The sequence below is a fragment of the Panthera tigris genome, chromosome B1 (genome assembly GCF_018350195.1).
Source record: "Panthera tigris isolate Pti1 chromosome B1, P.tigris_Pti1_mat1.1, whole genome shotgun sequence".
In the NCBI taxonomy this organism is placed as follows: Eukaryota; Metazoa; Chordata; class Mammalia; order Carnivora; family Felidae; genus Panthera; species Panthera tigris.
The window spans coordinates 6,559,240-6,631,328 of NC_056663.1; the positions used below are offsets into that span (position 1 = coordinate 6,559,240).

A 72,089-nucleotide genomic window follows, 5' to 3' on the forward strand; every position below is an offset into this window, starting at 1 on the left:
ATCATATCAAGCATGTTTTCTCATCAAATAGGTATGAAATTAGAAATTAATTACAGGGAAAAAAACAGGAAAAAACACAAACACATGGAGACTAAGCAACATTCTACTAAACATCCAATGGCTCAACAAAAAAATGAAAGAATTAAAGAATATGCTGAAACAAGTGAACATTTTCAAAATTTCACACATTTCAAAGCCTACAGGACACAGCATAAATAATTCTAAGAGGAAAGTTTATAGTAATATAGACCTACCTCAAGAAAAAACAAAAATCCCAAAGAAATAATTTAACCTTACACCTAAAGTCACTAGAGAAGAAAGAACAAAATCCAAATTTAGTAGAAGGAAGGAAATAATAATGATTAGAGCATAAATAAAGGAAATAGAGGCTGTAAAAAAAACCAGCTAAGAGCTGGTTCTTTGTAAAGGTAAAATTAATAAACCTTTATCCAGATCATCAAGAAAGAATACTCACCTATATAAAATCAGAAATAAAGTTAAAACTAACACCACAGTAATACCAAGGATTATAAGATACTATTACACACAGTTATATGCCAACAAATTCGAAAACCTAAAGTATGAATAAATTCCTAGAATCATTCAACCTTCTAAGACTGAACCAGAAGGAAATAGAAAATCTGAACAGATGTATTACTAGTAATTAAATTAAATTAGTGATAAAAATATTTCTAACAAACAAAAGTCCAAATCTAGACAGCTTTGGAAGTGAATTCTAACATTTTAAAAAAGAGTTAATACCTACCCTTTTCAAACAATTCCAAAACTTGAACAGAAATTTAATCTCATGCCTGTTAGAAGATCCATCATCAAAAAGACAAGAGATAAATGCTGGAGAGGATGTGGAGAAAAGGGAACACTTGTGCACTGTTGGTTGGATTGTAAACTGGTACAGCCACCATGGAAAACAGTATGGAGGATCCTCAAAATAATAAAAATAGAACTACGTATAATCCAGGAATTTCACTTCTGGGAATATATCCATAGGAAACAAAGCAGTAACTTGAAAAGACAACTGCACCCCCGATTTACAGCAGCATCATTTAGAATAGCCAAGACATGGAAAAAACTTAAGTGTTCATCAATGACTGAATATATATATATATTTTTATATTATAAAACTTATATTTTATATTATAAAAAATATATATTTATATATATATTTAGTATAATGCACTGAAGCGTCATCAATGTTGTCACAAATGGCAAAATTTCCTCATTTTTTATGACTGAATATTTCCTTGTATGTATGTGTGTATATATGTGTGTATATATATATATAGCTTCTTCATATATATATACATACATTTATATTTTTATTTATATAAAGCTCCTATATATATATATATATATATATATATATATACACATACACACACACACACACACACACACACAAAAGGAAATATTCATTCATGAAAAATGAGGAAATTTTGCCATTTGTGACAACATTGATGACGCTTCAGTGCATTATAGTAAGTGAAATGAGTCAGAGAAAAATACCGTATGATTTCACTTACATGTGGAATCTAAAAAAAAAAAATCATAGAGAAAGAGAGATTTGTGGTTACAGCCAGGGGTTGGAGGAAGGGGGAGTTGGAAGTTGGTGAAAAGTTACAAACTTCCAGTTAGAAGAAATAAGGACAACATGAGACTATAATTAACACTGCTGTATGATATATATGAAAATTGTTAAAGGAGCATATTCTAAGAATTCTCATTACATGTGGAAATTTTTTTTTATTGTCTGTTTAGGAGATGATGGATGTTAACCAAACCGATACTGGTAACCGTTTACAACGTATGCAAGTTAAACCATTTTTCTGTACACCTTAAACTTACACAGTGTTACATGGAAAATATATATTAAAGTTAGACAGTAAAAATATATAAAAACAAAAAATTAGGTACGAAAGTGAATATTCAAAACCCATGGAAGTGAGGACTATGAAGTTTAAGTTTCATAAACTTTATGGATCATATGCCTCTGCCCTCGCATAAGTGCAAATAATTAATTAACGTCATTTCCGTCTGTTTGTAAGAATAAAAGATTATAAATTACTTAAATGTCCACCAATAAAGACTGGTTACCTAAACTAGGGTTCATTTACACAAGGGACGATCATGCAGTGATTTTAGAATTTTGGAAGCCCTGGATGTAATAAAACCAAAGAGGCCTAAAAAGAGATGGTCAAAACAAACACAAACTCAAGGCACACAAGAACATATAGAACATATGATTTGTGTCAAAGAAAGGGTGAGGAGTCAGCTCCAACCAGCCTCACTGGTGTTCTGTTTCTAGCGGATGGTGGGGTTATGACGTAGAAGTCTGCCTGGGCAGAGGGGTGGACTACAATACAGAGGCAGCAAGGCTCTCTCAGGTCTCAAATCAGGAAGACCTGCACCCCATGGCGTTCTCGTGAAACTGTGCCACTGTCTTGACTGCACGTGAGAAAGACTGCTGGTTAGAACGACTATCTATGTGCTTCAAATAGGAATTTGATTTGCCAAGGTCTGAGTACTGGTAGCTGCAAAGTCCTCCCTTCTCTGTCACAGTCTGATTCCCAGTGGTCAAGCCCCACATATTCCCCCACAATCCCTGAGGGGCAAGCCTGGAGTGACCCACCCCCAAGAAGTGACCCATGATGCTGGGAAGTTCTCTTTTCCCACTGGAGGAACCATAGGCTCAGGCGAGTACTCCTGGTATACTGCTGCACTGACCTGAGGGGGGGCACTTCGGTCAGCATGTAGCTACTCCTTTTACCCTTATAATGTGGTCTCATTCTCTGTGATGAAGGGGGGATATGAAGAACTAATTCATAACTCCATTCCCTGCTGAGGGTAGCTCCTGGCCTTGCCTGGCAAGAAAGCTTAGCCTGAGCACCTAGAGAACTACTTTTCCCAGCAGCACTTGAATAAAGCACCTGCCTAGTGGCTCTGCCATCTACAGAGCCAACCCGGTGACACAGTCCAGCCTAAGAGTTTGGCGTATAGGTATGCCCGATTAGTTTGTCAGTGTTGGGGTCTGTTGTATGCCTTCCCCCAACCCAGGCAAAGAAGCTAATCCGTAGTTTTGCCCACTGCACCAACCCTGCTAACTGTGACCCATAATCAGAGTTTCCAGGAATCTGAATGTCTCCCACCTACAGCTCTGACTAAAGTAGAACTTGAGTGGAGAACCCAGACAACAGCTCTGTGCATTCAGAGCCAAGATGGTAGCCCCGTCTATCGAGGGAGCATAGCACACAGGTCTCTCTGATGTGATAATGAAACAATGAACCTTGTCAGTCCTGGAGCCTTTTCTGCAGTCTCAAGTTGGCATAAAATCTAGTTTACAGCTCTGGCCAGAGCTGAACACAGTTTCCAGCCCGACCAGACCAGAAAAGCTAACCAGAGCTCCTTGAAATCTGGGTAACTTATTTTGGAACTTTGATTATAGCAGCACATGAGCAGAGAGCCTGGCAAGTGTCACTACCCCCATGCAGTCCAAGGAACTTGGTGCCCATCAGTCCAAGGCACTCGGTGACCATCAGTCCAGGGATCTTGGTGCATAGTCCTCCATAATGTTATCCCACAATAAAAGCCTTGCCAGCCTTAAGGCCTGAACAAGGGCCCTACTAGAAAGGAAAATTAATTGTAGCCCCACTGATTTCTACATTTCACCCCAGCCAACCATGGAACCTAAGCAGAGCACACAGGAGCTGAATAGTGCATCACATAGCTGTGCTTACAGTGGCACTTAAGGAGAGAGCACAGCCTGTCACTTTATCTGCGTGCAAAACAAAACCAGTGACCCCATCTGGCCAGGAAATTCAGTGCAAAATCTTGCCTGATTTGGGTACCCAAACACTGAGATGTGCAGGCATTCAGGCCCATTCTGCTTCCCTGCCAGGGTAGGAGAGTTAATTCGTAGCCCCACCTGCTATTAATTATTGACCCAATGCCAACGGTCTAGGAAGCCTGACCAGAGAATACAGGCAACTGCATAATTCTTCAACGGTCATGCTTGGGCAGGGAATAAAGCCATCAGGACTGTACAATTGTTATCTTTCAGTGGCATCAGCCCCAAATCAAAAGCTCAGGCAGTGGCTTCACCCCAAAATGGACCCAATACAAGTCGCAAATGTCTACACATGTTACCAGCAGAAAAATCCAGAAACCCAAGCTTAGCAGACTAGTGAAGAATGCCAAAGTGAAACTGTAAATTCTCAAAGAAGAGACTGCTTACTGAAGTATGCAGACACAAAAGTAAGTAATCAATCATGGAAAATTGGGTTAACATTACATCCCCAAAGGAAACTAGTAAAGCACCAATGGCTGACCCTAAAGAAATACAGATCTATGAACTGACAAAGAATTCAGAATAAATCTCTTCTAGAAGTCTAGTAACCTACAAGAACACACAGACAACTAAATGAAATTAGGAAAACAACGCATGAACAAAATGAGAAATTCAACAAAGAAATAAAAGTCTCTCTCTCTCTCTCTCTCTCTCACACACACACACACACACACGCATACACCAGAAATCCTAGAGCTTAAGAATATGAGTCAACTAAAGAATGCAAGAAAGTATCAATAGCAAAGTTGACCATGAAGAAGAATTAGTAATCTAGAAGATAGAACATTGAAAAATTATCCAGAGGAACAAAAAGAAAAAAAAATTTAAGTAAATAAAGTCTACAAAACTTACGAGACAAAATACAAAGATATAATATATGCACTATGAGTATCACACAAGGAGAAGATAAAGACAAATAGCCAAACTATATTTAAAGCAATAATTGCTGATAAATCTCTAATCCTGAAGGGAGAAATGAGCATGCAGATACATGAAGCCCGAAAGTTCCTAATAAGTTGAACCTGAATAAGGCAACAGGGGGAAAACAATGTAATTAAATTGCAAAAAAAAGTCAAACACAAAGAGAAAATTAAGAAAGCAGCAAAAGAAAAATGTCACTTACATACAAGGGATACCCTGTAAGAACATGCATGGATTTCTCAACAGAAACTTTTCAGGCCAAGAGAATATGGGATGATATATTCAAAATAATTAAAGAATAAAAAAACCTGTCAACCAAGAATACCAAACCTGGCAAAGTTGCCTTTCAGAAATAAAGAGAAATAAGGACTTTTCCAAACAAACAGAAACTTATGGAGTTAATTACTAAGACACCTGCCTTCAAAGTATGTTAAAGGGAGTTATTCGAATGAAACTAAAAGGATACTAATTGTTCTCATTAAAATATATAAAGGTGGTATAAATCTCACTGTTCATGGTCGATATATTGTCAAAGACAAATTCTCAAATAGGTAATGGTGGTGTGTAATTCATTTAAAACTTTAAAATTAAAAAACATTAAAAATAACCATCACTACAATAATTTGTTATGGGATACATATTTTTTAATATGTAAACTACAGTATTATAACCTAAAATGTGAGAAGAGGGAGAAGCAAAAGTATAAAATTTCTATTAAAGTTAAGTTGTTATCAATTTAAAACAAAATGCTATAATTTTTAAATATCTGGGGCACCTGGGTGGCTCAGTCAGTTGAGCGTCTGACTTCAGCTCAGGTCATGATCTTACAGCTCATGAGTTTGAGCCCCGTGTTGAGCTCTGTGCTGACAGCTCTAACCCTGGAGCCTGCTTCAGATTCTGTATCTCCCTCTCTCTCTCTGCTCCCAACCCACTTGCATTCTGTCTCCCTCAAAAATAAATAAACATTAAAAAATATATATCTTATGTAAACCTCATGATAACCACAAGAGAATTATACAAAAGAACATGGTAAAGAAGTCAAATCACACTGATACCAAAAGCCATCAAATTACAAAAGACAGCAAATTGAGAAGGAACAATTAATATACAAAACAGGCAGAAAACATTAAAAAGTGGCAATACTAAGTCCTTACATATTAATAATTTTTAAATATAAATGGATTAAATTCTCCAATCAAAAGTCATTGAATAGCTGACAGAATTTTAAAAAGATAGATATGCTGTCTACAAGAGACCAAACTTAAAGAAACACAGTCCAAGAGTGAATAGATAGGAAAAAAAAACATTTCAACGAAATGGTAACAACAGCAAAAAAGATAGACATAGTCATACTTTTTTCAGACAAAATAGAATTTAAATTAAAAATGGTAAAAAGGTGGGGCGCCTGGGTCGCTCATTCGGTTAAGTGTCCAACTTTGGCCTAGGTCATGATCTCGCTGTTCCCAAGTTCGAGCCCCGTGTTGGGGCTCTGTGCTGACAGCTCAGAGCCTGGAGCCTGCTTCAGATTCTGTGTGTGTGTGTGTGTGTGTGTGTGTGTGTGTGTGTGTGTGTGTCTCTGCCCCTCCCCCACTCATGCTCGCTCTCATGCTCGCTCGCTCTCATGCTCTCTCTCTCTCTCAAAACTAAATAAACATTTTAAAAAATGGTAAAAAGATACAAGAGAAGTTCTAAGAATACCAACATAGTTCATTTATACTGTTTTATGTACGAAAAATAGAGATTTATGATAAAGGTATTTTTCTGAATAAATATTAAAGGGTTTTTCTGTTAAAAATAAATGGTAAAAAGAGACAAAGAAGGTCATTATGAAGTTATAAAGGGGTCAATCTACTCAGAAGATGTAACAATTGTAAATGTTGATGTTCCCAACATCAGAGCACCTAAATTGATAAAGCAATACTAACAGATCTAAAAGGAGAAATAGACAGCAATACAATAACAGCTAAGGAATAAAATGCCCCATTTACAAAACATGCATAATCATCCAGATAGATAATCAGCTGTGAAAAGAGGATTTGAATAACACTATAAACCAAATAGGCCTAACGCACACATACAGAACATTCTATCCAACAACAGAATATACATTCTTCTCAAACACATATGGAACATTTTTTTAGGATGGACCATATGTTAGGCCACATAACAATTAGTAGCAAACTCAAGAAGTTAAAATTATACCAAATATGGACCATACTAGACCATACCAACCATAGTGATTATAAACCAGAAATCAATAACAAGAGAAAATCAAAACAAGAGAAAATTCATGAATACATGTAAATTAGCAGTTTCCTGAAAAACCACTGGATCAAGGAAGAAGCTAAAAGGGAAATAAAAAACATTTGAAACAAATAAAAATGGAAACATCCCAAAACTTATGGGATGCAGCAAACATAGTTCTAAGAAGGAGGTTTATAGCTATAAACACATACATCAAGAAAATGGAAAGATCTTAAACAATAAACCTAATTTTACACCAAAAGGAACTAGAAGAATAACAACAAAATAGGCCCAAATTAGGAGAAGGAAGGAAATGATCATGATTAGATCAGAAATAAATAAAATTCAGAACAGAAAAATTAAAAAAAAAATTAACAATTGGTTCCTTTAACAATTGTAAAGATAAACAAAATTTGCAAACCTTTATCTAGATTAACCAAGGAAAAAAGAGAGAGGATCCAAATCAACAAAGTTATAAATGGACAAGAAGACATTACAACTGATACCACCAAAGAGTCTAAAGAAGCTACTATGGACAACTATATGCCAACAACTGAATAACCTAAAAGTGGAAAAATTTTAGAACCATATAACCTATCAAGACTTATTCAGGAAGAAATATAAAACCTGAATACAACAATTACTAGTAAAAAGATTGAATGTGTAATAAAAAATTTTCCAGTGAAGAAAGCCCAGAACCAGATAGGTTCACTGATGAATTTTACCAACTATTTAAAGAAGATTTAACACCAATCTTTCTCAACTTTTTCCAAAAAAATTGGAGAGAATTGGAGTTTGAAACTCATTTTTTGAGGCCAGCATTACCCAGATACCAATGCCAGAAAAGGACACTATCCAAAAACTTCAGGCCTAATTAATATGAATGCAAATATTTTCAAAAAATACTGGCAAACCTAATTTAGTAGCTTGAAAAGGATCATTCACCATGACCAACTGCTATTTATCTATTGGATACAAGCATGGCTTAATATGTAAATCAATGGAGTATATTACATTAAGGGAATGAAAGAAAAGAACTCCTATGGTCACCTCAATAGACACAGAAAAGGCATATGACAACATTCAACACCCACTCATGTTAAAAAATCTCAACAGACTAGAGCTGGAATGTATATTACTATGATAAAGGCTGTGCAAGACAAGCCCACAGCTGAAATTATACCTAATGGTGAAAGGCTGAAAGCTTCTGCTATAAGATCAGGAGCAAGACAAGGGTGCTCACTCTTCCCACTTCTTTTTTTTTTAATTAAAAAAATTTTTTTTAATGTTTATTTATTCTTGAGACAGAGACAGAGCATGAATAGGGGAGGGGCAGAGAGAGAGGGAGACACAGAATCTGAAACAGGCTTCAGGCTCCGAGCTATCAGCACAGAGCCCAATGCAGGGCTGAAACTCACGAACTGTGAGATCATGACCTGAGCTGAAGTCAGTTGCCACCTCTGTTCAACACTTCACTGAAAACTCTGGCTAGAGAAATCTGACAAGGAAATTAAAGTCATCAAATTAAAGTCATCAAAATTAATAAAGAATAAGTAAAATTGTTTCTATTTTACTGTATTCTATTGACATGATTTTATATACAGAATGGCCTATATTCCAATTAAAAACTTAGATATAATTGGGGCACCTGGGTGGCTCAGTCAGTTAAACATCTGACTTCAGCTCGGATCACGATCTTGCAGTTTATGGGTTCAAGTTCCGTGTTGGGCTCTGTGCTGACAGCTCAGAGCCTAGAGCCTGCTTCAGATTCTGTGTCTCCCTCTCTCTCTGCCCCTTCCCTGCTCACACTCTGTCTCTGTCTCTCTCTCAAAAATAAACATTAAAAAGAAAACACTTAGATATAATCAATAAATTAAGTAAAGTTGCAGGATACAAAATTAACATACAATAATCAAGACTATAGGGGTGCCTGGGTGGCTCAGTCCATTAAGCATCCGACTTTGGCTCAGGTCATGATCTCATGGTTCATGTGTTCGAGCCCCACATCAGGCTCTGTACTGACGGCTCAGAGCCTGGAGTCTACTTTGGATTCTGTGCCTCCCTCTCTCTATCCCCTTCCCCTGCTTACCCTCTCTCTCCTCTCTCTCTCTCTCTTTCAAAAATAAATCAGCATTAAAAATTTCCTTTTAAATGTCAGGAGTGTACACAGGTGTCTTCATGAGTCAGTTGGTTAAGCATCCAACTCTTGATTTCATCTCACGACATGATCTCACGATCATGAGATCAAGCCCCCACATCAGGCTCTGAACTGACAGGGCAGAGCCTGGTTGGGATTCTCTGTCTGTCTCTCTCTCTCAATACATACATACACACACACACACACACATACATACATACATACATACATACAAACTTTGAAAAATTCTAGGAGTGTTTCCATACACTGATGAAGAATAATCTTGTAAAAAAGATAAGAAAAGATCCAATTTACAATAGCAATAAAAATAATAAAATGTTTAGAATAAATTTAACCAAGGACGTCAAAGTTTTCCTTTGAATATTACAAAACATTAATGAAAAAAATCAAAGACACAAATAAGCAGAAAGGTATCCAGTGTTTTTGGTTGGAACAATTAATATTGTCAATATGTCCACACTACCCAAAGCCATGTATAGACAAAATGCAGTCTTTATTAAGAATCCAATGCCATTTTTTTACAGAAATAGAAAAAAAATCCTAAAATTTGTGCAAAACCACAAAAGACCCTGGATAGCCAAAACAATATTCAGAAAGAAAAACAAATCAGGAAGCATAACACTTACTGATTTCAAACTGTTTTATAAAGCTTTGGTAATCAAAACAGTATGCCATTGGCATAAAAACAGACACACCAATGGAACAGAATTGAGGGCCCAGAAATAAACCTATGCATGTATGTCAAGTAATATTTGACAAGGGTATCAAGATTTCTTAACAGAGAAAAGAGAGTCATTTCAATAAATGGTGCTGAGAAAATTAGATATTCACATATGAAAGAATGAAATTATACCCCTTTTTTGCACCACTAACATAAACTCAAGATCTGGCACAAGAACAGACACTCAGATCAATGGAATAGAATAGAGAACCCAGAAATGGACCCACAAATGTATGGGCAACTCATTTTTGACAAAGCAGGAAAAAATAACCAATGGAATAAAGACAATCTCTTCAGCAAGTGGTGCTGGGAAAACTGGACAGCAACATGCAGAATGAACCTGGAACACTTTCTTCCACCATACACAAAAATAAACTCAAAGTGGATGAAAGACCTCAATGTCAGACAGGAAGCCATCAAAATCCTCGAGGAGAAAGCAGGAAAAAACCTCTTTGATCTTGCCCACAGCAACTTCTTACTCAACACATCTCTGGAGACAAGGGAAACAAAAGCAAAAATGAACTACTGGGACCTCATCAAAATAAAAAGCTTCTGCACAGCAAAGGAAACCATCAGCAAAACTAAAAGGCAACTGACAGAATGGGAGAAGATATTTGCAAATGACATATCAGATAAAGGGTTAGTATCCAAAATCTACAAAGAACTTATCAAACCCCACACCCAAAAAACAAACAATCCAGTGAAGAAATGGGCAAAAGACATGAATAGACACTTCTCCACGGAAGACATCCAGATGGCCAACCGACAGATGAAAAAATGCTCCACATCACTCATCATCAGGGAAATACAAATCAAAACCACAATGAGATACCACCTGACACCTGTCAGAATGGCTAACATCAACAACTCAGGCAACAACAGATGTTGGCGAGGATGCGGAGAAAGAGGATCTCTTTTGCATTGTTGGTGGCAATGTAAGTTGGTGCAGCCACTCTGGAAAACAGTATGGAGGTTCCTCGAAAAACTTAAACTAGAACTACGCTACGACCCAGCGATTGCACTACGAGGCATTAATCCAAGGGATACAGGTGTGGTGTTTCGAAGGGACACATGCACCCCCATGTTTATAGCAGCACTATCAACAATAGCCAAAGTATGAAAGAGCCCAAACGTCCATCGATGGATGAATGGATAAAGAAGATGTGGTGTATATATACAATGGAGTATCACTCGGCAATCAAAAAGAATGAAATCTTGCCATTTACAACTATGTGGATGGAACTGGAGGGTATTATGCTAAGTGAAATGAGTTAGTCAGAGAAAGACAAAAATCATATGACTTCACTCATATGAGGACTTTAAGAGACAAAACAGATGAACATAAGGGAAGGGAAACAAAAATAATATAAATACAGGGAGGGAGACAAAACAAAACAGACTCATAAATATGGAGAACAAACTGAGGGTTGCTGGAGGGGTTGTGGAAGGGGGGATGGGCTAAATGGGTAAGGGGCATTAAGGAATTTACTCCTGAAGTCATTGCTTCACTACACACTAACCAATTTGGATGTAAATCTTAAAAAATAAAAAAACAAAGTTAAATTATATAAATAAATAAACTCAGATGAATTAAAGACTCAAACTATAAAACACCTAGAAGACAATATAGGAAAAAAGTTCCTTGACATGGGCCTTGGCAATGTTTTTTTTCTTTTTGATATAACACAAACAACAAAATAAAAAATAACATAGTGTACTATATCAAACTAAAAAGCTTCTGAGAAGCAGAAGAAATAATCAACAAAATGAAAACACAATCTACAACATGGGGAAAAAATTGCAAGCCATGTATGTGATAAGTTGTTAAAATTTAAAATACATAAAGAATGCATACATTTCAACCTCAGAAAAATAAATAAAAGAATTAAAATATGGGCAAAGAACCTGAATAGACAATTTTCAAAAGAAGATATTCAAATGGTCAATAAGTACATAAATAGGTTCAAGGTCACTAATCATTGGGGAAATGCAAATCAAAACCACAATGAGGAATCATCTCATGCCTGTCAGCATGACTGTTATTAAAAAGAGAACAGGGGCATCTGTGTTGCTCAGTTGGTTAAGTGTCCAACTTTGGCTCAGGTCATGATCTCAACATTCATGAGTTTGAGCCCCACATAGGGCTCACTGCTGTCAGCACAGAGCCCACTTCAGATCCTCTGTACCCATCTCTAGCTGCTCCTGCCCCGCTCACACATGCTCTCTCTCAAAAATAAACATTAAAAGGAAAAAGACAATTTGAGCCCTGTGATGGGCTCTGTGCTGACAGCTCAGAGCCTGGAGCCTGCTTCAGATTCTGTCTCCCCCGCTCTCTCTCTGCCCTCCCCCCACTCGTGCTCTGTCTCTGTCTCTCTCAAAAACTAAATAAACATAAAAAAAAAATTTTTAAAGGCAAGACATAACAAATGCTGGTGAGAATATGGACAGAAGGGAATCCTTAGGCATTGGTGCTGGGATTATAAATGGAGGCTACTAAAAACATTTAAAATAAAATTATTGTATGATCCAGGATATAAACTGGGGATATATCTGAAGGAAAAACATCACTACGGTGAAGAGATATTTGTACCCCCTACTCTGACTGCAGCATTATTTACAGTAGCCAAAACATGGAAACAACCTAAGTGTTCATCAACAGATGAAAGGATAAAGAAATTGTAGTGTACACAGACAGAACGGAATACTATTCGGCCATGAAAGGTGCAGAAACCCTCCCAATTGTGACAACATGGCTGGAACCTTGACAGTATTATGCTAAGTCAAATAGGTGGAACAGAGAAAGAAAAACACCATATGATCTCGCTTTCATGTGAAATCTAAAAGCCACCATAAAACAACAAACAAAACTCAAACTGATATCTGACTTCCAAAAAAAATGGCCAAGTAAAAGGATCCTAAGCTCACTTCCTCCCACAGATACACCTACCCAACACCCACATCAGTGTGAATAAGCCAGAGAACGACCCAAGGCCTGGCAGAGAAGACTCTTCACAGCTAAAGAGAGAGAAGAAGCCGCATCAAAAAAATGTTAGAAAGAGCGAGAAGGGGTCAGGAACCAAACCAGAGCGAGAAGGGGTCAGGAACCCTGAGGCTGTCTACAGGAGGGAGAGATACTGCAAGGACAGAGAAGGGAGAGGATCAGACCCTGAGCCAGACACTCCAGGCAAGGGGGGCCTACACTGGAAGACAAATTCCCATAATATTTGGTTTTGAAAACCGGAGGGATTTGACTTCATGAGTTCTTACAATTAGTGGGGCTTTAATGCCAGGAACTTTAAAAATCAGCAGACTGGGCTACGGGAGAGCAGGAAGTGATAGGAAACTGAGTCCCCACCCTTAAACAGACAGCGTAACAAACAACCCCGCTGAGATAACATAGAAGCAGCAGTAAGAAAAGTGCCTGGGCTATAAGGGAAAGAGATTTATTTACTAACCCAGAATATGTGCTGGAGAAGCAGGGATCTTTAGGAGACTTCTCTAAGGACGAAAGAACTGGCAGGCACTATTTTCCTCCCTGCCCCCCAGACTAGATACATGGGCACCAGTGAGAACCAGCGTCAACAAATTCCATCTCGCTTGCCAAAAGCATGCTCTGCCGGTGTGCTCCCGTGGGCCCACCTCCTCTAACCTGCACTCAGCAGTTCAATGTGGGGAAGGAAACAGAAATCCATACCCAGGAGGCACAGAGAACCTCCAAGAAAATCAACCCAAGGAGGTCTATGCCAAGACACAATGTGATTAAAATGGCAAAAAGTAGTGATAAAAGAGAATTTTTTAAATGGCGAGAGAAAACAAAACAGTTACGTGCAAGAGAAACTCCATAAGGCTATCAGTTGAGTTTTCAGCAGAAACTTTGCAGGCCAAAAGAGAACAGCATGATATATTCAAAGCACTGAAATGAAAAAACCTGCAACAAAGAATATCCTATCCAGCAAAGCTATCATTCAGAATAGAGAGATACAGAGTTTCCCAAACAAAAGTTAGAGGCCTTATGAATAATAAAGTAGCCTTATAAGAAATGTTAAATGGGATTCTGAGTGGAAAGGAATGACAATAAGACCAAGAAAAACAGGAAGCACAAAGCACTAAAATTAAGTACATCTACAACAATCACTCAAGGGAGTCACAAAATAAAAGAATGCAAAGTATGACCACAGATGCCTAAACTATGTATGGCAGAGGAGTAAAAATGTAATGCTTTAATTTTTTAAGTTTTTATTTAAATTAGTTAACATATAGTGTACTCTTAGTTTCAGGTGTACAATATAGTGATTCAACACTTCCATACAATACCCGGTGATCACAACAAGTGTACTCCTTAATCCCCATCACCTATTTAATCCACCCGTCACCCTTCTCATAACCATCAGTTTATTCTCTATAGTTAGGAGTCTGTTTAGTGGTTTGCCTCTCTTTTTCCCTTTACTCATTTGTTTTGTTTCTTCAACTCCACATGAGTGAAATCATATGGTATTTTTCTTTGACTGACTTATTTTGCTTAGCATTACACTCTCTAGCTCCATTTATGTTGTTGCAAATGGCAAGATTTCATTCCTTTTTCTGGCTGCATAATATTCCATTGTGTGTATATACCACTTCTTTATTCATTCATTAGTTGATTGACATTTGGGCTCTTTCCATTATTTGGCTATTGCTATAAATATCAGCGTGAATGTGTCCCTTTGAATCATTATTTTTGTATCCTTTTGGCAAATATCTAGTACTCCAATTGTTGAATCATAGGATAGTTCTATTTTTAACTTTGTGAGAAACCTCCATACTGTTTTCCAGAGTGGCTACACCAGTTTGCATTCTCACCAACTCATAAGGGTTCATCTTTCTCCACATCCTTGTCAATACCTTATGTTGTTAATTTTACCCATTCTGACAGATGTGAGACGGTATCTCAATGTAGTTTTGATTTGTATTTCCCTGGTGATCAGTGACATTGAGCATCTTTTCATATGGCAGTTGGCCATCTGCATGTCTTCTTTAGAAAAATGTCTATTCATGTCTTCTGCCCATTTTTTAGTTGAATTATTTGGTTTTCGGTTGTTGAGTTTTATAAGTTCATTATATATTTTGGATACTAATCCTTTATCAGACATATCATTTGCAAATATCTTCTTGTATTCTGTAGGTTGTCTTTTAGTTTTGTAGAAACCATGCAGAAGCTTTTCATCTTGATAAAGTGCCAATAGTTTAATTTTGCTTTTGTTTCCCTTGCCTCAGGAGACATATCTAGAAAGAAGTTGCTAAGCCGATGTCAAAGAAGTTACTGCCTGTGTTCTCTTCCAGGATTTTTATGGACCCAGGTTTCACATTTAGGTCTTTAATCTATTTTGAATTTATTTTTTGCATGGTGTAATAAAGTAGTCCAGTTTCATTCATTTGTATGTTGCTGTCCAATTTTCCCAACACTATTTGTTGAAGACACTGTCTTCTTCCCATTGGATACTCTTTCCTGCCTTGTCAAAGATTAATTGACCATATAGTTTTTGGGTTTATTTCTGGGTTTTCTATTCTATTCCATTGATCTATGTGTCTTTTTTTGTGCGTGTATCATACTGATCACTATAGCTTTATAATATAACTTGAAGTCCAGAATTGTGATGCCTCCAGCTTTACTTTCATTTTTCAAGGTTGCACTGGCAATTTGGTGTCACTTGCGGTTCCATACAAATTTTAGGATTGTTTGCTCTATTTCTGTGAAAAATGCTTTTGGTGTGTTGATAGGGATTGCATTAAATGTGTAGATCGATTTGGGTAGTATAGATATTTTAACAATATTTGTCCTTCCAATCTATGATCATGGAGTATCTTGCCATTTCTTTTTGCCATCTTCAATTTCTTTTATTAGTGTTTTATAGTTTTTGGAATACAGGTCTTTCACCTCTTTGGTTAGGTTTATTCCAAGGTATCTTATTATTTTGGGTGCAATTATAAATTGGATTGATTCCAAAAGTTCTCTTTAGGCTACTTCATTATTGGCATATACAAACGCAACAGATTTCTGCACGTTGATTTTGTATCCTGAATTTGTTGTCTGATCGCTGAGGCTAGAACTTCCAGGACTATGTTAAATAACAGTGGTGAGAGTGGACATCTCTGCCTTGTTCGTGACTATACAGGAAAAGCTCTCTATTTTTCACTACTGAGGATAATGTTAGCTGTGGGTTTTTCATATATGGCCTTTATTATGTTGAGGTATGTTCCCTCTAACCTACTTTGTTGAGGTTTTATCATGAATCAGTGTTGTACTTTGTCCAATACTTTTTCTGCATCTATTGAAAGCATCATATGATTCTTATACCTTCTTTTATTAATGTGGTGTATCATGTCGATTGATTTGTGAATATTGAACCACACTTACAATCCTGGAATAAATCCCACTTGATTGTGGTGAATAATTTTTTTAATGTATTGTTGGATTCCATTTGCTAGTGTTTTATTGAGAATTTTTATATCCACATGCATCAGGGATATCGGCCTGCTGTTCTCTTTTTTAGTGGAGTCTTTATCTGGTTTTGGTATCAGGGTAATGCTAGCCACATAGAATGAATTTGGAAGTTTTCCTTTCTTTTCTATTTTTTTTTTTTTTGAATAGTTCTAGAAGAATAGGTATTAACTCTTTAAATCTTTAGCAGAAATTGCCTGTGAAGCTGTCTAACCCTGTTCTAACCCTGACTTCTGTTTGTGGTGAGTTTTTTGATTACTGATTCAATCTTTTTTTTTTTTTTTTTTTTTTTTTTTTTTTTTTTTTTGCTACTATTGGTCTGTTCACATTTTCTATTTCTTCCTGTTTCATTTTTGGTAGTTGACATGTTTCTAGGAATTTATCCATTTCTTCCAGGTTGTCTGAATTGTTGGTATATATTTTCTCTTAAGATTCCCTTTTAATTGTATTTCCATGGTGTTTTCTATTGCTCTGTTCTCATTTGTGAATTTTATTTGGATCCTTTCTCTTTTTGATGTGTCTTGCTAGAGGTTTATCAATTTTACTAATTTTTTCAAAGAATACCTTCTGGTTTCATTGATCTGTTGCATTGTTTTGTTAGTTTCTATATCATTTATTTTTGCTCTATTGTTTACCATTTCCTTCCTTCTGCTGGCTTTAGTCTTCATTTGTTGTTCTTTTTTAACTCCTTCAGGTGTAAAGTTAGGTTGTTTGAGATTTTTCTTGTGTCTTGAGGTAGATCTGTATTGCTACATACTTCCCTCTTGGGACTGCTTTTGCTGCATCCCAAAGGTTTTGTACCATTGTGTTTTCATTTTCATTTGTTTCCATGTATCTTTTAATTTTCCTTGATATCCTGGTTGTTTCATAGCATTGTGATCAGAAAATATGCATAGTATGACTGCAATCTTTTTGTATTTGTTGAGGCCTGATTTGAGACCAAATATGTGATCTATTCTGGAGAATGTTCCATGTACACTTGAAAAGAATGTGTATTCTGTTTTAGAATGAAATTTTCTGAATATATTTGTTAAGTCTATCTGGTCCAGGGTGGCATTCAAAGGCACTGTTTCCTTGTTGATTATCTGCTTAGATGATCTGTCATTGATGTAAGTGGGGAGTTTAAGTCCCTTAATATTTTTGGATTGTTTCCAATTAGTTCCTTTATGATTATTATTGTTTCATATATTTGGAACCTCCTGTATTTGGTGCAGAGATATCTACAATTCTTAGATTTGTCTTGTTCAATTGTCCCCTTTATTATTAGATAGTGCCCTTCTGTGTCTCTTTTACTGTTTTTTTAAATATGAAATTTATTGTCAAATTGGTTTCCATACAACACCCAGTGCTCATCCCAACAGGTGCCCTCTTCAATGCCCATCACCCACCATCCCCTCCCTCCCACCCCCCATCAACCCTCAGTTTGTTCTCAGTTTTTAAGAGTCTCTTATGGTTTGCCTCCCTCCCTCTCTAACTTTTTTTTTCTCTTCCCCTCTCCCATGGTCTTCTGCTAAATTTCTCAGGATCCACATAAGAGTGAAAACATATGGTATCTGTCTTTCTCTGTATGACTTATTTCACTTAGCATAACATTCTCCAGTTCCATCCATGTTACTACATAAGGCCATATTTCATTCTTTCTCATTGCCAAGTAGTATTCCATTGTGTATATAAACCACAGTTTCTTTATCCATTCATCAGTTGATGGACATTTAGACTCTTTCCATAATTTGGCTATTGTTGAAAGTGTTGCTATAAACATCGGGTACTTTGTTTTAAAGTTTGGTTTGTCCACTGTAAGTATTGCTACTGTGGCTTTCTTTTGACATCAATTTGTGTGATAAATGTTTCTCTATCCCCTTTCAATCCGCATATGTCTATGGGTCTAAAGTCTCTTCTAGGCAGAATATAGATGAATTTTTTAAATCCATTCTGACATCCTATGTGTTTTGATTGGAGTATTTAGTCCAATTACATTCAAAGTAATTATTGATAAATATATGTTTAGTGCCATTTCATTACATGTCTTGTAGTGTTTGTTTATAAAGTTTTTCTCAGACCTTTTCTTGTCTTTGTCCATTTTGGTCTCTCCTTTTCACTCAAAAACTCCCCTTTATGGTTTCTTGCAGGGCAGGTTTGGTGATCACAACTCCTTTAGTTTTTCTTGGTCTGGAAAACTCTCTCTCTCCTTGCATTCTGAATGATAACTTTGCTGCATAGAGCATTCTTGGCTGCAGATTTTTTCCATTCACCACTTTGAATATATCACACCACTCCCTTCTGGCTTGCCAAGTTTCTGTTGAGAAATCTCCAGCTACCTTTACGGATTTCCCTTTTAAATTAAGGACTTCTTTTGCCTTCTTGCTTTTAATATTTTTTCTTCATCATTATATTTTGCAAATGTAATTATAAAAGCATTTCTTGGCCTGCTTTTGTTGATTTTGATGGAAATTTCCTGTGCCTTCTGGATCTGGATGTCTGTTTCCTTCCCCAGACTAGGGAAGTTTTCAACTATTATTTACTCAAATAAATTGTCTTCCCCCTTTTCTCTCTCTTCTTCTGGGTCTTATAATAAGAATGTTATTACATTTGATGGAGTCACTGAGTTCCTGCAGCTATTCTCGTGTTGCCTGATCCTTTCTTTCTTGTTCAGCTTCATTACTTTCCATTATTTTATCTTCTAGGTCACTAATTCATTTCTCCGCCTCTTCCAGCCTGCTGTTCATTGCATCAAGCCTCTTTCCAATTCTCATTTATTGCACTCTTCATTTCTGTTTTAACTTATCTGTCTTTGTGATAAGGATCTCACCAATATCTTCTGTTCCTTTCTTGAGCCTAGTGAGTATCCTTATGATTGTTGTTGCTTTAGATTCTCCATTAGTCATGCTATTTACATCTGTTTTGCTCAGATCTCTAGACACTGTCTTAATCTATTCTTTCATTTGTGATAGATCCCTCCATCTTGGCATTTTGTCTAAGTCTCTGCTTTCTTCTCTATGTTAAAAAAAAAAAAGCCAGTTTTGTGTTCTGCTCCTGAGGATAATGGCCTTATGAAGAAGAGGCCATGTGGTACCTAGGGCCTGGTGCTTCAGGGAGTTCCTCTAGTGTGTGCTGTGTGCACTTTGCTGTCGTGTTTTGGCGGCTCTATCCTTCAGGCCAGTTCTCTGCAGAGGCTCTCCTTACACGCAGTGGCCAGTGTTGGGTCCTTGGCTTGAATGTGGTGAGTTTTCATTAGGTGTGCCCTAGTCTTGTGAAAAGAGACCTTATACCACTTCAGCAGAACTGAAATCCTGCAGAATTCTCTGGTCAGGAGACATGGTATGAGCAGGGCTTTGTGCTGGTCTTCTGGGGGAGTAACCCACAGAACTGGGACTGAGGCAAACTTGACTAAGAAGGGAAGTCCTGCCAGAGTCAGGTGGGTGGGGCTTGGTATAAGCAAGTTAGGCAGCCAGTGTCAGCACTACACTGCTTCCTGCAGGTGGCCCTGTCTTTATGCTTTGGGGAGGGAGAGGGAAATGGTGCTAGCCAGCTCCTTTGATCTGGAAGGCATCTCCTTGAGTGCTGCCTCTCATGGAAACTCTGAGGAGAGTGTACAGTCTCCCTGTGTTGCCCTAGGCATTCTTCAGATTGCTGTTGCCATGCTGTCTGTTCCCAGGTTGCTTGCCTGCCTTCTTTCCAGGAGCAGCCCAGAGCCCTCTCCAGTTCTATACCAGCCGCGCCTGCTGACTTTTAAAACTGTAGGTTTTCAGCCTTGCTGATTGCCAGAAATCACACAATTCAGCCCTTCTCGATTTCCAACCTCTGTAAAAATATTCTCTTTGTGTGTTCCATGTGTACTCCTCGCTTTCATCCTCTCTATGACCACAGCTACCTCCTCTCTGCAGCAGCTGTGATCTGCTTTTTCCCTAAACTGTCTCTGAACTTCCTACTTTCTTTGATGTGTCCTCTTCTCTCACTTTATTTGTGGCATTTGTTCTGTCAGTCTCAGGCTGACTTTTTACAATATTTACTTGTTTTAGAAATGGGTTCAAACTTAAGTGACAATCAACTTAATAGACTACTATATGCATAAGATGTTATATGGAGCCTAATAGTAACCACAAGTAAAAAACTAGTAATAGATAAAGCAAAAAAGAGAAAGGAATCCAAATATATCATTAAAGAAAGCCAGCAAACCATGAGAGAAAAGGGCATAAGAAAAGAACAAAGAACTACAAAATTCACCATAAAACGAGTAACAAATGGCAGTAAGTACATCCCTATCAATAATTACTTTGAATGCAAATGGATTCAACACTCCAATCACAAGACCTAGAGTGACAGGATGGATACAAGTCAGACCCATCTATATGCTTCCTACAAGAGATTCCTCTCAGACCTAAAGACACATGCAGATTCAAAGTGAAGGGATGGAAAATATTCATTATACAAATGGAAATTCAAAGAAAGCTGGGGTAGCAATACCTATATTAGAGAAAATAGACTTTATAACCATCTGTAACAAGAGACAAAGGAGGACATGATATAATCATACAGGGAACAATCCAACAAGGAGGCTTAATAACTATAAATATTTATGCACTCAATGTGAGCACCCAAATACATACAGTAACAAACATAAAGGAGGTAATCCATAGTAATACAGTAACAATAGGGAAAATTAACACCCCACTGACATGAGTGGTTGGATCATCCAAACAGAAAATCAAAAAGGAAATAGTGGCTTTGAATGACCAATTGGACAAGACAGATTGGACAAATATATCTATCTATCTATCTATCTATCTATCTATCTATAGATATACACACACACACACATATATATATATATTCAAAACATTCCATCTTAAAATATCAGAATACACATTCTTTTCAAGTGCACATGGAACATTCTCCAAAACAGATCATATCCTAGGTCACAAAACAGGTCTCAACAAATTAAAAAAGACTGAAGTCACAGCACGCATCTTGTCTGACCACAATACTATGAAACTAGAAATCAACCACAAGAAACAAATCTGGAAAGAACACAAATGCATGAAGGTTAAATAATATGCTATTAGACAATGAATGGGTCAATCAAGAAAAAAAAGTAAAAAATACATGGAGAGAAATGAAAATGAAAACGCAATAGTCCAAAATCTTTGGGATGCAGCAAAAGCAGTTCTAAGAGGGAAGGTTATAGCAGTGCAGGTCTACCTCAAGAAGCAAGAAAATTCTCCAATAAACAGCCTAAACTTATAACTTAAGATGTTAGAAAAGCTGAACATACAAAAACCAAAACTAATAGAAGGAAAAATAAAGATTAGAGCAGGAATAAACAAAAGAAAAACTTAAAAAAAGAAAAAAAGAAAGAAGAGAAAACAAGAAAGGATCAATAAATCCAGGAGTTGTCTCTTTGAAAAGATCAATAAAATTAATAATTTTTTCCAGATTCAATTTAAAAAAAGGAAAAAAAAATGAGAAAGGACTCAAACAAAATAAAAAGAAAATAACCAACACCACATAAATACAAAGGATTATTACTACAAATTATATGCCATAGCATTGGACAACCTGGAAGAAATGGATAAATTTCCAGAAACTTATAACCTCTCAAAACTGAATCAGGAAGAAATAGATAGTTGGAGCAGACTGATAATTAGCAATGAATTAAATAAGTAATCTAAAATCACCCAACAAAAAAAAGTCCAGGACCAGATGGCTTTGCAAATAAATTTCACCAAACACTTAAAGAAGGTTTAATGCTATTCTCAAACTATTCCAAAAAAAATAGAAGGAAATCTTCCAAATTCATATTGTGAGTCCAGCATTACCAAAACAAGAAAGAGACACTACAAAAAATAAGAACTACAGGCCAATATCTCTGACGAACACAGATGCAAAAATCCTAACCAGAATATTAGCAAACCAAACCCAACAATACTTTAAAAAAATTATTCACCACTATCAAGTAGGATTTATTCCTGAGATGCCAGGGTGGTCAATATTTGCAAATCAATCGATGTGATACATCACATCAACAAAGGAAAGGATAAAAATCATATGATCATTTTAATAGATGTGGAAAAAACATTTGACAAAGCATAACATTCACTTATGATAAAGACCCTCAATAAAGTAGGTTTAGAGGGAACATACCTCAATATAATAAAGGCCATATATGAAAACCCCATAGATATTATCATTTTCAATGAGGAAAAACAGGTATTTTCCCCTAAGATCAGTAATAAGACAAAGATGTCCATTCTCACCACTTTTATTCAACTGAAAGTTCTGGCTACAGCAATCAGATAAGAAAAGGAATAAAAGGCATCCCAATTGGTAAGGAAGAAGTAAAATTCACTATTTGCAGATAACATGATACTATATATAGAAAACCTTAAAGATTCCACCAAGAAACTACTAGAACTGATAAATGAATTCATTAACATCACAAAATCAATGTACAGAAATTCATTGCACTTGTATATGCTAATAATGAAGTAGCAGAAAGAGATATTAAGAAAACAATCCCTTTTATAATTGCACCAAAATAAAATACCTAGAAGTAAACTTAACCAAGGAGGTAAAATACCTTTACTCTGAAAAACTATAAAACAATGATGAAAGTAATTGAAGACAACACAAACAAATGGAAAGACATCCATGCTCATGGATTGGAAAAACAAATATTGTTAAAATTTCCATACTACCCAAAGCAGTCTACAGATTTAGTACAATCCATATCAAAATACCAGTGGCATTTTTTCAGAGAACCAGAACAAACAATCCTAAAATTTGTATGGAACCACAAAAGACCCAAATAGCCAAAACAATCTCGGAAGGAAGGAAGGAAGGAAGGAAGGAAGGAAGGAAGGAAGGAAGGAAGGAAAGAAGGAAGGAAGGAAGGAAGGAAGGAAGGAAACAAACAAAACCAAAGCTGGAAGTATCACAATGCCAGATTTTAAGTTTATGATGAAGCTTTAAAAATCAAAACAGCCTGGTACTGGCACAAAAAATAGACACTTAGATCAATGGACAGAATAGAGAGCCTAGGAATAAACGCACGATGTTATAGTCAATTAATCTTCAACAAAGTGGGCAAGAATATGCAATGGGAAAACAATAGTCTCTTCAGTAAGTGGTGCTGGGAAAACTGGGCTACATGCAAAAGAATGAAACTGGAATACTTTCTCACACCATACAAAAAAGTGAACTCAAAATGGGTTAAAGATGTGAATGTGAGACCTGACATCATAAAAATCCAGAAGAGAGCACAGGCAGTAATCTCTCTGGCATTGGCGTGTCTTCTAAATCAAGGGAAACAAAGGCAAAAATAAATTATTGTAACTACATCAAAATAAAATCTTCTGCACAGCAAAGTAAACAATCAACAAAACTAAAAGACAGTCTACTGAATATGAGAAGACCTTTACAAATGATATATGTGATAAGGGTATTCAAAATATATATAAAGAACTTCTACAACTCAACACCAAAAAAACAGTTCAATTAAAACCATGGGCAGAAGACATGAACAGACATTTCTGCAAAGAAGACATACAAATGGCCAGCAGACAAATGAAAAGATACTCAACGTTATTCATTATTATGGGAATGCAAATCAGAACCACAACGAGCTATTACCTCACACCTGTCAGAATGGCTAAAATAAAACAAGTGTTGGTAAGGATGTAGGGAAAAAGAACGCTCTTACACTGTGGGTGGGAATGCAAATGGTGCAGCCATTCTGGAAAACAGTATGGAGTTTCCTCAAAAAATTAAAAATTAGAAATTACCATATGACCCCATAATTCCACTAGTAGGTATTTACCCAAAGAAAGCACAAACACTAATTCAAAAAGATACATGAACCACATTTTATTGTATCATTTGTTAGAAGAGCCAAAATATAGGGGCAAGCCACGTATCCATGGTTAGATGGATAAAAATGTGGTATATATACACCAAGGAATATTAGCCATAAAAACAAATGAAGCCTTATCGTTTTGCAACAACTAGGTAAATCTAGAGGGTACAATGCTAACTGAAATAAGTCAGTCAGCATAAGATAAATAGCACATGATTTCACTCACGTGGCATTTAAGATACAAAATAAACGAACCAAGGAAAAAAAAGAGACAAAAAAAACCCCGGACTCTTCAATATATAGAAGAAACTGGGGGGGGCACCAGAGGAGAGGTGGTTGAGGAGATGGGTGAAATAGGTAAAGGGAATGTAGAGTATGAGCACTGAGTAATGTACAAAATTACTGAATCAGGATATTTTGTCTTTAACTAATATAACACTGTACGTTAATTATACTGGAAATAAATAATATTTTATAAAAGAGTTAACTTTACTCAGCACAAGAAAACTCATGCTGTAGAGAAATACTCTGCATGTTATTAATGTGGAAAATATTTCATAAAATTGTAATAATGTTGTATGGTGACAGATGATGACTATACTTATAGTGGTGAGCATTAAGTAATGGACAGAGTTGTGGGATCACTATGTGGTACCCCCGAAACTAATATGACATATTCAGTTGTACACTTCAATAATAAATTTTAAAAATGTTAAAAACACATCATGCAAGAAACTCAAATTTAATCGTGGATGTTTGGGGCACCTGGGTGGCTCAGTCTGTTGAGTGTCCGAGTTCGGCTCAGGTCGTGAGCTCACAGTTCATGGGTTTGAGCCTTGCATCGGGCTCACTGATGTCAGCGCACAGCCCAATTTGGATCCTCTGTCCCTCTCTCTCTCTGCCCCTCCCCTACTCATGCTCTCTCTGTCAAAAATAAATAAAAATAGTGAATATTTAATATTAAAAAAAAAAGAAAAAGGGGTGCCTGGGTGGCTCAGTCGTTAAGCGTCCAACTCTCGATTTCAGCTCCGGTCATGTGAGTTCAAGCCCTGTGTCAGACTCTGGGCTGACAATGCGGAGTCTGCCTGGGATTCTCTTTCTCCAGCTGTGTCTGCCCCTCCCCTGCTCATGCTGTCTCTGTCTCTCTCAAAATAAACAAACATTAAAGATATATATTAAAAAAAAAAAAAAAAAAGGAAAAAGAGATCTGACTGGTGGTTGCCAAAGGTGGGTGTTTGAGGGTGAGGAAACTGGATGAAGGTGGTAAAAAAGTAGTCACAGTTACAGTAAAATTATCAATTGCAGGATAAATAAATACTGGGGATGTATATACCACATGATAACTGCAGTTAATCCTCCTGTAGGGTATATTTGAACGTTTCTAAGAGTAGAACCTGAAAATTCTCATCACAAAGAATGTTTCTTTTCCTTTGGTTTTTATACAAGATGATGGATTTTATCTAAACTTAATGTGCTAATCATTTCATAATACATTTAAATCTTTATGTTGTACATACACCTTTCCCATACAGTTCTGTATGTTAATTTTATCTAACAAAAAAAAAGAAAGAAAGAAAAAACAAAGTGTGAGTGGTTGCTACCTGTGTAGAGTTGCTCTTATAGACATCAAATACCTCTAGACCAATACACGAGAAATCAGTTGCATTCATTGCACCCTGGGAGGGAGGAAACCCGAGTACAGATTTAGAGGGAACTCTCTCATGTATTTCCTCGGTCCTTTAGAATTGTAAATCACGTGCGTCTAAAATCATACTCCTTTGAAACATTTCTTCTGATATACTAATTGATGCTATGATCTTCCCACGGGGGTGAGAGCAGCCACACAGAGCTGGGCCTGTGGAGACTGCTGAGGAGAAGTCCCCCTGTTCCTTTGGACCCCACAGGCATGCCTCATCTGGGCTGACTTCTCCCAGGCCCTCCATGTAGCTGTTAATTCCCATTCCAGGGCTGCTTACCTATATTAGTCACAGAGTTATAAAAAGCAGAAAGAGAAAATAGGTAAGTTACGTCCAAAAGAACCCCCACGTGACTACTTGCAAATCTTCTCAACAGAAACTTTTCAGGCCAGGAGATAATGTAATAACATATTCAAAATATTGGGAAAAAAAAGATGTTTACAAGAATATTATACCCACTGAAGTGGTGTTTCAGATAGGAGGAAGGGGTAAAGCCTTTCTTGAACAAACAAAATTAAAGGAATTCATCATATTAGACATGCCTTATCAGAAATGATAAAGGGAATTCTTTGAGTGTAAATAAAAGGACGCTAATTAACATTATAAAGACAGGAAGGCGGTGTAAAACTGCTAAGTATATAGTCAGAGTTGGATTTTGTATATGGCAATGGTGGTGCATAGTTTACTTACATCTCTGGTTTAAACGTTTAAAAAAATGAAGTCGAACAACCATATCTACAATAATATGCCATTAGTTATACAATATGAAAATATGTAAACTGTGACACTGATAATTCAAAATGTGAGGGAAAGGAAAAGGTATGAAGAGAAATTCTTTTAGAGTTTGTTACTAGCTTAAAATAGTGTTGTAATTTTAAGATATTTTATGTAGTCCTCATGAAACCACAAGGGAAAACTCTATACTAATGCCACAAAAGAACATGATAAAGTAAAAGCATGCTGATATCACAAGACATCAACACACACACACACAAAAGGAACAATGGACCTACAAAACAACCAGAAAACTAACAAAATAGGAAAAATGAGTCCTCGCTTATAAGTATTTTCAACACCAGCAGATAAAATTCTCCCACTGAAAGACAAAGAATAGCTGACTGAATAAAAAGATCAAGGGATATACTCCCTGAAAGAGATCCACTTTAACCTTAAGGACACACACAGACCCAGAGTGAAGGATTGTGAAAGGTATTTCAAGCAAATGGTAACCATAACAAAAAAGGGAGGGGTAGCTAGCCTTATTTCAGACAAAATAGACTTTGAACTAAAAATGATCAAGGTCATTATAGAATGATAAAGGTGTCAAAACATCGAAGAGATTTAACAACCATAAATATTTGTGTGCCCATCAATGGAGCACCTGAATACAGAAAGCAAAAACTAACAGAGGTTAAAAGAGAATTAAGTTGTAACACAATAATAGAGGCTAATATTCCACTCTCAGCAATAGATGGATGATCTAAACAAATATTCAGTAAGGAAATATTTGATTTGAACCATGCTATAGACAAAATGACCTGGGAGACATGCAACAAATGTTCTGACAACAGCAGAATACATATTCCTCTCAACTATACCTGGAACATTTTATAGAACAGATCATGTGTTAATGCTCAAAACAAGTCTTACAAGCTAAAGATTGAAATTATACTAAGTATCTTTTCTGACCACAATGCTATGAACCTAGAAATCAATAACAAGAAGAAAAATGAAAAATAGATAAATACATGGAAATGAGACAGTGCTTTTGTGATCAATAAATCAAAGAAGAAATTAATGGAGAAATTAAGTATCTTGATACAAACAAAAAATGAAAACAGAGCATACCAAAACTTATGGGATATGGCAAAAGCAGTTTTAAAAGGGGGGTTCACAGCAATAAACATCTACATTAAGAAGAAAAATCTCAAACAATCTAGCTCTATACCTTAGGGAACTAGGAAAAAAAAAAAGAACGGAAACCAATGATAGTAGAAGGAAGGAAATAATAAAGATTAGAGGAGAAATAAATGAAATACAAAAAAAAAATCCTTAAAAGGTACTCAGAACACCTATATGCTGTCAGAAGTTCAAAATATCAAGTACAACCAAGAAATCATTAATGTAGTCATCAATAAAAATTTACTGTGCATACACCAAAAAGACATCTTGTAAAGTGGTAGCTTTCAAACCAAAACACGGAATGAGATTCATTGGTAAATTGATCGTAGCAGTTTATAGAGTGAGAAATCAATGACTTTTTGTTTTTCATAGTGATTGGTTACAATATTTCAATTTTCAGTGGTTAACTCATATCAGTCATTGAAAGAGTTTAAGTTTTGCTTATCATTTCCAGAGGCACAAGCAAGGAGTGCTCCAAATTAAGTTAGCTTTGCAAAATAAGCTAAATTAATTTTTCTATATATGACAAAAGTGATTTTGTATAGTCAGGGAATTTTCAAGATTGGTCTTCATTCATTTCTGATTTCAACAATGGCAACAAGTTGGATATCTAGAAATAAAAGGGAAAATTCTTAGAAATATACAAACTACCAAGAATGAGCAAGGAAGAAATAGAAAGTCTGAAAAGACCAACTATGGGGAAGGAGATTGAATCATTAACGAAAAATGTCCCAACACAGAAAAGCCCAGGGACAGATGGATTCACTGGCAAGTTTTACAACTATTTAAAGAAGTATAAACCAATGCTTCGTAAGCTCTTTCAAAAACTCCAAGAGGAAGGAACATTGCCAAACTGATTTTAGGAGGCCAAGAGCACTCTGATATTAAAGCTAGAAAAAAAAAACTCTATTAGAAATAAAACTACATTGGGGGTGCCTGGGTGGCTCAGTCAATTGAGCGTCCGACTTTGGCTCAAGTCATGATCTCACAGTCTGTGAGTTTGAGTCCCGCGTTGGGCTCTGTGCTGACAGCTCAGAGTCTGGAGCCTGTTTCAGACTCTGTGTCTCCCACTCACTCTGACCCTCCCCCATTCATGCTCTGTCTCTCTCTCTGTCAAAAACAAATAAACATTTTTAAAAATTTTAAAAAAAAGGAAACTATAGACTAATAATCCTGATGGACATAGATGCAAAAATTTTCAATAAAATACTCAATTTAGCAGTACTTTATTTTTTTGTTTTTATTTTATTTTTTATTTTTTAAAATTTACATCCAAATTAGTTAGCATATAGTACAACAATGATTTCAGGAGTAGATTCCTTAATGCCCCTTACCCATTTAGCCCATCCCTGCTCCCACAACCCCTCTAGCAACCCTCAGTTTGTTCTCCATATTTATGGGTCTCTTCTGTTTTGTCCTCCTCCCTATTTTTATATTTTGGTTCCCTTCCCTTATGTTCATCTGTTTTGTCTCTTAAAGTCCTCATATGAGTGAAGTCATATGATTTTGGTCTTTCTCTGACTGACTCATTTCACTCAGCATAATACCCTCCAGTTCCATCCACATAGTTGCAAATGGCGAGATTTCATTCTTTTTGATTGCCGAGTAATACTCCCTTGTATGTATATACCACATCTTCTTTATCCACTCATCCAGTGATGGACATTTGGGCTCTTTCCATACTTTGGCTATTGTCAATAGTGCTGCTTTAAACATGGGGGTGCATGTGTCCCTTCGAAACACCACACCTGGGTATTGGATAAATGCCTAGTAGTGCATTGCTGGGTCACAGGGTAGTTCTAGTTTTTTGAGGAACCTCTATACTGTTTTCCAGGGTGGCTGCACCAGCTTGCATTGCCACCAACAATGCAAAAGAGATCCTCTTTCTCCGCATCCTCGCCAACATCCGTTGTTGCCTGAGTTGTTGATGCTAGCCATTCTGACAGGTGTCAGGTGGTATCTCATTGTGGTTTTGATTTGTATTTCCCTGATGATAAGTGATGTGGAGCATTTTTTCACGTCTCAGTTGGCCATCTGGACGTCTTCCTTGGAGAAGTGTCTCTTCATGTCTTCCACCCATTTCTTCACTGGATTATTTGGTTTTTGGGTGTTGACTTTGATAAGTTCTTTGTAGACTTTGGATACTAACCCTTTATCTGATATGTCATTTGCAAATATCTTCTCCCATTCTGTCGGTTGCCTGTTAGTTTTGCTGATTGTTTCCTTTGCTGTGCAGAAGCTTTTTATTTTGATGAGGTCCCAGTAGTTCATTTTTGCTTTTGTTTCCCTTGCCTCCAGAGACATGTTGAGTAAGAAGTTGCTGTGGGCAAGATCAAAGAAGTTTTTGCCTGCTTTCTCCTCAAGGATTTTGATGGCTTCCTGTCTGACATTGAGGTCTTTCGTCCATTTTGAGTTTATTTGTGTGTGTGGTGGAAGAAAGTGGTCCAGGTTTATTCTTCTGCATGTCGCTGTCCAGTTTTCCCAGCACCACTTGCTAAAGAGACTGTTTTTATTCCATTGGATATTCTTTCCTACTTTGTCAAAGATGAGTTGGCCATACGTTTGTGGGTCCATTTCTGGGTTCTCTATTCTGTTCCATTGATCTGAGTGTCTTTTCTCGTGCCAGTACCATACTGTCTTGATGATTACAGCTTTGTAGTATAGCTTGAAGTCTGGAATTTAGCAGTACTTTAAAAGGATTACATACCATGATCAACTGGGATTTCTATGTAGTATGCAAGGATAGTTCAACATACATACAAAACACAATCAATGTGATACATTATATTGAAGGAATATATATATATATACACACATATATATACATATATATATATGTATATATATTATTCTCCATTGAGAATTCTCTATTCTCTATTATTCTCTATTGAGAATATATATATATATTCTCAATAGATGTAGAAAAAGCATTTGACAAAATTCAGCATCTGTTAATGATGAAAACTCTTAAAAAATTAGGTATAGAAAAAATGTGCATCAAAAAACATAGGGCATATATGCTAAGTCCACAGCTAATAACATACTATGTGGTGAAGGGCTGAAAGATTTTCCTCCAAGAACAGGAACAAAAGTACCCACTCTCACCATTCAGCATACTACTGTAAGTCCTTGCCAGAACAGACAGGAAAGAAAAAGGAAATAAAAGGCATAAAAATAGGAAAGGAAGAAGTAAAATTGTCTCTATTTCAGATGGCGTGATTTTACATATAGAAAAATCCCCAAAATTCCACCCGAAACTATTACATCTAATAAAAAAAACAGTAAAATTGCAGGACACAAAATTAACATATAAAACTCAGCCATGCTTTTATATACTAAGAAAAAAAATTATCTGAAAAAAGAGATAACATTCCATTTATAACAGCAAGAAAACTATAAAATATTTAGAAATAATCTTAACAAGGAATGTTAAAGATCTTTATTCTAAAAACTACAAGACATTGATAAAAAAATAGAAGACACAAATAAAATGTAACCCCATGTTTCTGGATTGGAAAACTAAAATTGTTAAAATGTTAATACTACTAAAAGCCATCTACAGATTCAATGCAATCTCTATCAAGGTTGCAAGAACTTTTTCTTAAAGAGTAGTATAAAAAAAACTTCTAAAATATCTATGAAACTATAAAACATTTGAATAACCAAAGCAATCCTAACAAAGAAGAACAAAGCAAAAGGTATTACACCGTCTGATTTCCAGCTACACCACAAAGCTATAGTAATCAAAATAGTATGGTATTGGTTTAAAAACAGATAAATCAATGGAATAGAACCTAAAGCCCAGGAATAAACCCAAGAAAATATGATTAGCTAATATTCAACAAGTGGTCCAAAAAAACTCAATAGAAAAGAGATAATCTCTTTAATGTATGGTTCTGGGAAAATTGCATATTCACATGTAAAAGAATGAAACCAAACCCCTATCTTACATTCTCACAAAAATTAACTCTAAATGGATAAGAGACTTAAATATAAGACCTGAAACCATCATAAGAAAGAATATCCTTGACAATGGTCTCAGCAATGATTTTTTGGGTATGACAACTAAAGCACAAGCAACAAACTCAGATATAAATAAGTGGGACTACATTAAACCAAAGAGCTCCTGCACATCAAAAGTAATAATCAACAAAGAAAAGACAATCAATAGAATGGGAAAAAATATTTGCAAACCATTTATGAGATAAGAGCTTAATATCCAAATTATGGAACTCAATAGCAAAACCCCAAATAATTTGATTAATAAAGGGCAAAAGACCTAAATAGTCATTTCTCAAAGACAACATAGATGGCCAACAGGTACATGAAAAAGTGTTCAATATCAGTAGTCACTAGGGAAATTGAAATCTAAAACTATGAGATGTCACCTTACATCTATTAAAATGGCTATCATCTAAAAGATATAACACATGCTGGAGAGGATGTGGACAAAAGGGAAACCCCATACTATTGCTGGGACTGTAAACTGGTACAGCCACTATGGAAAACAGTATGGAGGTCACTTAAATAATTAAAAATAGAACTACCATATGACCCAGCAGTATCACTTCTGGGAAGATATCCAAAGGAAATGAAAACACTAATTTGGAAGGATATCTGCACCATCTTGTTCGTTACAGGATTATTTACAGTCTCTAAGACATGGAAACTGCTTAAGTTTCCACCAATCAATGGATGAATGGATAAAGAATTATCTATTGTTGTGTGTATGGACAACGGTGTGCGTGTGTGTGTGTGTGTGTGTGTGTGTGTGTGTGTGTTAGATGATGAAATACTCAGCCATACAAAACATAGAAAATGAGGATATCTTGTCACTGACAACAGTATGGATGGACTTTGAAAGAATTATGTGAAGTCAGACAGATAAAGACTATTTGATGATCTCACATATATGTGGGATTAAATGCAAAACAGAACAATACAAAAATCATAGTAAAAGGAATCATATTTGTGGTAAACAACGGTAAGGGTTGAGGAGAAGGGAAGAGGAGAAAGGTGATCAAAAATGCTCAAACTTCCAGTTACAACATATGTAAGTACAAAGGATGTACTGTACAGCATGATGACTATAGTTGACTATTTTAGATGTTGTATGATATGTATAAATATTATTAAAGTTCTCATGATAAGGAAATATTTTTATCAATTTCCTCTTTTTATTATCTCTTTATGAGACAATGGACACCAACTAAACTTACAGCAATAATTATTTCACAATATATGTCAAGCCCTTTTGCTGTATGCCTTAAACTTATACAGAGATATATGTCAATTATATCTCATTAAACCTAGAAATAGGGGCGCCTGGGTGGCGCAGTCGGTTAAGCGTCCGACTTCAGCCAGGTCATGATCTCGCGGTCCGTGAGTTCGAGCCCCGCGTCAGGCTCTGGGCTGATGGCTCGGAGCCTGGAGCCTGTTTCCGATTCTGTGTCTCCCTCTCTCTCTGCCCCTCCCCCGTTCATGCTCTTTCTCTCTCTGTCCCAAAAATAAATAAAAAACGTTGAAAAAAAAAATTAAAAAAAAAAAAACCTAGAAATAAAATGCTTCCCCAGCTCATGTACCAAGAGAGAGTTTCAATATAAAGATAAATGTAAGAATGTTCCACATAGAAGTCATTGGCCTGAAGGACACAGTAAGTGAAATGAAAAATACAGGGTTCAGCAACAGACTAGATGAAGTGAAAGAAACAATCAGTGCACTTGATGACAGGGTGATAGAACTCTTCCAATCAGAGAAGCAAAAAAAATAATAAATAGTGAAGATAGGGGTGCCTGAGCGGCTCAGTCACTTGAGCACACAACTCTTGGTTTTGGCTCAAGTCTTGATCTCACAGTTCATGGGTTCAAGCCCCACATCGGGCTCCACATCTGGCAGTGCAGAGCCTGTTTGGGATTCTGTCTCTCTCTCCCTGTCTCCCTCTGTCTCTCCCCTGTTTGCATTGCCTCTGTCTGTCTCAAAATAAAATTAAAAATAAATTAAAAATAAAAAAGTAGTGAAAATAATTTAAGGGACTTATGTGACAATATCAAACATACTGACATTCACATTTTGGGGTCCCAGAAGAAGACAGGATGGGCAAGAAAAATTATTTGAAGAAATAATGGCTGAAACTTTCCTAACCTGGGAGAAAGAGACATCTAAATCCAAGAAGCTGAAGGAGTTCAAAATTAAGATGAACCCTTTTTCTAGATCTGTCTCCTGAGGCAAGGGAAATAAAAACAAAAATAGACTATCAGGGCTATTTGTACAGCAAAGAAAACAATCAACAAAACTAAAAGGCAGCCTAATGAATGGTAGAAGATACTTGCAAATAACATATATATATATATTTTTTTAATTTTTATTTCTTTTTAAGAGACAGACACAGAGTGCGAGTTGGGGAGACTCAGAGAGAAAGGGACACAAAGAATCTAAAACAGGATCCAGGCTCTGAGCTGTCAGCACAGAGCCCGACATGGGGCTCAAATTCACGAGTGGTGACATCATACCTGAGCCGAAGTCAGACACTTAACCAACTGAGCCACCCAGGTGCCCCTGCAAATGACATTTCTGATAAATGTTTGGTATCCAAAATATGTAAAGAGCTCACATAATTCAATACCCAAAAAACAAATAATTTAATTTAAAAAATGGGCAGAAAACATGAAAAGGCATTTTTCTAAAGAAGACATCCAAGCATCCGACAGACACAGGAAAAAGTGCTCAACATCACCCACCATTAGGGAAATGCATATCAAAATTCCAATGAAGTATCACCTCACACCTGTCACAATGGCTAAAATCAAAAACATAAAAAAGAAAAGTGTTGGTAAGGACATGCAGAGAAAGAACACTGTTGCACGTTGGTGGAAATGCAAACTGGGGTAGTCACTCTGGAAAACAGGAAGGAGTTTCCTCAAAAAGTTAAAAATAGAACTACTCTATGATCCAGTAATCACGCTACTGGGTATTTACTCCCAAAATACAAAAATACAAATTCAAAGGGACACATGCACCTCTATGTTTATAGCAACACTAATTACAATAGCCAAATTATGGAAAGAGCCCAATTGTCCATGCATTGATAAATGGATAAAAAAAGCAGTCACACACACACACACACACACACACACACACACACACACTGGAATATTACTCAGCCATAAAAAAAAAGAATGAAATCTTGCCATTTGCAATGACATGGATGGAAGGAACTAAAGGATATAATGCTAAGTGAAATAGGTTAGAGAAAGATAAATATGATTTCACTCATATGTGGAATTTAAGAAACAAAAGAAATGAGCAAAAGAATAAAAGAGAAAAAAGAAAAAAAAAAGAAAGAGCACATTGTATTAAAAGTGCTGAAAGAAAAAAACTGCCAAATAAGAATATTCTACTAAGAAAAGTTGTCCTTCAGAATGGAAGGAGAAATAAAAGATTTCTCTAGGTAAGAAAACCCTGAAGGAGATCATCAACTCTAAACCAGTTTTATAGGAATGGTTTAAGGGACTTTTCTAGGCTGAAATATAAAAAATGCTAATTATTTATAGGAAAACATATGAAAATATAAATCACACTGTGAAAGGTAAATATGTATACTAAGATTCAGAATAATTTGATGCTGTAAATATAATGAGATAATCAATTAAAATGAGATATCATTTATAAAGCTAGTATGATGGTTAAGGGACAAAAGCAGTGCAAATAATTGTAATTATAAAAATCTATTAATGGACACACTATATTCAGATGTAAGCTGTAAAATAAGAACATAAAATGTGGGGAGAGGGAGTAAAAATATAGAGCTTTAGAATGCATTGAAACTTAAATTGATAGAACTTAAAATAGTTTTATATATATACAACCCACATGAGCAGAAACCTCTTGTAAATACACAAATGATAAAGGAAAAGGAACATAAGCCTACTGTTACAGAAAATCATAAAAATCACAAAAAGAATTACAAAAGAGCCGAACAATGATAAGCACAATGGTGAGAATGTAAATTGGCAGAGTCACTACAGAAAATAGTATGGAGTTTCCTCAAGAAATTAAATAGAACTACCACATGATCAAGTAATGTCACTTCCGGGTATCTCTCTGAAGAATAACAAGACGCTATCTTCAAAGGATACATGCACCTCCACGTTCACCGTAGCATTGTTTACAATGGCCAAGGCGTGGAACCAACCTCACTGCCATCAATAGTCGAGTGGATAGCATCCGACTTTGGCTCAGGTCATGATCTCACAGCTTGTGAGTTCGAGCCCCGCATCAGGCTCTGTGCCCACAGCTCAGAGCCTGGAGCCTGCTTCGGATTCTGTGTCTCCCTCTCTCTTTGCCCCTAACCTACTTGCATTCTTTGTCTCTCTCAAAAATAAACATTAAAAAAAATTTTTTTAATTAAATAAAAAAAATAGTCGAGTGGACAAAGAAGATGTGGTGTGTGTGTGTGTGTGTGTGAATGTGTGATTTAACTTGAAGGTGAAATCAGTAACCAGAGGGTTCATGGGATTACTAAGTCCAGCTGCAACTTTTTACCCAGACCTTTTAGTTTGCCTTTAAATTTCCCTGATTCTCCTATTTTGGGGAGGCGGATTTGAGATTTGCTCACCCTTCTCCTCATTGAACTGTCTTTCCAACTCTCCCCTTGATGGATACTCCATGTCTCAGTGATTAGTTCTGTTACCTGTCAGCTGAGCTGGGGTTTGGCTACAGATACGGCGGACCAGGCAAGACATCTTTGCTTGTGGTTTGTCAGCCCCTGACCAGTAACGGGAGTCCTGTGATGTGTCCCAACAGCTGCCCTGCCTCTTTATTCTAGGGACCATTCTCTAAGGCCCTACACCAACTGGAACCTTCAGCACTTAATTTCACTGTTGCAGCAAGGAAATGGTTTTTGCTTTGGTTTTGGACAGATGTTTCTTGCGGAGTACTTTCTATGTGAAGGCACATGAGCTTTTCTTCTTTTCTTCCCTTGTTTGGTTTGAATCTTTTTGCCTTCTTTTTCACTTGCTTGGGAAAGCAATGACCAGGAAGCTATTTGGTGCAGTTAGTGAAGCCCTGACTTTAGGACAGGAACTGATGCTCACAGAGGTACTCTGGGCTCCATTTGGCTTACTGACTGCTTCAGTTGATACCTTTGGATAAAGATAGCTGTGTTCTAACTGGAAAAAAAGCGAAATAATAATTCAATTCCTGAACGCGGCCCTCTAGGCTGTATTCTCCCAAATTGGGTAATGGTTAGTTAGGAACCCATGAAAAGGAAAAAAAAAAAATTTTTTTTTCTAAGTCTGCTTGGCCACAATCGCTATTAGGCTCCAGGGAAAAAGGACTAATGGATCCATAAATTGAAATACCATTTTAAGATTATTTGCATCTTGTTTGTGTATTTGTCTGTGTATGTGTTAAATGTGAGATATTTTCTGTGACTTGCATGGTACCTTTGCTAACGCTGGGAAAAACCCTGGTTGGTTTAAAAGCAAATGCTTGTGAGAACTTGCCGTTCTAAAGATCAGAAAATGCAATCTAACCCAAACATTTTTCAGTTTCATTTGATCTGGGAAAATATTTGGTATTAAAGCTAATTTAAGGTTGTTGGTTTTATTAAAATGGACATGTCTTTAGAGTTACCGGCATTAGAACGTTTTTTTTTTTGTTTTCTTTTTGAGGGAGAACACAAGCAGGGGAGGGACAAATAGAGGAGGACAGAGGACCTGAAGCAGGCTCTGTGCTGACAGCAGTGAGCCTAATGTGGGACTTGAACCCACAAACCATGAGATCGTGACCAGAGCTGAAGTTCAACTGACTGAGCCACCCACCCAGGGCCCCAGCATTAGAGCTTCTGTCTGTATTTACTGAAAGGTAGGTTTACATGATCTCTGTTGCAAAACTTGTCAGAAAAGAAAAAGCATATAGTATGTCTTTCTACCACCAGTTTGTTCTTAGCATTTTATTTTGTTCTTTCCATTTGGTTTTAGATGAAAACCTTAAAGTTCTAATAAATATAATAAAGACTACTGGAAACAACTCTGTATGCAATGAAACAGACTGGTTATTCAAAGAGGGAAAACTTAGGACAAAATCTGAATGTAAAGAAGAAAGTAGTGGAAGGTTTGTGAGAAGGGAATCTTTGGAAGCAGATGTTATGCATGGTTGGGAATAGGATTATTGAGATCAATATGTGGAAAAAAATTTATTAGAAAGTGATCAACACCTGGCAAAGAGAAAGGAGAGTAAGAAAAGATCAGGCAGAGGTTGAACACTGATACAATATCAACAGACTCCTTAGCTGACTCTCAAAGGAGTTACAAAAGTTGGCTTATCTTTCAGAATCATTCTAATTTTGGGCAAAAGGGCTGCACTTTTATACGCTCATATTGAACAGTCATTGGATGTGACCACCCGGGAAGAGGGTATGACCTTGGCAAGGCAGGTGTCTGCATTCGAGGCAATTCCTGATGGCATCTGAGAGTTGAGGACTGTTAGGGTTAGGGTCAGGGCAGCATTCCTAGAGTGGAGAGTCCGTCATTCCTGATGGAGATTCTTATCAGCACATGACTGCATCCACCAGAACTGAAATCCACACAGTGCCCTCTGTGTCCATGTCTCAATCAGTATATATCAATATGGGTGATAAAGGAGGAAAAAAGAGGTACTGCACAATTTTTTTTTTAAATTCTCTTGTGGGGCGCCTGGGTGGCTCAGTCGGTTAAGCGTCTGACTTTGGCTCAGCTCATAATTTCACCATTCGTGAGTTGGAGCCCCGCATCAGGCTCTTTGCTGACAGCTCGGAGCCTGGAGCCTGTTTCGGATTCTATGTCTCTCTCTTTCTCTCTGCCCCTCTCTTGCTTGTGCTCAGTCTCTGTCTCTCTCAAAAATAAACATACATTACAAAAAATTTTTTAATTGTCTTGTTGCAATAAATGTCTTTACACCAGTATAAGATTGGAATTGATTTTTCTGTTAAAATGAGAGTCTTAGATTATTGGTCTATGTTTTGTCTTTATTAAGTCTTCAATCACTTAAGTAGTTTATTTGGTATGTCAAATTACATGAGAATCATTGTCAAGTAAGTGATAATAACCCTTCTTAAGTTGTATCGTATGGCTGAATGCAAATAACTGTTCCAAAATATATAAAATTCCTAAGGTTTTGATATGTCCTGGTATAACATCATCACTCATAATTCTAATTATTAAAGTGCTGTGTGTCACAGAGTTTTCTTGTCAAGATAAATGCAGGTCTCTGGTATCTTTAAGATCCTAAAACTAAACTGAGTAAGAATTTCTGGAACTAATAAAAAAAACTACATTCAGACAGATGAAGAATAACATGGGGCTGAATAAGTTGAAGAAAATATTTTTTATGCCTCTTGTTTGAAACATGGCTGATTCTCTAATGTTTCCTCTTCCAGTTTTAAGGAAACTTTTTCTCTTAAGCTATGTCCGACTTACAAAAAATTGGTTAAAAACACAGGTTTATCTTTTCTCCCTACCTTATCACTCCAGAATTCCAACTCTCAGTGACTATTTTTATATCTTCAAGGCAGTGTATTTATTTGCATAAGTTGAGTAAGAATCTATTCTCCTTATGATAGGACACAATTGGTTATATTGCCAAGGCTTTGACGGGAATATCGTATTTGGGAGGGGCATGCAAAGACTAAGATATGACCAGACAGCTTTAAGGAACTAGGGTTGACTTCATGGAGCCAATATAGCCCCTTGAAAAATCAGCCTGCTACCTTATTTAAGGGTTCCCAGCAAACTTGCTAGGTGAGTAAAAAGGGTCACTTCCTGGCAGATGCAGGAACCAGAGTATTTTGGGAACTTTGACAAGAGAAGAATTCACCCAAACCTGTAGATATTGCAGGTGGAGTCTGATGGTAAGTGTTTGGCTTAGGTTCTTAGCCTTGAAAGGCTGTTAAAAATTCAATCTGAAATTCTTTATAAAAAGCTCCAGTAATGCAGATTTAAAAAACCCCAAAACTATATGCCCAATCGCTAGTCTCACTGTGCTTATGTAAATAATTAGGCCAAATTTGTTAAAACTTATTTTACAAACAAATTAGTCTTAATTTGCCTATCTTTGGTGGAAATGAGGTGATTTGGGAGAGAAATGATGTTTAAGTGACACCTTTGTGGACGTTATGTTCTTGAGTTCTGATTAACTGTCTTTGAGTGTTGTTATTTGCCCATAAAACTGGGTTGGATCCTGAAATTCTTCTGGTTTCCTTGAATAGAACTAACACTTTGCTGTTTTCTGGAAACCTTGCAAACTGAAGCTAGACAACTTGAAGTAAACATCACAGAAAATTGCCACAACAGCCCCATGTTTTCCTGTTACTGTATGGACCGCTCAGAAAGATCACCAGAACAAGTTGTTCCAATGGTCTCTATTTGACAAATCTACCATTGGAAAATCCAGACCTTGAGAGTCTACAGACAAGAGCAGTTTTATGGATTAAGAACTACGAAGAGCTGGAGGCAGTGATTTTCGGCTGCCAAGGACACCATAAATTGAACTGTTTGATTGCCCAAGGGAACAATGAGGCAGATTGATCCACCAAGCTGGCAGCCCACACAAAGACTCCAAAGCCCAGTATAATGGCTTTAATATCAGACACTAAGAAGAGGTAAAGAGTAAGGAATCAGACAGCTGGCACTAAAGGCAGCTGGAAACGGAATGAGCAAGAGATCATCCTTATTCCAGAACATATTGTGCAAAAAATAAGTAGTCATGTTTATCAACGCACCTGTTATAGGTGAGATGCCATATTTCAATGGATCCAGAAACGGTTGGCGGGTCCTCATCTTCAGAGACTGATGAAATTACAGTCCAAAACGTGACATTTGTGCTACACCTAAGACTGGGATTCCATCAGCTCTCAAAAGGTATGCAACTTAGAGGCACTCAATCTGGAGAATACTGGTAGATAGACTTTACCATGATGCGAAAACAAGAGCGGGTTGATTGATGTACTCCACTGATGTGCCCTCATACTACTTGAATCCTGGAGACTTAGTGTTATTAAAGACCTGGAGGATGGGTATCTGAGTAGCTCAGTCGGTTGAGCATCTGACTCTCGATTTTGGCTCAGGTCATGACCTCAGGGTTGTGGGACTGAGCCCTATATCAGACTCCACACTGAGCTTGAAGCCTGCTTAAGAGTTTCTCTCTCTCTCCAAAAGAAAATAAGACCTGGAAAAGCAAGTACCCAAAGGACCAACCTCCTGAGACAGAACCTTATGAGGTGCTAATGAGCAACATTCTTCAATGAAACTAAAAGGAACAGAGCTGTGGATTTAACATACTCTAATTAAACTGGTTCCACAAGAAACTACAGGTCCTATATACCCTGCCAGCAAGGAGAACACGAAAAAAAACCCTGCTTGGACCAACAAGCCTCTGATAGACATGAAATTACTATTTAGGAGGGCTAGTTGAGAGAAATCAATAAGTCTGCAAAACAAAAGTATTGATCCCCATGAATTAACAGAAGTGCTATGTGTACCCCCAGGTTACATTTTTGTCTGTGGATATAAATATTTCCCTTGGCGATATAAATATTTAAATAGCTGGAGTACAATAAAAGGCCTTAGACTTTTTGGCCAAGTAATTCTAGGTAATAGAATTATTTTAGATTATGTTTTGACAGAACAAGGAGGTGTTTGTACAGTAGCTAATTCATCATACTACAAGCTACTTGGTTACAACAAATGTACCCTAAGGCCCTAGAATCAGATCTGGAAATGGTTTTCAGGATTCCCCAAGGAATTAGGTCAATCTTACTAGAATTACTCAAATGTGAAATGTCTATATTCTTAATTCTCCTTTGCTACTTAGTCATAAAATATAGTATAAAATGTTGGACAAGAACTATTAGCCAAAGAACAAAAATGTTGGTAATGCAGAATGTTGGATTTCAACCTGGAACTGAAGAATATTTCTAAATGAGTATATTCCTCTAACCTTGATCTTCATTCACCCCATTTCAGCAAGAAGAAATTAGAGCCATCATTGTCCCAATTCCCTCAAGAATAAAGAATCGTCAAAGATAATGAGGATTGAAACTTTGTAATCAAAGCACTAATGGGACCAATAACCAGAACGGCAACTTTTTGATTATTTTAAATTTCCCTGACTTGCCTCCTTCGGGAGGGGGATTTGAGACCTGCTCTCCTGTCTTTTCATTTAGCTGCTTCTCAAATAAACTATTTCCTTGGTGCATAGTCTAATGTCTCAGTGATTAGCTTTGATGTGTGTCCAGCAGATGAACTTGGGTTTTGTTACAAGGGCATTATATTAAATGAAGTAAGTTAGACAGGGAAAGACAAATACCATATGACCTTACTTATATGTGGAACATAAGAACAAAAACAGTCAATTCTTAGATATAGAAAACAGATTGGTGGTTGCCAGAAGCATGGGTTGGGGAGTGGTGAAATTGGTAAAGAGAGACAAAAGGTACAAACTTCAAGTATAAAATAAACACTAGCAATATAATGTACAGCATGGTGACTACAAAACTGTTTTGCATACTTGAAAGCCACTGAGAGACTAGATCTTACTCATCACAAGAAGAAATTTTCTATGTGTGGTGTTGAATGTTAATTATTATTGTGATCATTCCACAAGTTATACAAATATGTAATCATTATGTTTTACACCTGAAACTAATATTATATGCCAACTATACCTCAATAAAAATAATAGCAACATGGTAAAAGCAAGAGGGAAGGGCATTTCATTACCATTCTTCCCTGAACTCCTCTGGCAAAATAAAGGCATGAATACAGTTTAACCAGGAGACCAGGGCAAAAAAGACAAGCATCTCAGGAGTGATTCAAGATGGTGGATGAAAAAAGACTCTGAACTCCTTTCAGGGGCACAACAAACTTACAGCTACATATGGATTAATTTTCCTCTAAAAGGGATCTGAGAACAGGAAGAACAATGCCTCCATAACTAAAGATAAAAGCAACGCATCAAGGAGGGTAGGAGAGTCAAAAATACAGCCTAACACTAGACCCCACCCCAGTCTTAGTGACTCCATAATCACAGAAGGAATGCCCCACATATGGAGCACTATCTCAAGGGATTACACCCTACATCAAGCACCCCCATTCTGGTGGCCAGCACCAAAAAGACAAGCCCCCAGCATAACTGGTTTTGGAAGTCAATGGGTATTAAGACCAGGATAATCATGTAATTATAGGGAATGGAGATAATGCTCTTAAAAGGCTCATGCACAAATGCATTTGCCTTAAAATCCAGTACAAAAGCAACAAATAAACTTAGACTAATTTTCTTTTTTTTTTTTAATTTTTTTTAACGTTTATTTATTTTTGAGACAGAGAGAGACAGAGCATGAACGGGGGAGGGGCAGAGAGAGAGGGAGGCACAGAATCGGAAGCAGACTCCAGGCTCTGAGCCATCAGCCCAGAGCCCAACGAGGGGCTCGAACTCGCGGACCGCGAGATCGTGACCTGAGCTGAAGTTGGACACTTAACCGACTGAGCCACCCAGGCGCCCCACTTAGACTAATTTTCAAGTGGCTGCAGGATAGGCAAGAATCTGCAGGGACTTTACCCAAGGACAGAAGCACTGGTGATGTCATTTTTGCAATCTCGTGCTCAATGGCTGGTGATGGAGCAGACAGAAACCATTATTGATGTCCTCTCTCTAGCCTACTAGCACTAGAAAGCAATCTCTGCCCTCCCCACTCCCTATCCACAGCATGCAGTACCTGAGCCACAACACGGTTAGGTGAGTGCCCCAAACCATGCCCTACATGTACAATGGATGAACAGAAACTGGACTAACCAAGTGGCATAAGCCCTGAATTCTCAAGGAAGTAGTCATGGCCTGATCACAGCCAGCAGGCACACAACCCCACTTCATGGATGCCCATAGAGTGCCTGGCTCTTGTCGACAGGGAAGATTGCATTTTGGAGCCACCCAGAACACCTCCTACACAATATAGTTCCTTCAAGACTAATGATAGTAGCCATTTCTTCCAATACATATAGACAAACCCAGACAGGCAGGCAAAAATGAGGAGACAGAGGGCTATATTCCAATACAAATAATAAGGCAAAATCCTAGAAAAAGATCTTAACAAAAATGAAATAAGCAACTTATTTGATAAAGAGTTCAAAGTAATGGTCATAAAGATGTTCACCAAACTCAGGAGAAAAATGAGTGAACACAGCAAGAACCTCAACAAAGAGACAAGAAATGTAAGAAGTATGAAACAGAAATTATAACTGAACTGAGAAAACTAGAGCAGTTCAATACCAGAATAGATAAAATAGAAGCATGAATCAGTGAGCTAGAAGACAAAGCAATGGAAAATATCTACACAGAGTGGCAGAATGAAAGAGAATTTAAAAAAGTGGTGACACCTTAAGAGACCTCTGGAACTATATTAAGTGGAATAATGTTCATATAGGGATCTGGGGAAGGATAAAGATACATAGATCTGGGAGACTTCCAGGGAATGTGGAGGAGTAAGAGGACTAGATAACACCCACATCAGTGCTAATAACCCAGAAAATGACCTGAAGACCAGCAGAACAGATGTTCCACAGCTAAATGTAGAGAAGAGCCCACACTGAAGAAGGTAAGAAGGCAGAGAGGTGATTGGAACCCAAACAGACCCACAGGACTGTTCATGGGGGGGGGGGGGGGGGGGGAAGAAATGCCACAGGCATAGAAAGAAGAGAGGACCAGACCCTCATACCAAGCATCCCAAATATAAGTAGCTTGTTTGAAAACCAGAGAGGCATAATGTCACAAGTTCTTATAGTCTATGGGGGGCTCACACCTAGAACTTTAAAAATCAGTGGGCTCAGCAGGAAGCAATAGGAAACTAAGTCCATGCCCTTAAAAAGACAGCACAACAAACAGCTCCTGAGAAATACCAGCATAAGAGCAGCAGTTTGAAAAATACTGCAGTATACAGGAGGGAGATTTGTTTACTAATCTCATAAAACATGCTGGAGGGGCAGGAACTTTGGGGGACCTCCTGGGACAAAGGAGCCGGTGGCACCATTTCCCTCCCCTGCCCCCCAGAAGAGATGCAGGAAACCTGCAGAAAGGAGCACAGTGCCAACATTATGTAACTTGCTAACAGTGTGCCCTGCCCTGCATTTTCCTGTGGACATGCCCACTCCAGTCAAGCCTCCACACCAGCCAGGCCTCTGCTCTGTGTCCTCACACACAGGACACCCACACAAACATTGCTAACACCGTATACCTCATCCCCGTTCTCTTGCAGACCTGACCCCTCTAGTAGACCCTTGGCTGGAGACCATTGAAAGAGGTGCCACAAGCCTGGCATTGTGCAAGCAGCCCCAATAGAGACTAATGCCACTCCATAGTGATGTCTGCCTCAGAGAGGAAGATAAACACACACACACACACACACACACACACACACACACACACACACACGCCAGTTTGGCTGCAACCCCAGTAGTGGGCTGGAGGCAGGTATCTGGTTTAACTATAGGCCCACCCACAAATGAAAGTTTCTCTGGGGACAACAAAAGGAAAGCACCCTGCAGTTTTGTGCTACTGCATCTCTGGCAAATGCCTAGTCTGACTCAACTCAAACCCACAGTGGCCCCAGACTGGCCCACTTACACAACACAGGCACCAAACCCTGCTCACAAGACTCAAAGAGAACCATGGCAAATAACTGGACTGAAGGCAAAAGTGGCCCAGCCACAATGGTAGGGTGAATTCAAACCCCATAAAAACACCCCCTGAAGCACCAGGTTCTGACGAACAGGGGTCACTGCACTCTAAGTCACCACAGTACCTCTCCTTCATAAGACCACTGCTTTCAAGAGCAGTAGCCATATGTGACTTTGCTAACACATAGAAAGAGACACAGAGTTGCACAAAGTGAGTAGATATTTTGGATCTAACATATGTTCCAAATGAAAGAACAGAAGTTCACAGAAAGTAGGCTAAACAAAGCAGAGAATTTGCCTGATGGAGAATTTGAAATAATTTTGGACTTGAGAAAAGAGGGAAGGGCCCAGTGGGACCCTTAGTAAAGAGAGAAGAACATAAAAAAGAACCAGTCAGGGTGAAGAACTCAATAACTGAAATTAAAAACATACTACATGGAATAAATAGTGGACTACAGAATCGATCAGGGACCTGGAGGACAAAGTAATGGAAAACAATCAATCTGAATAGGAGAGAGAAAAAATATATTAAAAAAATGAAAATACACATAGGGAACTCAACAACACCATCAAGTTTAATAACATACGTATTTATCCAGGAGAAATAGAAAGTCCCAACAAAATCAACCCAAGGAAGTGCACACCAAGACGCATAGTAATTAAAATGGCAAAAATTGGTAATAAAGAGAAAACATTTTTTAAGGCAAGAGAAAAGAAAGCAGTTACATACAAGGGAAACTCCCTAAGGTGATCAGCTGATTTCTCAGCAGAAATGGAAGGCAAGAAGGGAGTGGCATGATATATTCAAAGTGTTGAAAGAGAAAAACCTGCAGCCAAGAATATCCTATCCAGCAATGCAGCATTCAGAATAGAAGAAGCAAATGTTCCCAAACGAAAGTTAAAAGACTTAATGACCACTAAACCAGCCCTACAATATATGTTAAAGAGTACTCTTTGAGTGGAAAGGAAAGACCATAAGGAGGAGTAAGAAAAGTAGGAAGCACAGAAGAAGTAAAATTAAGTATATCTATAAAAATTAATCACAGGATTCACAAAATTAAAAGGATGTAAATGATAACATAATATATCTAGACATGGTAAGGAAAGGAGTAAAGAAGATGCTCAAATTTAAGCCACCATCAACTTAATGAAGACTGTTATGTGCATAAGATGTCATACATACATGTAATGGTAACCACAGATAAAAAATCAGTAATAGATACACAAAAAATAAAGAGAAAGGAACCTAAATATACCACTAAAGAAAGCCAGCAAACCATGAGGAAGAGAGCAACAGAATAAACCAACAGAGAAGAACTACAAAAAATAAACAATAACTTAAAGAAAAAAAAGTGACACAGTGGGAGTAAGTACATAATTATCAAAAATTGCTTTGAATGTAAATGTACTAAATACTGCAATCAAAAGACATAGGGTGATGAAATGGATAAAAATGAATGACCCAGTGCTGCCTACATGAAACTCATTTCAGACCTAAAAACACATGCAAAATCAGAGTGAAGGTATGGAAAAGGACTTGTCATGAAAATGGAATTTAAAAGTAAAGGTATTTACACTTATATGCAACAAAATATTGTCTTTATAATAAAGACTATAACAAGAAACAAGGAAGGATACTACATCATAAAAAGGACAATCTAACAAGAAGATATAGAAATTATTAATATTTATGTACCCATCATGACAGCACCCAAATACATATGGCAGCTCAAGATAATAATAGTAGCATTCAAGAGTACTACACTAATGCTAGGGGATTTAAAATCCCACTTATATCAATGGATAGATAATCCAAAACGGAGGAGAAGAAACAGTGGCTTTGAATGACATATTGGATGGGATAGATCTAACAAATACATTCAAAATATTCCATCTCAAAGCAGAATACACGTTCTTTTCAAGTACACATGGAACATTCTCCAGACTAGATTACATAATATGCCACAAAACAAGTCACAACAAATTTAAAAGATTAACGTCATACCATACATCTTTTCTGACCTCAACACTATGAAACTAGAAATCAGCCACAAGAAAAAACCTGGAAAGAACACAAATACATAGAGGTTAAATAACATGCTACTAAATAATTAATGGGTTAATCAAAAAATCAGAGGAAATCCAAAAACTCACAGAGATAAGTGAAAATGAAAACACAAAAATGAAAAAGCTTTTATTTATTTTTTTTAATATATGAAATTTATTGTCAAATTGGTTTCCATACAACACCGAGTGCTCATCCCAAAAGATGCCCTCTTCAATACCCATCACCTACCCTCCCCGCCCTCCTACCCCCCATCAACCCTCAGTTTGTTCTCAGTTTTTAAGAGTCTCTTATGCTTTGGCTCTCTCCCACTCTAACCTCTTTTTTTTTTCCTTCCCGTCCCCTTTGGGTTTCTGTTAAGTTTCTCAGGATCCACATAAGAGTGAAAACATATGGTATCTGTCTTTCTCTGTATGGTTTATTTCACTTAGCATCACACTCTCCAGTTCCATCCACGTTGCTACCAAGGGCCATATTTCATTCTTTCTCATTGCCATGTAGTATTCCATTGTGTATATAAACCACAATTTCTTTATCCATTCATCAGTGGATGGACATTTAGGCTCTTTCCATACTTCGGCTATTGTTGAGAGTGCTGCTATGAACATTGGGGTACAAGTGCTCCTATGCATCAGTACTCCTGTATCCCTTGGGTAAATTCCTAGCAGTGCTACTGCTGGGTCATAGGGTAGGTCTATTTTTAATTTTTTGAGGAACTCCACACTGTTTTCCAGAGTGGCTGCACCAGTTTGCATTCCCACCAACAGTGCAAGAGGGTTCCCGTTTCTCCACATCCTCTCCAGCATCTATAGTCTCCTGATTTGTTCATTTTAGCCACTCTGACTGGCGTGAGGTGATATCTCAGTGTGGTTTTGATTTGTATTTCCCTGATGAGGAGCAATGTTGAGCACCTTTTCATGTGCCTGTTGGCTATCTGGATGTCTTCTTTAGAGAAGTGTCTATTCATGTTTTCTGCCCATTTCTTCACTGGATTATTTGTTTTTTGGGTGTGTAGTTTGGTGAGCTCTTTATAGATTTTGGATACTAGCCCTTTGTCCGATATGTCATTTGCAAATATCTTTTCCCCATTCCGTTGCTTGTCTTTTAGTTTTGTTGGTTGTTTTCTTTGCTGTGCAGAAGCTTTTTATCTTCATAAGGTCCCAGTACTTCATTTTTGCTTTTAATTCCCTTGACTTTGGGGATGTGTCAAGTAAGAAATTGCTGCGGCTGAGATCAGAAAGGTCTTTTCCTGCTTTCTCCTCTAGTGTTTTGATGGTTTCCTGTCTCACATTCAGGTCCTTTATCCATTTTGAGTTTATTTTTGTGAATGGTGTAAGAAAGTGGTCTAGTTTCATTCTTCTGCATGTTGCCGTCCAGTTCTCCCAGCACCATTTGTTAAAGGGACTGTCTTTTTTCCAATGGATATTCTTTCCTGCTTTGTCAAAGATTAGTTGGCCATACTTTTGTGGGTCTAGTTCTGGGGTTTCTATTCTATTCCATTGGTCTATGTGTCTGTTTTTGTGCCAATACCATGCTGTCTTGATGATGACAGCTTTGTAGTAGAGGCTAAAGTCTGGGATTGTGATGCCTCCTGCTTTGGTCTTCTTCAAAATTACTTTGGCTATTCGGGGTCTTTTGTGGTTCCATAGGAATTTTAGGATGGCTTGTTCTAGCTTCGAGAAGAATGCTGGTGCAATTTTGATTGGGATTGCATTGAATGTGTAGATAGTATTGGGTAGTATTGACATTTTAACAATATTTATTCTTCCAACCCATGAGCACAGAATGTTTTTCCATTTCTTTATATCTTCTTCAATTTCCTTCATAAGCTTTCTATAGTTTTCAGCATACAGATCTTTTACATCTTTGGTTAGGCTTATTCCTAGTTATTTTATGCTTCTTGGTGCAATTGTGAATGGGATCGGTTTCTTTATTTGTCTTTCTGTTGCTTCATTATTAGTGTATAAGAATGCAACTGATTTCTGTACATTGATTTTGTATTCTGCAACTTTGCTGACTTCATGTATCAGTTCTAGCAGACTTTTGGTGGAGTCTATCCAATTTTCCATGTAGAATATCATGTCATCTGCAAAAAGTGAAAGCTTGACTTCATCTTTGCCAATTTGGATGCCTTTGATTTCCTTTTGTTGTCTGATTGCTGATGCTAGAACTTCCAACACTATGTTAAAAAACAGCAGTGAGAGTGGACATCCCTGTCGTGTTCCTGATCTCAGGGGGAAAGATCTCAGTTTTTCCCCATTGAGGATGGTATTGGCTGTGGGCTTTTCATAAATGGCTTTTATGATGTTTAAGTATGTTCCTTCTATCCCAACTTTCTCGAGGGTTTTTATTAAGAAAGGATGCTGAATTTTGTCAAATACTTTTTCTGCATCGATTGACAGGATCATATGGTTCTTATCTTTTATTAATGTGATGTATCACGTTGATTGATTTGCGAAAGTTGAACCAGCCCTGCATCCCAGGAATGAATCCCACTTGATCATGGTGAATAATTCTTTTTTTAAGCTGTTGAATTCGATTTGCTAGTATCTTATTGAGAATTTTTGCATCTATATTCATCAGGGATATTGGCCTGTAGTTCTCTTTTTTTGCTGGGTCTCTGTCTGGTTTAGGAATCAAAATAATACTGGCTTCATAGAATGAGTCTGGAAGTTTTCCTTCCCTTTCTATTTTTTGGAATAGCTTGAGAAGGATAGGTATTATCTCTGCTTTAAATGTCTAGTAGAATTCCCCAGGGAAGCCATCTGGTCCTGGACTCTTATTTGTTGGGAGATTTTTGATAACTGATTCAATTTCTTCGCTAGTTATGGGTCTGCTCAAGCTTCCTATTTTTTCCTGTTTGAGTTTTGGAAGTGTGTGGGTGCTTAGGAATTTGTCCATTTCTTCCAGGTTGTCCAGTTTGTTGGCATATAATTTTTCATAGTATTCCCTGATAATTGCTTCTATTTCTGAGCAATTGGTTGTAATAATTCCATTTTCATTCATGATTTTATCTATTTGGGTCCTCTCCCTTTTCTTTTTGAGAAGCCTGGCTAGAGGTTTATCAATTTTGTTTATTTTTTCAAAAAACCAACTCTTGGTTTCGTTGATCTGCTCTACAGTTTTTTAGATTCTGTATTGTTTATTTCTGCTCTGATCTTTATTATTTCTCTTCTTCTGCTGGGTTTAGGCTGCCTTTGCTGTTCTGCTTCTATTTCCTTCAGGTGTGCTGTTAGATTTTGTATTTGGGATTTTTCTTGTTTCTTGAGATAGGCCTGGATTGCAATGTATTTTCCTCCCAGGACTGCCTTCGCTGCATCCCAAAGTGTTTGGATTGTTGTATTTTCATTTTCGTTTGTTTCCATATATTTTTTAATTTCTTCTCTAATTGCCTGGTTGACCCATTCATTCTTTAGTAGGGTGTTCTTTAACCTCCATGCTTTTGGAGGTTTTCCAGACTTTTTCCTGTGGTTGATTTCAAGCTTCATAGCACTGTGGTCCCAAAGTATGCATGGTATGATCTCAATTCTCGTATACATATGTAGGGCTGTTTTGTGACCCAGTATGTAATCTATCTTGGAGAATGTTCCATGTGCACTCGAGAAGAAAGTATATTCTGTTGCTTTGGGATGCAGAGTTCTAAATATATCTGTCAAGTCCATCTGATCCAATGTATCATTCAGGGCCCTTGTTTCTTTATTGACCATGTGTCTAGACGATCTATCCATTGTTGTAAGTGGGGTATTAAAGTCCCCTGCAATTACCACATTCTTGTCAATAAGGTTGCTTATGTTTGTGAGTAATTGTTTTATATATTTGGGGGCTCCCATATTTGGTGCATCGATATTTATAATTGTTAGTTCTTCTTGATGGATAGACCCTGTAATTATTATATAATGCCCTTCTTCATCTCTTGTTACAGCCTTTAATTTAAAGTCTAGTTTGTCTGATGTAAGTATGGCTACTCCAGCTTTCTTTTGACTTCCAGTAGCATGATAAATAGCTCTCCATCCCCTCACTTTCAATCTGAAAGTGTCCTCAGGTCTAAAATGGGTCTCTTGTAGACAGCAAATAGATGGGTCTTGTTTTTTTATCCATTCTGATACCCTATGTCTTTTGGTTGGTACATTTAGTCCATTTACATTCCGTGCTATTATAGAAAGATATGGGTTTAGAGTCGTTGTGATGTCTGTAGGTTTCATGCTTGTAGCGATGTCTCTGGTACTTTGTCTCACAGGATCCCCCTTAGGATCTCTTGTAGGGCTGGTTTAGTAGTGATGAATTCCTTCACTTTTTGTTTGTTTGGGAAGACCTTTATCTCTCCTTCTATTCTAAATGACAGGTTTGCTGGATAGAGGATTCTCGGCTGCTTATTTTTTGTGTTCATCACATGGAAGATTTCCTTCCATTCCTTTCTGGCCTGCCAAGTTTCAGTAGAGAGATCTCACGAGTCTTATAAGTGTCCCTTTATATGTTAGAGAATGTTTATCTCTAGCTGTTTTCAGAATTTTCTCTTTATCCTTGTATTTTGCCAGTTTCACTATGATATGTCGTGCAGAAGATCGATTCAAATTACATCTGAAGGGAGTTCTCTGTGCCTCTTGGATTTCAATGCCTTTTTCCTTCCCCAGATCCGGGAAGTTCTCAGCTATGATTTCTTCAAGTACACCTTCAGCACCTTTCACTCTCTCTTCCTCCTCCGGAATACCAATTATGCGTAGATTATTTCTCTTTAATGCATCACTTAGTTCTCTAATTTTCCCCTCATACTCCTGGATTTTTTTATCTTTTTCTCAGCTTCTTCTTTTTCCATAATTTTATCTTCTAGTTCACCTATTCTCTCCTCTGCCTCTTCAATCTGAGCTGTGGTTATCTCCACTTTATTTTGCAGATCATTAACAGCATTTTTTAGCTCCTCCTGGCTGTTCCTTAGTCCCTTGATCTCTGTAGCAATAGATTCTCTGCTGTCCTTTATACTGTTTTCAAGCCCAGCGATTAATTTTATGACTATTATTCTAAATTCACTTTCTGTTATATTGTTTAAATCGTTTTTGATCAGTTCATTAGCTGTCGTTATTTCCTGGAGGTTTTTTTGAGGGGAATTCTTCCATTTCGTCATTTTGGATAGTCCCTGGAGTGGTGCGGGACTGTGGGGCACTTCCCCTGTGCTTTCTTGAATAACTTGTGTTGGTGGGCGGGGCCGCAGTCAGACCTGATGTCTGCCCCCAGCCCACCTCTGGGGCCACAGTCAGACTGGTGTGTACCTTCTCTTACCCTCTCCTAGGGACAGGATTCACTGTGGGGTGGCGTGGCCTGTCTGGGCTACTTGCACACTGCCAGGCTTATGGTGCTGGGGATCTGGCGTATTAGCTGGGGTGGATAGGCAAGGTGCACGGGGGCAGGAGGGGCAGGCTCAGCTTGCTTTTCCTTCGGTGATCCGCTTCAGGAGGGGCCCTGTGGCACTGAGAGGGAGTCAGACCCGCGACCAGAGGGATGGATCCACAGAAGCACAGCGTTGGGTGTTTGCATGGTGCAAGCAAGTTCCCTGACAGGAACTGATTCCCTTTGGGATTTTGGCTGGGGGATGGGCAAGGGAGATGGCGCTGGCGAGCGCCTTTGTTCCCCACCAAGCTGCACTCTGTTGTCAGGGGCTCAACAAGTCTCCCTCCCGTTGTCCTCCCGCCCTCCCGCTCTCCAAGCACAGCTGTTAACTTATAACCTTCTAGATGTTAAGCCCCACTTGCTGTCCAAACACACTCTGCCCGGCCCCTTTGCTTTTGCAAGCCAGACTCAGGGGCTCTGCTTTGCCAGCGGGCTGCCCCTCCACCCTGGCTCCCTCCTGCCAGTCCCTGTGGCGCACACCGCCTCTCTGCCCTTCCTACCCTCTTCCATGGGCTTCTTGGTTACACTTGGCTCTAGAGAATCCATTCTGCTAGTCTTCTTGTGGTTTTCTTGGTTATTCAGGCAGGTGTGGGTGGACTCTAAGTGATCTGCAGGACACGGTAAGCCCAGCGTCCTCCTACACCGCCATCTTCAAGCCAGCACTCCTGAAAAATCTTTTAAAAGGCAACCAACGGAATGGGAAAGGTATTTGCAAATGACATATCAGACAAAGGGCTAGTATCCAAAATCTATAAAGAGCTCACCAAACTCCACACCCAAAAAAACAAATAATCCAGTGAAGAAATGGGCAGAAAACATGAATAGACACTTCTCTAAAGAAGACATCCAGATGGCCAACAGGCACATGAAAAGATGCTCAACATTGCTCCTCATCAGGGAAATACAAATCAAAACCACACTGAGATATCACCTCACGCCAGTCAGAGTGGCTAAAATGAACAAATCAGGAGACTATAGATGCTGGAGAGGATGTGGAGAAACGGGAACCCTCTTGCACTGTTGGTGGGAATGCAAACTGGTGCAGCCACTCTGGAAAACAGTGTGGAGTTCCTCAAAAAATTAAAAATAGACCTACCCTATGACCCAGCAGTAGCACTGCTAGGAATTTACCCAAGGGATACAGGAGTACTGATGCACAGGGGCACTTGTACCCCAATGTTTATAGCAGCACTCTCAACAATAGCCAAAGTATGGAAAGAGCCTAAATTTCCATCAACTGATGAATGGATACATTCAGCAGAAGTGATTCTAAGAGGAAAGATTATAACAATACAGGCCTACATCAATAAGCAAGAAATATCTCAAACAACCCAACCTTAACACCTACAGGAGCTGGAAAAAAGAACAAGAAAAAACCCCAAACAGCAGAGGGAAGGAAATAATAAAGATTAGAGCAGTAATAATCAAATAAAAACAAACAAAAAATAGAAGAGATCAATGACACCAGGAGCTGGTTCTTTGAAAGATCAACAATATTGTTAAAACTAGCCCAGACTCATCAGAAAAAAAGAAAAGAAAAGAAAAGAAAAAAATAGAGGATGTAAAATCAGAAATCAAAAGAACTAACAACTGACACCACAAATACAAAGACTATGAATGTTATACAAAAAATATGCCAACCAATTGGACAATTTAGAAGAAATGGATAAATTCCTAGAAACACATAACCTCCCAAAACCGAATCAGGAAGAAATAGAAAATTTGAACAAACTGATTACCAGAAATAAAATTGAATCAGTAATCAAAAAAAATAGAAGAGGAAAGAAATCTTCCAAATTCATTCTATGAGGCCAGCATTACACTCATACCAAAACAAGAAAAACACAAAAAAAGAATCACAGGCCAATATCTCTGATGAACATAGATGCAAAAAGCCTCAACAAATAGCAGCAAACAATATCTAAAAGTACATTAAAAAAATCATTTATCACAATCAGGTAGGATTTATTCCTGGGATGCTAGGATGGTTCAATATTTGCAAGTCAATCAATGTAATACATCATATCAACAAGGGAAAGGATATGATCCTTTCAATAGATGCAGAAAAAGTACTTGACAAAGTATAATATTTATTCATGATAAAAAAAACTCAAAAAAGTAGGTGTAAAGGAAGCATACTCAACATAATAAAAAGCATGTATGAAAAACTCACAGCTAACACCATATGCAATGATGAAAAACTCAGCTCTTTCCCTAAGGTCAGAAACAAGACAAGCATGTCCATTTTCACTGCTTTTATTCAACATAGTACTGGAAGTCCTAGCCACAGCAGTCAGACAACAAAAAGAAATTATAGCATCTGAATAAGGAAGAAGTAAAACTTTCACGATAATGACATAAAGTGTATCTAGGAAACCTGAAAGACTCCACCAAAAAACTACTACAGGTGATACATGAATTCAGTAAGGTCCTAGGATACAAAATCAATGTACAGAAATCAATTGCATGTGTATACACGGATAATGAAGCAGCATGAAGTAAAATGAAGAAAAAAATCTCATTTACAATTGCACCAAAAAGAATAAAATACCTAGGGATAAAGTAATCAAAGAGGCAAAAGACCTGTACTCTGAAAATTGATGAAAGAAATTGAAGACAACATGAAGAAATGAAAGACATTTCACGCTCATGGATCAGAAGGACAAATATTGTTATAATGTCCACACTACTCAGAGCAATCTACATATTTAATGCAATCCCTATCAAAATACCAATAGCATTTTTCACAGACTTAGAACAAATTATTCTAAAATGTGTATGAAACCACAAAAGACCCCAAAAAGCCAAAGCGATCTTGAAAAAGAACAAAATTGGATGTATCACCATCCCAGATTTGAAGATATCAAAACACTATAGCATTGGCACAAAAATAGACATATGGATCCATGGAACAGAATAAACCTACGATTATATGGTCAATTAATCTTCAACAAAAAAAGGAAAGATTACGCAATGGGAAAAAGTCTCTTTAACAAATGGTGTTTGGAAAACTGGACAGTAACACGCAAAAGAATGGAACTGGACCACTTTCTCACACCATATAAATAAAAATAAACTCAAATGGATTGAAGACCTAAATGTGTGATCTGAGACCATAAAAATCCTAGAAGAGAGCACAGGCAGTAATTTCTCTGATACTGGTCACAGTAACATTTTTCTAGATATGTCTCCTGAGGCAAGAGAAGCAAAAACAAAGATAAACTATAGGACTACATCAAAATGAAAACTTGTGCATGTCAAAGGAAACCGTCAACAAAACTAAAAGACAACCTACTGAGCCAGAGAACATATTTGCAAATGACATATCTGATAAAGGGTTAATATCCAAAATATATTAAGAACTTATACAACTGAACACCACAAAAACAATCCAACTAAAAACTGGACAGAAGACATGAACGGATATTTCTCCAAAGACACACAGATGGCCAGCAGACACATGAAAAAATGCTCATTATCAGGGAAAAAAGTCACTCATTATCAGGGAAAAACAAATCAAAACTATAGTGAGATATCACCTCACACCTGTCTGAATGACTATAATAAAAAACCCAAGAAACAACAAGTGTTGGCAAGGATGTGGAGAAAAAGGAAGCCTTATGCACTATTGGTGGAAATGCAAACTGGTGCAGCCACTCTGGAAAACAGTGTGGGGGTTCCTCAAAAATTAAAAATAGAATTACCACACAATCTGGTAATCATACTACTGGGTATTTACCCCCAAAATACAAAAACACTGACTCAAAGGGATAATGCACCCCTGTATATTGCAGCATTATTTACAATAGCCAAATTATGGAAGCAGCCTTTGATAAATGAATGGATAAAGATGATGTGGTACATATACACAATGGAATATTATTCAGGCATAAAAAAGAATGAAATCTTGCCATTTGTAACAACATGGGTAGAGTTAAAAGGTATAATGCTAAGTGACGTAAGTCAGAGAGAGACAAATACCATATGATTTCACTCATACATGGAACTGAAAAACAAAACAAACGAGCAAAGGAAAAAAGAAAAGAGAGAAAAAGAGATAAACCAAGAAACCAACTCTTAACTACAGAGAACAAACTGATGGTTAGCAGAGGGGAGGAGGGAGGGAAATGGGGGAAGTAGGTGAAGGAGTAGAGTATACTTATCATGATGAGCACTGCATAATGTATTGAATTGTTGAATCACTATATTGTATGCCTGAAACTAATATAACACCTTAAGTTAGCTATACCTGAATTAAAAAACTTCATTAAAAAACTTCAATTTCTAGGTCCTGGTTGGTGTCATAGGCTGCTGCCCAGGCTCTGAGAAGTTCTGGATTGTTCAACAACCATGGACTCCATATACACCAGCAACAACAAAGGAATCTCTCACTGCATCGACACATGAATACGGATACAAGAAGCTGGTGTCTCTATTCCCAAAGGACATGTGGCAAAATCACCAGATGGAGTTTATGCAATTGCCAAAAAATTAGATTCAAAAGATTTTATGAAAAAGGCACATGTTTTATCTGGTGGTAGAGGAAGAGAAACATTTGAGAGTGGCTTCAAAGGGGGAGTGGAGACAGTTTTCTCTCCACAAGAAGCAAAAAACGTTTCCTCAGAAGGGACTGGGGAGGAGTTGTTTACCAAGAAAACAGCAAAAAAGGGGAGAATATGCAATCAAGTATTTGGTTGGTGAGCAAAGATATGCTAGAAAGATAGTGCAAAGAATACTACTTTGCAATAACAATGGAAAGGTCATTTCAAGGTCCTGTATTAACAGGAAGTTCGCAAGGTGGTGTCAACACTGATGACGTTGCTACTGAGACTAAGGCCACGGTTGAAGAACCTATTAATTTAGAAGGCATCAAAAAGGAAAAGGCTGTCTGGCCCAAACACAAGACGGGATTTCCACCTAATATTGTGAATTCTGTGGCAGAAAATGTGATCAAGCTTTATAACCCTTTCCGGAAATATGATGCAACCACGGAAGAAATAAATCCAATGGTAGAGGATTCAGATGGAGCTGTGCTGTGCATGGATGCAAAGATCAATTTTGATTCTAATTCAGCTTATCTCCAGACAAAAAGGTGCCTTTCCACCAATTGGTACCACGTCAGTAAGGTAGGTAATATCACCTTCCTCAAAGCACAGTTCATCTGGAGTTCATGGTTCTAATGTATTAAGGGCTCTGAATACTTTAACTTGCCCTGGTTTGACAGGTTTAGGAGGTGGTTTCAAAATGGCTTTCCTGGAGCAGCTGAGCCTCAAGACCACGCCCCAAAAGCCAACCTAGTGCCCCGCTAGACAGCATTCTGGGGACCTGAAAGTTTCTTTTTGTGTGCCTTTAAGGACCTGCACCCACCTTTGGGACCAGTGAACACAGGCTGAGCTACAGGGTATAGTGTCCTGCCCTGCTGTCTGGCCACCCAGTCTCCTGAAGCCCCGGCGGAAGAAAAATTCAATTTGTAATCAAAACACACACACATTAGACCAGATGAACTTTAGACAGAACATTCCATTCAAAACCTTCAGAATAAATACTCTTATCAAGTGCACATGAAACATTCTCCAAGATAGATCACATGGTAGGCCACAAAACAAGTCGCAATAAATTTAAGAAGATTGAAATCAAATCACCTATCTTTTCTGATTATGATGGTCTGAAACCAGAAATTTACTACAAGAAGAAAATAGTAAAGAAATATGGAGATTCAACATGTTATTTAACAGCCAATGCACACATGGGAAAAACAGAAAGGAAATCAAAAACTACCTTGAGACAAATGAAAATGGAAACACAATGTGCCAGAATCTTTGGGATGCAGTAAAAGCAGTTGTAAGAAGGAATTTCATAGCAGTGCAGGGTACTTTATGAAACAAGAAAAAAAAAAATAAGTAAAAACAGAACAAAAAAAATCTAACTTTACCATAAAGGAAATAAAAAAGACTAAACCCTTATGTTAGTAGAAAAAAAGAAAGTAATAAAGATCAGAGCAGAAATACATGAAATAAACACTAAAGGAGTCAAATTTTAGAAACTAAGAGCTTGTTCTTTGTAAAGATAAACAAAATCAACAAACCTTTAGCTAGACTCACCAAGGAAATAAATAAAATTAGAATTTATAATCTATACCACAGAAATACGATGGATAAGAAAATATTATAAACATTAGACATCAGAAAATTAGACAACCCAGAAGAAATGGAAAAATTTCTATAAATATAATTTTATGGGGTTTTTTTTTACTAATAATAAAATTGAATCAGTAATAAAAAAAAATTCCCAACAAGAAAATCTAGGACCAGACAGCTTCATAGGTGAATTCTGCAAACATTTCAAGAAGAGTTCATACCTACCCTCCTCAAATTATTCCAAATAATTAAAAAGATAAGAACATTTCCAAACTCATTATAGAAGGTCAGCATTACCCAGATACCAAAACCAGACAAAGACACTACATAAAGAAAAAAACTACAGGCCAATCAATAACCCTGATGAACATAGATGTAAGATACTCAATGCAATATTAACAGCCTGTTTTCAAGAATAATAAAAGTATAATACATCATGACCAAGTGGGATTTATTTCAGGTATGCAAAGATGATTCACCATCTGCAAATCAGTCAATATGATATACTACATTAATAAAAAAGGAAGATAAAAATCATACAATCATCTCAATAGATGCAGACAAGGCATGTGACAAAATTCACCGTCTATTTATGATAAAACTCTCAACAGAGTGAGTATAGAGGGAATATACCTCAACATAATAAAAGCCATATAATGACAAGCCCAGCACTAACATTACAATCAGTAGTCAAAAGCTGAAAGCTTTTCCTGTAACACCAGCAACAAGACAAGGATGCACTCTCACCAGTTTTAGTCTACATAGTATTGGAAGTCATAGTCCCAGCAATGGGGCAAGAAATACAATGCATCCACTTAGAAAAGTAAAACTGTCACTATTTACAGCTGACATGATACTACACATAGAAACCCTAAAGACTCTACCAAAAAACTTTTAGAAAAATGAATTCAGAATTGTAGGATTTGAAATTAATATACAGAAATCTGTGGTTTCTATACACTAAGAGCTATCAAAAGGAGAAATAAGAGAACCACCCCATTTACAACCGCATCAAAAAGAGTAAAATACCTAGGAATAAGTTTAACTAATAGGTAGAAGGCCTGTACATTGATAACTCTAAGACATTAATTAAAGACATTGAAAAAGACACAAATAAATGGTGAAATAGTCCATGTTCATGGATCAGGTGAATATAAAATGCAATCTACAGATTCAATGCAATCTCTATCAAAAAACAAAGGCATTTTTTTTACAGAACTAGAATAATCATGAAATTCATATGGAATCGCACAAGACCCCGAAGAGCCAAAGCTGTCTAGAGCAAGAACAAAGTTGGAGGTATCACCCTCCCTGATTTCAAACTACAGTAAAAAATTACAGCAGTCAAAGCAATATGATGATGGTGCAAATACAAACATAGATAAACCGAACAGAATATAGACCATAGAAACAACCCCATACTTAGTGGTCTGTTAACTTATGATAAAGGAAATGAAAATATACAATGGGGCAAAAACTGTCCCTTTAATAAATGGTGTTGGGAAAACTGGAAAAACACATGCAAAAGGATGAAACTAGACAGCTTTCTTATACTACACACAAGAATAAACTCAATATGGCTTTAAGACCTAAATGCGTGTGTCCATTGATAGATGAATGGATAAGAAGATGTGCTTGTACACACACACACACATACACAATGTAGTATTACTCAGCCATCAAAAAAATGATGAGATCTTGACATTTACAAGAACAAGAATGGACCCAGAGGGTGTTATGCAAAGTGAAATAAGAGAAAGACAAATGCCATATTATTTGACTTATACATAGAATCTAAAACAAACAAACAAACAAAACAGAAACATGTTCATAGATACCTGAAACAAACTGGTGGTTGGCAGAGGGGAAGGGAGTTGGGAGGGCAGGCGAAACAGGTGAAGGTAAGAGGTTCAAACTTCCAGCTATAAAATAAATAATTGAGAATGTAATGTAAAGCAAGGGGAATATAGTTAATAATGTAAGAATTTTGTGGGAGGATAGATGGTAACTAGACTTATTGAGGTGATCATTTCATACTGTATAAAAATACTGAATCAAGGGGCACCTGGGTGGCTCAGTCAGTTGAGCGTCCGACTTCGGCTCAGGTCATGATCTCACAGTCCGTGAGTTTGAGCCCCGCGTCGGGCTCTGTGCTGACCGCTCAGAGCCTGGAGCCTGTTTCAGATTCTGTGTCTCCCTCTCTCTCTGCCCCTCCCCTGGTCATGCTCCATCTCTCTCTTTCTCTGTCAAAAATAAATAAACATTAAAAAATTTAAAAAAAATACTGAATCGATATGGTTTACCCTTAAAATACGGTACATTACTTTATAACAAAACTTGTTTTATCTAAAAATAAAAAAAACAGGGGTGCCTGGATGGCTCAATCAGCTGAGCCTCCAACTTCAGCTCAGGTCAGGACCTCACAGTTCATGGGTTTGAGCCCCTCATCAGGCTATCTGTTGTCAGTGCAGAGCCTGCTTCAGATCCTCTGCCCCCCATCCTCCACTCTCTTTCTCAAAAATAAATAAACTTAAAAAAATTAAAAGAAAATGACAGGCATCTCAGTATTGCTAGACAACCTAAGAAAAATTCTGCATAGTCTTTAACCACAGAACTTTTTACTGGGAAGCTGTCCTTGGCGTTAGTCACTGTTTCTAAATATTGCCACCAAGCAGTCTTGAGACTTGAAGTGTCTGTGGCCACGAGTTCAGACAGCGTGCCTTCCAGTTCTCCCATTGTCCTCCTAAGTGACTTCACTCGTAGGCATTCTCCACAGTTAGAGTTTATTAAATTGGGATAAAGCAAGTCATTGGTAACCCCCTTTTTTCTCTAGGATTTCTAGGACTAATTGTTGATTTCGGTGAAATTTATATTTTTCCTTAATACCCCTTGATATTCTGAAATGCAAATAAAGACAAATTACTTAATTCAGCAAATCAATGTAAAAGCATGCACAGAGGGGTCTTCTACCCTTTTGCTCATCAGTAGTATATATTAGCTAATCTGAGGTCCTAAAGACAAATAAAGGCTTTAAAAACTAGAAGGGGGAAACGTTTAACTGCCAAGACTGCCCAGGTTTGGTAAATTTGTGCCTCCATGCAGCATTAATTGGTACAATGGCTTTGGGAGTGATTTGTCAATAAATATGGAATAATGAGAATATCCATACCCACAGTCGCAGTAATTAACCTTAAAATTTTTTTAATATTTATTCATTTTTGAGACAGAGAGAGAGAGAGAGAGAGAGAGACAGAGCATGAGCCAGGGAGGGGCAGAGAGAGGGAGACACAGAATCCAAAGCAGGCTCCAGGCTCCGAGCTGTCAGCACAGAGCCTGATGCGGGGCTCAAACCCACACACCATGAGATCATGACCTGAACCGAAGTCAGAAGCCCAACCAACTGAGCCACCCACTCACCCCCAAGTAATTTATCTTAAATATTCTTTAAAAAAAAAAAAAAAAAAAGGAAAATTCTCATAGGGTAGTTCTTTTTTTAACTTTTTGAGGAACCTCCCTACTGTCGTCCAGAGAGGTGGCACCTGTTTGCATTGCCACCAGCCGAGGGTTCCACTTTCTCCACACTCTCCCCAACATCTGTTGTTTCTTGTGTTGCTGATTCTAGCCATTCTGACAGGTGTGAGGCCATATCTCATTTTAATTTTGATTTGCATTCCCCTGATGATGAGGGATGTTGAGCATCTTTTCATGTGTCTGTTAGGTATCTGTATGTCTTCTTTGGAAAAATATCTATTCATGTCTTCTGGCCATTTTTAAGTGGATTATTTGTTTTGGGGGTGTTCAACTTTGTAAGTTTTTTCTATATTTTGGGTACTACCCTACGGTCCAGCAATTGCACTACTAGGTATTTATGCAAAGGATGCAAAAATACTAATTCAAAGGGATACAAGCACTCCAATGTTTACAGCAGCACTATCAACAATAGCCAGATTATGGAACCAGCCCAAATGTCCATACACCGATGAATGGATAAAGAAGGTGTGGTGGATATATACCATGGAATATTATTCAGCCATAAAAAGAATGAAATCTTGCCATTTGCAATGACATGGATAGAGCTAGAGAGTATTATGCTGAGCAAAATAAGTCAGTCAGAGAAAGATACGGTATGATTTCACTCATATGTGAAATTTGTGAAACAAAACCAATGAGCACAGGGGAAACAAGAGAGAGAAAGAGAGACAAACCAAGAAACAGACTCTTCACTATAGAGAATAAACTGATGGGTGGGGGAGGGGTAAAATAGGTGTAGGAGATTCAAGAATACGATTACCATGATGAACACTAAGTAATGCAAAGAATTATTGAATCACTATATTGTACATCTGAAACTAATATTTCACTGTATGTTAACTAATTGAAATTTAAATAAAAATTTAAAAAAAGGAAAATGGTATGTATCTAAAGATGTTCATTGCACCCTTATTTAGATCAAGAAACTGAACCAAAGTCCAACAATATGGAAATTTCTTGTTATTATACATCAGTGTGATGAAATGTCAAACAGCCATTATGAATTAAAATTATGAAGACTGACACAATATAGGAATTATTTATGATACAAAGGGAAAAAATTATATTTATACTACAATCAGAACCATGCAAAATTGTGTATGTATCATGAAAATATAAGAAGGTAACATAAAGACATAATTTGCATGGGTTAGCTGGGCCAGGATTATTTTTTAATTTAAATTTGGTTAGTGTTACAAATTTTGTTTATTAATATTGCTAATAATTTTGAAAAGAAAAAAATCAGGAACCTACCTGCTTAAAGCCAATTGCACTCAAAGCTTTATGCACTTGATAGTTTGCATGTCGAATTCTGGCTACCTCCTGTTTCTCTGCCTACATGTCCGTCCAAGTTACTTTGGTTGAGTCAAACACTCAAAGCCTGACTTTCCTCATCTCTAAAATGGGGGTATTAGCACCTACTCAGAACCCCCTTTTAGGGGGTCAAGTTGCTCAGATCATAAAGCTCTTTGCAAAGTGAACTTGAAAACCCCTGATCTCTGTTGCCTTCCCTCCAACCTCATCATTCTCTTAACCTTCTTCACATCTCTTTGTCCTTCGTCTTTCTACATTCAACTCAACTCTTTTGCCTTCTCTTCTACCTCCTTATTTTTCCCTTCCTTTCTGGAGGTCAGATATGAGTTTCATAGGCTTCAAATTAAGGTGTGGGCAGGGCTGCTGGCCTTAATGGAGGCTGCAGGGGGGACTCCCTTGTCTTGCCTTTTCCAGATTCTAGAGGCAGCTGCCTTCCTTGGCTGGTGGACACTTCCTCCATCTGCAGAACCAGCAGCACGGTGGGGATAGCATCACAGTGCTTCACCGTGGCCCTAACTGCTCTGCCCTCCTCTTCCTTAATTTGGGACCCCATGATACTTGATTACCTTGAACTCACCCAGAGGATCCAGGAAAATCTCTTTATTTTAATGTCAGCTGATTATCATTCTTACTATCTGCAACCTTGTTCCCCCTTGCCAACATAGTCACAAGCCAGGGGCCATTCTGCCTACCACACTGTCTGCCCCTTTTATCCTATGAAATCCACAGTCGACTTACTAGTCCCCCATTTCAGTGCAATCCAGCCCAAGGGCCTTGGACAAGCCATTTGCCTTCGCAGAGCTGTAGTTTCTTCAACTGGCAATATTATTAGAGGGAAAAAACACACACACACATTCATGATTCTTGTTAAGGGGGCCATGATAATAGTTGTGGGAAGCACTGCAAAATGGGATCTTGCAGTGGGTTGGAGAGAGGAGGCTCATCTCCAAACAGCATGGGATAATGGGAATCTATGGCCAAGGAGCAGGGTGGGGCCAGTGGATGGGATAAGGGAGTTACCAGCTAAACTGACCTAATGGGATGCTTGCAGGCCAGGGGATGGGACCTCACCAGAGAGATGGTGGGGGATGAAAAACACCATCAGATATAAAGGGTGGCCAGAAATCAATAGTCGAGGTTCTGATTAAAAGGACTTAGCAGGGTTCTTTCTAAAACTGGAGTTTACAAGGAGGTAAAACTGGATTTTACAAGGAGGTCCATAGATATGCCTAAGAGAAGATTCAGGAGCCTGACTAAAGTGTGGTTCAGTGAAGAATCTTCTTCAGTACTCACAACAATACCTGTCCAGATAGCTCAGAGTGCAGCGTGAAGTCCAGACGACACGACAGGGCACCTCTTAAAAAATGTGGCAGCAAGCAAAGCCCAGTTTGCATTGTTCAGGGAATCGTCATCTACCCCAAAAGAAGTCACCAACAGCCGATGGATAGGAATTTCCAGCAAAGACTAAGGAATGCAAAGCAAACAGGCCCACTCCAAATAATTGAAACAGCCAAAAAAAAAAAAAAAAACTGTAGAAAACCTTTTGTACTTACAATATCGTGTTTAGCAATTATTATTGATCATACCCTAAGGTGGAAATGTATGTATTTTAAAGGGATCTGTGGTTATAACTGAAGTTTTATGTTCCCTGTTCTCAATTTTGCTTCATCTTTCACCTAATTTAAAAACTATGAAGTCTAGGGGCACCTGGGTGGCTCAGTCAGTTAAGTGTCTGAGTTAGGCTCAGGTCATGATCTCATGGTTCGTGCGTTCAAGCCTGCTGTCAGCACAGAGCCTGCTTCAGATCCTTTGCTCCCCTCTCTCTCTGCCCCTCCCCTACTTGTGTGTTCTCTCTCCCAAAAATAAACATTAAAAAAAAAAAACTATAAAGTCTAACCAAGGACAACTCTATACTTCCTATTATTTTGAAATGCTACATTGTTACATAAAATATTTTATACATCTCAAAAGTCTATGGTAGTATATGTGCAATTTATTGAGTCATCAATTCTTTCATTGTAAGATTTTTAAGCCAGTTTCTTTATGTTCATTAGTGCTTTTATTAAAAATAAGCATTTCCAAATTAATGCTCACCAAGCATGAACTTATAAAGTCTATTTGCTGTGCCAGCAAAACAATATCTATTTTTATATTCATAATATTTCTACTGTTCACTAAGACAGTAATCAAAGTAATTGCACTGAAGCTAAACAAACTCATGCAAAAGTTGATTACACTAAACTAGTATCTTGCTCAGCATGCATTCCCAGTTTAGGCATTAATATTTTCCCAAAGCCTTGGAGCCTTCCAAGTCCTTAGCTCCACTTAGAACTCTAAGATACTGGCCCTACTAATACCTTTATTAATCTGGCTTCAGTGTTGGAAGTGTTTGGATTCACAGTTTATCAATGGGAACAAACAGTTTTCCATCTTTAGCAATCCAGAGATGTACTAGAAAAGGTAATTTAGTATTCCCTCCTGCAAGCTAGCAGATGAAATCTCAGCCAACCCTGAGGAGAAGGAAACTGTCAGGGGGAAACCCATCCTGGGGATCGCCCAACCGTCTGTCCGTCCATCCGTCTGTCAACATGAATGCAGGAAGGAGGCACTTTAGCAGTTCTATCAACTGGTGGCCACCACAGAGGCCCAGGGAGGGTGGGAAAAGAAGAGGTTGCCAAACCCCAAAGCTTGGCATGAAGAAGCAGCTGTCAGCCAGTTAATGTGCTCAGCTAGCGGCGAGAAACCCAATCATTAAGTTGTTGGGGACTGGTCAGAGGAGAGAGAAGGCTTCTTTGTCCTAAGTGTGCCGAGCTGCTGATGGCTGTGAGTCACGATCCCACAAGATTTGTTCCAAAAGCAGAAATGGGGACGTGATGTGGGGATAGGACCGATGGCACAGCAGGAGGTAGAGGGCTCAAGCTAGACCTCATTGCAGAGGGGTGACGAAAGAATGTCGCCTCGTTTTTGCAGCAGAGCCCAGCAAAGATGGTGGGGTGACCCTCCCACATGGTTAGGGACTGACAGAGGAATGTGATTATTTCAAACTCTGGCATTTTGCTTTTCCTGAGCAATTCCCATCCCACCCCCTTTTATGATTTATTCGATTCAGGGTCACTGTATACTACCCCTTTGAGCCTGAATTAGACTTTAGACCTAAGGTATCTATGCTTGAGGGGTTAAGGACTCACTTCCTGCACAAAGGGAACAAAGAGATTGGACCTTCTGACCCTGAACGTTGATGGATGGACCCAAGTGAAGCTAACTCCTCACCAGTAGCCAAGGGTTCCCATTTTTAAGACATGGGAATCTGTCCCATATGTCATTTAAGGCAACAATCTGGCAGTTTTGTCTACTTACAGGGTGTCTACACCTGCTCTTCCCACCTTGAAGTCACAGTGTTTTTGCTGTTGTTTTTCCAATCAATATTCACCTGCTAGCTCATATCCCTGGTTTATTCCTATCAAACAGGAACAGCCCAAATTCATAAGACATTTACTGACATCAGGTATAGAACTACACCTGGCTCCAGGGACCAGAAAAAACTAAGACAGAGCAGCTGACCCCAGAGCTGACAGGCTTGAAGGGAGTCAGGATGAAGACATATTACAATGCAGTGTGATAAGCTCACAGAGACCAGGCAAAGAGACACGTCTGAGAAAGGGTGGTAAGTTCTAGAGGGTAAGGGAATGCTTCCAGGAGAAAGTGACACCTAAGCTGGGCTTCAAAGGAAGCTGAAATGTTCACTGTGGGCAACACAGCAAAGAGGAGGCCGTGGAGGTGTGGGGCTTCAGAAGCTCTGGGGCTTTGAGTGGACGGGGCCAGTGAGAGAAAATGTGACAGAGCCCAGGCTACCTATGAGCATCAGCTAGTTAGGAGAGGCGCCTAGAATTTTCCAAAAAGAACTGTTGGGGTGCTGGATTTATGCTAATGGATGAAAAGAAGGAGATGGGCTTGAGGGTATTCAGGACACAGAATTAATACAACTTGCTAATTAAGTAGCCATGTAGCACAAGCAAGAAGACAGAGCTGAGTGAGCATAGTCTCTGGATTCAGACACATAGTATTGGAACCCTCCGAACCATCTCCATTTCAAAAGAATCAGATCCAATAAGCTAAAGGGAAAAACATATTAGAATACTTCAGCCATTAAAGGAGCACAGAGTCTGGTGGGTATAAAGAAGCCAAGCTCTTACTGTTGAAGACATTTGTCAGAAAGATACGGTGGGTGGATGGAATTAGGAGTGAAACTGCTTATAACTCTATTGTAGGTGTGTTAGATAATCTAAAAAGTAGTTGTCGGATTTCTAAACCTAGCCAATTGTGTTACCCAAGGACGTAACTAGGTGACTTCCATTTTCATCAAGTTAATGATTATAATGAATATCTAAAAACGCAGAATGATTTTGACAAATTTACGCATTATGTTACGCTCACCGCAAGGGAGCTACCACATGTCACTGTGCAATGTTAGAATACCACTGATACCCACCTATGCAGTACCTTTTATTCCTGTGACTTACCCATTCTGCAGTTCAAAGCCTATATCTCCCTCTCCCCTTCATCCATTTTGTTCATCCCCCCTACATGCCTCCCTTGGCAACCATCAGTTTGTTCTCTGTATTTATGGGTCCAATTCTGGTTTTTGTTTATTCATTTTCTTTTTAGTTTCTACATATGAATGAGATCAAATGGTATAAACTTGTCAAATCACTGTTATACACCTGAAATTAATGTAATAACACTGAGGGTCAAGTACACTCAAAAAACTTTAAAAAATAATTTTAAAAATTTAACTTAAAAAAAATTTTAAATAATTACATGTAAAATTTGCAAAAACATTAAATAATTTAAAAATATAGAGTGAAACATTGAATATTGAATACTGGATTAACCCATAAACTCTAGGGCTGGAAATAACATGGAAAGGTGGGTCAGCATAGAGTTTGGCAAGATCCAACTGACCTAGAACTCTGTGTGTGTGTGTGTGTGTGTGTGTGTGTGTGTGTGTGTGTGTGTGTACATACAGGGTGAGGGGAAATTGGAATGAAGGGAACCCTGATAAAGCTAGAACTCAGGATGGGTCATGGTCCCAAGGAAGGGTTAAGGAGAGGGAACCATGGTCTCCCTACAAAGGCAAACAACAAAGAAATTTGTATCCATAATATCCTTAGGCACTTGGAAAAAGCAGCAGGTATCTTCCAAAAACTATGTCCCTTAAACTGGGCTTCTGATAATTCTCACAGATAAAATGCCAATAAATTTGAATGCAAACTTTAGGAAAAGCAAACAATGGAAACAGACCAACCAAGACCTCATTACACAAAATCATCAGATACAGATTATAAATTAAGAGTGTTCTGAGGCGCCTGGATGGCTCCCTCCTTAAGCATCCGACTTCAGCTCAGGTCATGACCTTGCAATTTGTGAGTTTCAGCCCCCCCCCCCCCACCTTGGGCTCTGTGCTGACAGCTTAGAGCCTGGAGCCTGCTTCCAATTCTGTGTCTCCCTCTCCCTCTGCTCTTCCCCTGCTCACAATCTCTCTCTCAAAAATAAACATTTTTTAAAATTTTTAAAGGGGTGCCTGAGTGGCTCAGTGAGTTGAGAGTCTGACTTTAGCTCAGGTCATGATCTCACAGTTTGTGGGTTCGAGCCCCCTGAGTCGGGCTTTCTGCTGAAAGCTCAGAGCCTGGAGCCTGCTTTAGATTCTGTGTCTCCCTCTTCTCTCTCTCTCTCTCTCTCAAAAATAAACATTAAATAAATAATTAATAAAACATATTTAAATTTTTTTTAATGTTCAACATGTTAAAAGAAATAGAAGACATAAAAACAAGGGGAAAGAAGCAAAAAATGTCCCCAAATGATAAGGTAAGTTGAAAAAGAACCAAATAGAACTTAGAGAAAAAATTTTTTAAAAATTTTAACAGTGTTTAAATCTTTCTGAATCTCTACATACAAACAGACATCCTGGATAGCAAAATGAAACCAAGGTATTCTGATGAGCTCCAAAATACAGGCATGTGGAAATAAATCACTACCAGCCATAAGATCTCTGTAGTGCCAATGTCTATGAAGGAGGAAGATAGAGGAGGTTATGGGGCAGCAGTAGAGACCTGAGAAGAGTAGAATCCCCCAATACTTAAGTTATTACTAGAAAGCAAAGTGGGGCCAATTTGAGAAGAGCCCCTGGATTTTGCCCAATTCAGTAGCATGGTACCCTATGAATTCTCATAACTCACCCACCTGTACCCTTTGAGTGCTAGTGTAGCTCAGGTCCCACACTGAAGAGACATTCCTGGGAGTGTAATCAAAAATGATCCAGACAGACACGACAGAGACAAAAGAAAGAGAAGATCAAGATCACGGGGGGAAGGGGGGTGCATTTTGTTTTGTAAAGGACCAAACGGTAAATATCGTAGGCTTTGAGGATCAGGCTCGGGTGCAATATATGGCCCTACAGTTGTAGTGTGAACTCAGCCTTAGGCAGTATGAAAAGGAATGGATGGGGCTGTGTTCCAATAACTTTATGTACAGACACTAAAATATGAACTTCATATAATTTTCATGTGTCACAAAATATTCTTCTTTTTGTTTTGTTGCTGTTGTTTAAACCGTTTAAAAGTATATGAGCCATTCTTAATTCATAGGACATACAAAACTTATGTGAGTGAGAGTTAGCTTTGCAAGCCCTGGTGTCAATGTAGGGGAAAAGACAGGACAAGAAAGTTCAAATCAATACAAAACTCTTGCATTTCCAGACACTGATAATGAAGCAGCATAAAGAGAAATTAAGAAGACAATTCCATCTATACGCCAAAATAAAATACCTAGTAATAAATTTAACCAAGGAGGTGAAAGATCCATTCTCTGTACACTATAAAACACTGATGAAAGACATTGAAGGGGACACAAACAAATGGAAAGATACTTCATGCTCCTGAACTGAAAGAACAAATATTGCTAAAATGTTTATACTACCCAAAGCAACCTACAGATTTAATGCAATTCCTCTCAAAATACCCACAACATTTTTCACAGAAACAAACAATCCTAAAATTTGTACAGAACCACATAAGTCTTTCAACAGCCAAAGCAATCTTGAAAAAGAACACAACTGGAGGTACCACAACCCCAGATTTCATGATATGCTACAAAGCTGTGGTAAACAAAACAGTATAGTACTCACACAAAAACACACATAGGTCAACAGAACAGAATAGAGTGCCCAAAAATAAACCTACAATTATATGGTTATTAATCTTTGACAGAAGAGTTATGATTATGTAATGGGAAAAAGATAGTTTCTTCAACAAATAGTGTTGGCCAAACTGGAAAATTACATGTAAAAGAATGAAACTGGACCACTTTCTTACACCATACACAAAAATAAAATCAATACGGATTAAAGGCCTAAATGTGAGGCGTGAAACCATAAAAATCCTAGAAGAGAACACAGGCAATAATTTCTCTGACATCAGCCAGAAAAACACTTTTCTGGATCTGTCTCCTGAGGCAAAGGAAGCAAGGGCAAAAATAAACTATTGGAACTACATCAAAATGAAAAGCTTCTGCACAGCAAAGGAAACAATCAGCAAAACTAAAAGCCTACGAAGTGAGAGAAGGTATTTGCAAATGGAATACCTAATAAAGGGTTAGTATCCAAAATATATAAAGTACTTATACAACTCAATACCAAAAAAAAAAAAAAACCCTAAATAACCCAATTAAAAACTGGACAGTAGACATGAACAGACATTTCCCCCAAAGAGACATACAGAGGACCAGCAGACACAAGAAAAGACGCTCACTCAGCATCAGAGAAATACTAATCAAAACTATAATGACCCTATCAAAATAACACCTGCACTCTTCACAGAGCTAGAACAAAAAATCCTAAAATCTGTATGGAACCAGAAAAGACACCAAATAGCTAAAGCAATCTTGAAAAAGAAAACCAAAGCTGGAGGCATCACAATTCCGGACTTCAAGCTATACTCCAAAGCTGTAATCATCAAGACAGTATGGTACTGGCACAAAAACAGACGCATAGGTCAGTGAAACAGAATAGAGAACCCAGAAATGAACCCACAAACATATGGCCAACTAATCTTTGACAAAGCTAT

At 37.8% G+C, this 72,089-nt stretch overlaps 1 pseudogene; it reads left to right on the forward strand.

The window, feature by feature from the left end:
* Positions 1-19,899: 19,899 nt before the first annotated feature.
* Positions 19,900-58,285, forward strand: LOC102964158 (annotated as a pseudogene).
* Positions 58,286-72,089: the final 13,804 nt, after the last annotated feature.